At 39.8% G+C, this 69,288-nt stretch overlaps 7 protein-coding genes across 9 annotated transcripts in view; 3 read left to right on the top strand and 4 right to left on the bottom strand.

Moving 5' to 3' along the window:
* Nucleotides 1-7,364: 7,364 nt before the first annotated feature.
* LOC147168855 (uncharacterized) lies at nt 7,365-22,514 on the bottom strand. The gene is made up of 8 exons (XM_086085341.1): nt 22,249-22,514; nt 21,961-22,118; nt 20,290-20,492; nt 19,585-19,672; nt 18,372-18,484; nt 17,380-17,520; nt 16,822-16,888; nt 7,365-7,644 (listed from the first exon to the last, which is right to left on the bottom strand). Exons 1-8 carry the CDS (start codon nt 22,337-22,339, stop codon nt 7,606-7,608), a joined length of 900 nt encoding a protein of 299 aa, XP_085941467.1. The 5' UTR covers nt 22,340-22,514; the 3' UTR covers nt 7,365-7,605.
* A 1,576-nt stretch (nt 22,515-24,090) lies between these two features.
* LOC147168856 (leptin receptor overlapping transcript-like 1) lies at nt 24,091-27,411 on the bottom strand. The gene is made up of 4 exons (XM_086084681.1): nt 27,254-27,411; nt 26,256-26,331; nt 25,787-25,973; nt 24,091-25,708 (listed from the first exon to the last, which is right to left on the bottom strand). The coding sequence occupies exons 1-4, from the start codon at nt 27,267-27,269 to the stop codon at nt 25,592-25,594; spliced, it is 396 nt and encodes a 131-aa protein (XP_085940807.1). The 5' UTR covers nt 27,270-27,411; the 3' UTR covers nt 24,091-25,591.
* Nucleotides 27,292-34,482, top strand: srp72 (signal recognition particle 72). The gene is made up of 20 exons (XM_086084680.1): nt 27,292-27,447; nt 27,977-28,093; nt 28,533-28,653; nt 28,836-28,956; nt 29,182-29,325; nt 29,422-29,533; nt 29,899-29,930; nt 30,228-30,352; nt 30,439-30,496; nt 30,661-30,792; nt 31,074-31,202; nt 31,289-31,361; nt 31,441-31,505; nt 31,615-31,710; nt 31,816-31,919; nt 32,434-32,511; nt 32,616-32,753; nt 33,398-33,435; nt 33,527-33,686; nt 34,032-34,482. The coding sequence occupies exons 2-20, from the start codon at nt 27,994-27,996 to the stop codon at nt 34,201-34,203; spliced, it is 1,998 nt and encodes a 665-aa protein (XP_085940806.1). The 5' UTR covers nt 27,292-27,447; nt 27,977-27,993; the 3' UTR covers nt 34,204-34,482.
* A 591-nt stretch (nt 34,483-35,073) lies between these two features.
* Nucleotides 35,074-36,748, top strand: LOC147168858 (snRNA-activating protein complex subunit 1-like). The gene is made up of 2 exons (XM_086085299.1): nt 35,074-35,748; nt 36,130-36,748. The coding sequence occupies exons 1-2, from the start codon at nt 35,134-35,136 to the stop codon at nt 36,586-36,588; spliced, it is 1,074 nt and encodes a 357-aa protein (XP_085941425.1). The 5' UTR covers nt 35,074-35,133; the 3' UTR covers nt 36,589-36,748.
* Nucleotides 36,749-37,050: 302 nt separating this feature from the next.
* On the top strand, nt 37,051-41,768 carry arl9 (ADP-ribosylation factor-like 9). 2 transcript variants are annotated; one of them, XM_086084062.1, is made up of 4 exons: nt 37,051-37,459; nt 37,887-38,064; nt 38,211-38,386; nt 39,980-41,768. In XM_086084062.1, the coding sequence occupies exons 1-4, from the start codon at nt 37,184-37,186 to the stop codon at nt 40,151-40,153; spliced, it is 804 nt and encodes a 267-aa protein (XP_085940188.1). In that variant the 5' UTR covers nt 37,051-37,183; the 3' UTR covers nt 40,154-41,768. The 2 variants fall into 2 exon arrangements, with proteins under 2 accessions (XP_085940188.1, XP_085940187.1); XM_086084061.1 differs by having other exon boundaries at nt 37,054-37,459; nt 37,884-38,064.
* Nucleotides 41,769-45,230: 3,462 nt separating this feature from the next.
* Nucleotides 45,231-50,039, bottom strand: hopx (HOP homeobox). The gene is made up of 2 exons (XM_086085193.1): nt 49,685-50,039; nt 45,231-45,542 (listed from the first exon to the last, which is right to left on the bottom strand). Exons 1-2 carry the CDS (start codon nt 49,814-49,816, stop codon nt 45,465-45,467), a joined length of 210 nt encoding a protein of 69 aa, XP_085941319.1. The 5' UTR covers nt 49,817-50,039; the 3' UTR covers nt 45,231-45,464.
* A 9,125-nt stretch (nt 50,040-59,164) lies between these two features.
* The window catches only part of sec24b (SEC24 homolog B, COPII coat complex component), a 16,897-nt gene continuing 6,773 nt past the window's right edge, over nt 59,165-69,288 (bottom strand). The window contains exons 9-24 of one of the 2 annotated variants that reach the window (XM_086085381.1): nt 67,795-67,921; nt 67,609-67,718; nt 66,738-66,850; nt 66,535-66,653; nt 65,784-65,839; nt 65,471-65,677; nt 65,251-65,374; nt 64,671-64,829; nt 64,425-64,598; nt 63,373-63,483; nt 63,104-63,279; nt 62,873-63,010; nt 62,698-62,802; nt 61,942-62,034; nt 61,369-61,472; nt 59,165-60,251 (exon numbers count right to left, since the gene is read on the bottom strand). In XM_086085381.1, coding sequence (XP_085941507.1) covers nt 60,140-60,251; nt 61,369-61,472; nt 61,942-62,034; nt 62,698-62,802; nt 62,873-63,010; nt 63,104-63,279; nt 63,373-63,483; nt 64,425-64,598; nt 64,671-64,829; nt 65,251-65,374; nt 65,471-65,677; nt 65,784-65,839; nt 66,535-66,653; nt 66,738-66,850; nt 67,609-67,718; nt 67,795-67,921 — 2,028 coding nt within the window. In that variant the 3' untranslated portion in view covers nt 59,165-60,139. Of the gene's footprint in view, nt 60,252-61,368; nt 61,473-61,941; nt 62,035-62,697; nt 62,803-62,872; nt 63,011-63,103; nt 63,280-63,372; nt 63,484-64,424; nt 64,599-64,670; nt 64,830-65,250; nt 65,375-65,470; nt 65,678-65,783; nt 65,840-66,534; nt 66,654-66,737; nt 66,851-67,608; nt 67,719-67,794; nt 67,922-69,288 lie in introns of those variants that run through there. The other variant, XR_015096000.1, reaches the window with a different exon arrangement.

The following is a 69,288-nucleotide window of genomic DNA, read 5'->3' on the forward strand; positions in this document are numbered from 1 at the left end:
CTTTATTAACTTCCCCTCTTTGTTTCAAATCTGATTATATGCTTGATGTTCAGTATTGTTTGAATGTTTATTCCCATGTTAGCTTCATCAGGGGACAATAATCAGAAATTTAATAAATAGGTCAACAAGTTTGAAAGGTGGCAATCTTTTTTCTTTTTCTTTTTTAAATACATAGGTAAGTAATAATTTGAAGTATTTTTGTTGTAATTGTTTTCTTCACTTTTACTTTATTTATTTAAAATTTACTCTAAAAAAGGGCTACATTAAGAATGAAGTAAAACAATGGAGCCATCACTTTTACTATTCAATGTTTTCATCTACATGCCATCAATGGATGGAAATGAAGCCCTTGAAGGACGCCTCAATGGATAAAGAGGAAGGTTTCTACTGTTTTGAAACCACAAAAGACCACTCAGGGCCCCTTACAACATGTCTTCGGCTGTTTTTTTTAAGGTGCCAAAGTATGACCGTGTGCGGGGAAAAAAGATATCCAAAGAAAAGAGAAGGGGGGTTTGGAGGCGGAAACAGTCGTGCCCTGGCACCCGGCAGCCATTTCAGGTCTGACAGAAAATAGATTGCAGATGTTTACACACACACACACACATGCGGAGTAAATGTTTACAACCTGGTGCACCTTGTATTTGAATACACATGAAATGAATTGACAAGTTCTTCAAGGGAGATGTGAATCATTAAAGCTTGCGGGACTGACCCAGTTTCTCTGTTCCTCATTGAAAAGCATCAGAAAAAATGTCCTAACTGTACTGGAAATGCTTGATCATCAGGTGTGCCGCAGAAAGTTATCCAATTTCACTTAATTGTCCCAAAATTATTTATTTACTACAATGAATGTATCTTTGTTTATCTATCTATGCTAGAGATGTATATTGTCAGGCAGAACAATTAACTGCTCTACCACGAGATGGAAAAAAAGGTACAATTAACCTGTGTATACCTCTGTTGCCATTTATACAACAGAATAATGGCGTAATGTTCAACGACACAGGCCCACATTTCACAACGAGCGAGTAAATTATGAGTAAATTGCGATGACATCATCATTACTTATAAGTATTTAAACTTTGCGTGGCGTTTTTGTTTGGTGGTGTGCCGTGAGATTTTTCTAATGTAAGATATGTGCCTTGGCTCTAAAAAGGTCGTGAAACACTGCTTTTGTACGATTTTTAACTGTCATTTGTGTTTAAAATGAAGCTAGCCAGTGTTATAAGTGAATGCAAAAACAAAGAATTGCATCTTAACAACGGGGTACATTACACACACGCACGCACACAACTCAATTGTTAGCAGTTCGTTAGCATTGATGTTAGCACTTTTTTTGTGTTTGTTTGTGTGTATTAGTATTATTGTTTGTGTTAGCCGCTATTAGCCATTGTTAGCTGTGTTAGCATTTTGAGCAGAGTGAGCCCTGCCGCAAATAATGAAAAACACTAGCAATTGACGCCCCTCTAAAAATTGTGAAAATTGCCTCTATGAATAGTATATAAATTAAATATGCCCCAAACTATGATACTAATTTGTCTTGGAACATTACTTGTAAAAATAAATTGCTGACAGATGAATTGAGCTTATAGCAGAAGTGGCAAATCCAGGTCCAGGAAATAAAAAGCTAGCTCCCTAGCAGGTAAATGAGCACCCGGAGAGCTAGCTAGGGAGCTCGCTAGCTAGCAGCTGGGGCTAAACCCAAACTGTGGCAGGTTTTTACTTTCTGGACTTGGATTTGCCACCTCTGGCTTATAGCATTGACGCTAAAAATAAATATTTGATTAGAAAGAGATTTGATTAGCAAAAAATATGATCCAGAACTTCTACTAATTACCCAAGCTATACAAACATCTTAGAACAGTTGAGACACATTCCTCAAAATACTTCCTTTACACCAATTAACTCGTAAACTAGTTACCCAGTGCTTTGGAGCCATCTTGTGGCATTACAGATTGAGGCCAAAAATGGCCAGAGATAATTGCTTAAAAAAAAAAAAAAAAAAAAGCAAATTCATGAATAGTGACCTGCAAATAGGTTCACAAAAACAATGAATTAGCATTGACAGCCTATAACATTCTTGATTATTTACCTAGCGAGAATACTCATCATACTTTCAGTGGAATAGAGCAATGCGGCCGTCGCGAGCGGCCAGTGTAAACAGTCCATAGACGGGAACGCTCCACGTGGAGCACATCTGTCCCGCAGGCCGGCGGCTGACGTTGGCCTCGGTACGACAACAACAGACTTTTCTAGCTTAAAAACTGGAACGACCTCCGCGCCGCGCATCACCTGCTCACTCGACGGTCATGTCTGGGGAGGGGGGGCGTCGTCACCCTTGGGTTGAGCCAGTTAAGGTTCACGCACATCCATGTACACTGCATTGTGCTATGACAGATGGCAAGGTCCTTATAAGCCTTATTGAGTGCATTCGGCTAGGAGGGCGACTTGACTTGGATTTGCAAATATTTGGACTTGGGCTCAACTTGACTGAACAAGTCTTGCCTGTTTCCTCCCACATCTAAAGCACGATGGCACGATCACTTGCAAAATAGGTCGATCCTCAAATGCGACGCTAAGTCAATGGAGCTCGACCGCTGAATCCATATTAGCTTGGCACCAAGTAGCCACAAGTAGTGGTGTGCGATACTGCAAATTTTGCTATCGGTCCGATACTTTTCAAAAATGATGGTACATAATCAAGGACAAAATTAGGACAAAGTTTATTGACATATAGAAAATACTTTATCAATGTTTTTTCCCCTCAGAAACATTACAACCATAACATTTTTTTTACTTTCAACAAAGTGCATAAAGTGATCATAGTAAAATAAATTTACACAAATATTTTATGATACACGGTTCAGAAACTACAAATACAAAAAATAACTAAAAATTCTGCTTTCATCACTTCTTAAACAAGATGTTAAAGATGATCATCTAACAAATAAAACACCATACCAATAAAACATAATTGCATAAGAGCCAAACCGGAGCTAAACTACTAGATCGATATTATAGTGCCAGTATCGATACTATCGATATTTGGATCGATCCACCCACCACTAGCCATACCAAAGTAGCCAGAACAACGTTTTGAGATGAGACGTAGCCTGAGCACAAAAAAAAAGTGAAGAATATCATCTCAAATACTATCAATTACTTCCGCCGTTATTGATTCTTCAATTACTATTACCAAAAATTCAGAAGCGACAATCAATACTTGATTTTTTGCCACATTCTAGTGGTGGGCGAATCGATCCAAATATCGATATTATCGATACCAAGTCAGTATGGATACTGGCACTATAATATTTCAGTTTGGCTCTTTTTGTTGTTGCATGATATTCTTTAACATCTTGTTTATTTAGGTTAAAAAAAAATAAGTGATGAAGGCAGAATTTTAAGTTTTTTATTTGTAGTTTCTGAACAAGTATATGATAAAGTATTTGTTTAAATTTCTTTTCCTGTGATCACTTTGTGCACTTTGTTTAAGAAAGTAAAAAAAAAATTCTTATGGTTGTAATGTTTCTGAGGGAAAAATATTGACTGGTATTTTTGATTTATCATTAACTTTGTCCTACTTTTGTTCTTTGTTTAAAAGGAAACAACACAAAAACACTTAAAGGTTGGAAATTGTTTGCGAATAAGCAATTTGATGAGGCAGCTACCTTCTTTTAAAAACAAATTATTCTATACCATAATTTTCAAAACGTATCAATATCTGTATCGTCGATACTGGCCCTGTATTTCCTTGATATCGGATTGATACCAACATTTGCAGTATTACCGCATTCGATTGAAAGGAAAAGTCCTCTATTTAAGTGCCTTAGGAGCCACTAAACAGGTCTCAAGATTTTTGTTTTCCTCATTATGGTGAACTAAAACATCCATAAACACCTTTTAATGACACTATTTCCAAATTTGTAATCCACAAATGTCCCAGTTGACACATTTGAACGACTCCGCACACACAAGGTCAGCTGTTTTCCATTAGAAGTCTCCTTATACCCTGGCATTAAATCTCTATGATGTGTTTTGTCTGGCTGCGTATAAACACTACGCTATTGTTCTTGCGCCTTTAACGCTGCTATTCATAACACCTCCAATGTCACAGTCTCGTCACACGTGTATTTATTGTGTGCAAACGCTGCTCGTTTCCAGTTGCCACACGTAAATGTGTTGTGCCGTGGTAGTCATTGCCGCCATTAAAAGGCGTCTCCCAATGTCTATTGCGACTCAAAAACTTATATCTGACATATACGGAAGCGCATTGCATTCACTTGAAAAAAAAAAAAAACACTCCTGTTTTTCTGACTATTTTTTTTAGGGAGCTTTGGTTTTTTGGAGTATTTTATTTGAATTTTCTGTTTTTCTGAATATTATTTTCTTTTTTACTGAATATTTTTTTGACAGAAAAAAATATTCAGAAAAACAGGCTGAAAGAAAGTTTTCAAAATAAGAGGAAAAAAATATTCAAAAAAACAATTTTTCAAAATAACAGAACACCCCCCCCCCCCCCCCCCACGAAAAACAGACTGAAAACAATTATTTAAAAAAAACAGGAAAAAAAGTATTTAAAAAATAAGAGCTATTTATTTTTTTTACCTCTGAACTCCAAGTGACTTGATGCAGATTCACTAATAGCGGAAACTGACACTTTCCCGCATACCTCCATATGCAATAAGATGGTCATGTTTACTGGCTCTCAATAAAGGAATTAATGTGTATACTGTATTGTGGTTTATTCTCTAATCTCTGAGGGAATTTTTTTTTTTAAACAGAAAAAAAAACAGTAAAAAAATATTCAATAAAACAGAAAAAAATACTCAAAAAAACAAAGCTACCCCAAAAAAATTGTCAGAAAAACAGGACTTTTTTTTTCTTTAAGTGAATGCAATAATACACTTCCGTAGACATATAAGTGAAAAAGTTAAACAGCTTTATTTGTGGTTCACAAATCTCGTAACCAAGAGGTGACATTGCTAACCACTAGCTCATTGTGCTAGCGCATATGGTTCCATTTGTATTATTGACATCAAGAACAGGTGCTACATATTTTGTTTGCCACGTATGTTTACTTGGCCACAATGTAAAATAAAGAACTATGACATTTTAAAAAGAGCATTGAGACATGCAGGAAGCTAAAGTAGTAAAGTATACTTTTTTTCTATGACTTGATTTTTTCCTGACCCGTCACAGAGGTATCCAGGCTATGATGGAATTTACATCCATTAAAAAAAAAAAAAAACTAAGCTGTTCTACCTCTGGACGTGCTCATCCCAAGTGTACCATTGTGACATGGAAGTTGTTTTTAGAGCCAAAATATTTGCATCACCTGCGAGTTGTTTTTGGCTCGTTGTTCACCGCGTGTTCATCCGTCCGTCCATCCATCTGTCTGTCATCTGGATCGCACATGACCAACACGGACTGACTGCTGCCATCTGGACAACATGTTTGGTTTGGAGGAAGCGGCGGTGGCGAGAGACCCGCACATGCTTTGGAATAACATGGATGATGCTTTAAAGTTGATTTACAAATGCACATGCAAATGAGTCAAGTTGATTTGTACTTACTTGGAGGGCAGAAAACGGGGGCATATCCAGACATATCATTGATTGCTAGGTAGCTGGTTGACTTGTTGGTTGAGAGTTAGGTAGGTCGCTCGACAGGCATGCAGGTGCGGCATGGAGATTGCTAGCTTGATAGGTATGTCGTTCGTTTGGAAGTTAAATAGGTAGGTAGGTAGCTTGCTAGTTCAATGGGTAGGCAAAAAGCCATATGGTACATCACTAGCTAGATATGTAGGTTGATAGCTAAAAAGGCTAAGTATGTATGTATGTAGCTATTTTAATAGGTAGGTAGGAAACTAATATACAGTAGATAAGCAGGTTGGCATCTTGATGAGTAGTTAGGTAGCCTTGATGGGTAAGTAGGTAGCTAGCTAGCTAGCAACAAACCCAGCTTGCTACCTAGCTAGAGAGGTGGAAAGCAATAACGTAGATCGGTAAATAGGTAGGTAGGGATATCACTAACTATATCTATTTAGCTAGGTTGCTGGTTTGATAGATAGCTAAGGAGGTAGAAAGGAAGCTAGCTAGATGGTAGGTATACTGTACTGTGTCTCGATGGGAAGAAATGCACCTGTGGTGAGCTTCTTAGGTAGGAAGGTAAATAAGAAGGAAGATAGGTAGCCAGATAGGTAACAAATTAGGAAAGTAGGTAGTTAGCTAGATGGGCAAGTACTGGAGATAAGTGCATTATTGGATAAGCATGCAAAGGGTGGGATGAAAATTTCCTGTCATACCACCAAACAAAAAAAATGATATTCTTGTCCCAATTTACTTACAAAGTGACTTGCTCAGTGTGAAATCTGGGCATGATTAAATGTACACAAAGCTGAGATGCTTATCTTATGTTGTATGAGTAGCAACAGGTGGATACAAGTTTGTTGTAGTCTGTCTCCTGGTGTAAATCACTACTGGCACATATATTGAAGATAAACGAAGATATTTGTTCAGTGTTAGTTTCCTAACAAACTAAGCTCACATTTCCTGCGACTGTTTGGAATCACTGCTTTATGGCACACATTTGTGCATTGGGATAGAAACACTTTCAATGTCAAGCCAAGATGGCAGAACATCTTAAAAGTCAACGTCGAAGCAATAATTCAACCGATGGCATCATCAGTTTAAGTTGTAACAGATTCTCAGCAGGGGGGGGGGGGGGGGGGGGGGTCATTAGAGGCTCTTTTAAAGGATCGCAACCATTTGTTTATTTCCTCTTCTGTCCACCAGCTGCTGCTACCCGGCATGGATTTACTGACTCAACAACATTCTCAGGTGCCTTCCTGCTCTTGTCAGGGGAGATGATTACAAGGTTGGAAGAGTGGAAGATTACAGGAACGTGACCCATGTGAAGAAACTTGGGACACATGTGATGGGCATGTGTGAGCTTCATACATTTGTGTTATTTGTTCATTAAGAAAAACAGGAATACAGTCTGTAGTTAAACAGGTTGTAGCTGTGAAATATAATAATAGGAGGTGGCAAATCCAGGTCCAGAAAGTGAAAACCCTGCCCCAGTTTGGTTTTAGCCATTGATGCTTGCTAGCTAGCTAGCTAGCTCCCTAGCAGGCTAACGAGCACCATGCTAGCCAGCTAGCACCTGGGGCTAAAGTCAAACTATGGCAGGGTTTTTACTTTCAAAACCTGGATTTGCCACCTCTGTGACTATTCCAGAAACTTATGAAATCAAATTATTCTTGGCAAAGAAAGACCCCCCCCCCATTAAAACTTTATGGTTGTACCCTTGTAGAAAGAAGTTAACCACTAGATTTTAAAAATAAAATCAAGCACAACTACTGTGTTCAGACACTTTATTGTGTCAGTCGGTTTCATTTTTGGTTCTATTTGGCTGAAGAAAAAAACTAAGCAAAACACACTTGTTGCTGATTTGATGATGATATAATATGACAGTTTTGAGGCTACTTTTATCGCAAAATTGTGGTTGAGCTCCAAATTGCAGCACTTGTGCTTGCCTCCGCCATAATCCACGCTGTGGTTTGCAAAAGAAGAAGCGTCCCGGCTGCAGACTTTTTAATCTTCAAGGAGGTTTTTGGTATCTGTTGATAGGACTTCCCGCCTGAGGGAAAAATAATAAACTGTGAGTGAGGATGATCAAAAACAATAAACAGAAAATATGCGCGTGACGGGAACTCGGAATAAGAAACATGCGTGTGTCAGATATGTGCCAATAGGCGCTGAGAAGACGTGCCGACGCGGCCTCTGCTCGCAGATTTACGTTCTCATAAAAGCAAACAGCTTCCTCATTTAGGATTCCAGCAAAACATATTTTGCTTCACGTGCAACATTTCGATAAATAACCGACGTGAGGCAGACGAAGAAAGTCCGGTGTGTGACCCGGTTAGGAAAATAGTGCATTTTACAATCTTGACTCACTGTTCGATGCATGTTTCCAAAAGGCTTAGATGAATTTTATAGCAGGAAAAGTTCTGGTTTGTAACAACTTCTCCACTTTCCAGTAACTAAAGTCAGTTTAAAAACCACAACAGAAAGCTCCTACTATTTGCGATTATATTTGTAATGTGGCTTTTTCGTTTCCGTTTGGGTTTTATGTATACTAATTCCTATACAGAGCAGCCTTTCAAATTAAAAGCATGGATTTCAAAACAAGATATAATTAAACATCACACACTAAACAGCTTGAGGAATTTTTACCATAGTAGATATTACTGCATTACTTGAAGCCCTATTGTACTGAATTGAATTCTTTGCACTTCACTGTATTCTTTAAAAAGAAGTTGTACAACCACATATTTTGATTGGGAATTTTTTTTCTGGCCACTGGATTGTTTGTTTCATCTTATTTATGTATTTTTTGACATTCATTTAGTTGTGTGCTCTATGCAAAATGACTTTTATGGGCAAACAAAAAAATGTATAGTTGCCATTAATTAAATTTAATTTTAAGGAAATTAGCTATAGTTGTCATATATATATTATGTCTTTTTTATTATTATTATGTTATCGTTTTTTGTGTGGAAATGTTATGTATCAACTACTAATGGTATCTGCACTTGGTATCGGTATCGGTGAGTGCTGAAGATTTGAGTATCGTCCTTAAAAAAAAAGTGGTATCGAACATCCCTACTTACAAGTGACCCAACTAACAAGTTTTTCAAAACAAGAGGCCTGTATTGTCATTCCCCGTTGACAATTAATGTAAAACTACCGTATTTTCACAACCATAAGGCGCACCGCACTATTGAGCGCACGCACGGTTAAACATACTCTAGCTCAAAACATATGGTAGCATGCTATTATGCTAAAACATATGCTAGTGCTAGCGCGTGTTTTTAAAAAGGCGGACGGAACGGAACAAAAATTAGTTTGGTTGAAGTAACAATGTAAACAGTGAGTTCAGTTGTACTTAATATATAACAATGTACTCACGTTGCTTTTGATAAATTCTAATCCACAAATCAGTCATAGCTTGTAGCTTGTGTCCAAATTCACAAGGCTGGATCCTCCGAAGGTCGAATTTATCCGCTGCATGACGTCACTCATGGCGTGACGCACGACTTGAATATGAATGGATTGTCATTACTGCTTGTCGGTAACTCATTGACCGACAATCCATTCATTTGTAAATCAGTCATACATCCGTGCGTGCTGTGGAGTCGCGCTGGGAGTGACGTCATGCAGCCAACAAATTCGGCCTTTGCCGCACTTTATTTTTCACAGCAGCAGAGAGATGTGCGCATTTGAGTCACGGAGATCAGGAAGGAAAGGTGATGCGTGGGGAAAAAACAATATGGTGTCTTGAGTATGTGGTGTCGACTTCCACTACTTCAAAGTGACTTTTGCGATTTATGTTGCTGTAAGTGCACGTTGTTCAATAAAGCATTTAAAAAAAGAAAGGAAAAAATGGAAACAAATACACTACTGTGTGTAGTAGTTTAGCCTGGACACCCCTTTGCATTTGGTATTGTCCATCTCCCTCACTCAGACCGCTCTGTTTTGGAGTGTGCTGTCAATCAAACAATTAACTTGTAAGTGTCTCGTTAAGCTAAAACAAGTAAAAAAATAAAAAGAGGACACATGCTCACTGAACATGCATGCTTTAGCGACATGGCATAAGTTTGAACACAACAAATCACGATTGGCAGAGCGAACACGTGGGGTGGTGGGGCAGGGGAGAGGAGGGGCTGGAGCACACGCCACCAACAAGCTGACTCTTCCGGGCTCCGGGTGGCGGAGTGGTACCGTCCCTTGCCCACGATGCAAATTGGCGCGGGTTCGCTTCCCCGCCTGGGAAGTGACTCTTCATTCTAAGGTAGGCTTAAGGTAAGGTTTCTTGTATATAAGCAATGTGTGCGGGAAGTCCTCTCTGTCGGTCACACTTTGGTCCTTGGTTTACACACAAAACAAAACGGTGAATACAACTGCAAACCAAATAAAAAGCACAAAAACTCAAATGAAACACAACAACAACAAAAACAAATACAAAAAAATAAACTAAAAAAAAGCACAAACCTAATAAAAAGCACAAAAACACAAATGAAAAAGCACAAATCAAAAACAAATACAAAAGCATGAAAAACAGCGAATAAAAAGCAAAACAAATACAAACAACATACTAAAAAAAAACACAAATGACAAACAAAAAATAAACTTAAAAAAAGCAAAAAAACAACAAATACAAACAAAAAAAATCACAAAGCAAAAAAACACAAATGAAGCACTACAGCAAATAAAAAAATAAAATAAAAAAAGTTTAAACAAAAAAAAATCACAAATATGCAAACCAAATAAAAAGCACAAAAACACAAATGAAACACAACAGCCAATACAAAACCAAAACAGAATGAAAAAAATTACAAATCAACAAACAAAAAATAAATACATCACACAAACAAAAACAATACAAAATCACACAAAAAAAAAAAAATTTTTTTTGCAAAACCACAAACACAAAAAGGTGGAAGCACGGAAGTTCAGTGTAGTGGTAAGGCATACGGCACTTCGATCAATGTACATTTTGCGGAGAGTGGGTTCGAGCCTCGTTTTGGGCAAAATCCTTTCTGGCACTTAATATGATTTATTTTATTTTAATAATAATACAAATTATTTGTGAAACTAAGAGTTGTTTTAAAATTTGCAGGCAAGGTAAATAAAAAGAGAACATTTTGTTGCCAAAAGCAAGGCTCGAACCCACTCGCAAAATGAACGGTTTACTACTACACTGTCCAGCCACCCTATAAAAGCTTTACCATCTTATGATTTCTAATAAATCTGCCATGTTCATTTTCTCTCTAACTATCTCACAAAATTAAACGGCTAACGCTACTATAAAACTGTAATATCTATTATTTCTAAATATTTTAAGCACATGTAAACTGTGCTTAGCTGTGCTGTTAGTAGGCGGTACTTTCGTCCAATCACATTCCTTGGATCCCCCACGTAAGCACCACTTCCAAAATGTTGTTGTGTTTCATCATTTGTTAACGTGTTTCGGGGTTTTGTGTTTGCGATTACTTTTGTTTTTTGTTTCATATTTTGTGTTGGTGTTTTTTGATTTGTTTGCGATTATGTTTTGTTGATTTGTTTTGTATTTTGTGTTTGTGTTTTTGTTTTGTTTTTGTGTTTGCGATTCCATTTTTGTGTTTGCGATTACTTTTGTTTTTGTGATTTTTTTTTAAATTGCTGTTTTTTGTTTTTTATTTAGTTTGTGTTTTTTGGTTTGCAGTCGTGTTCACTTTTTTTGTTTTTGCGTTTTGCACTTCAGGGCCACCGTACGCCTCACTATTAGGCGCACCGTCGATTTTTGAGAAAATTTAAGTGCGCCTTATAGTCGTGAAAATACGGTAACTCAATCCGCCCGCTCAGCCCTTGTCAGCCTCACATGTGTAGCAGCATCAAGCTTCTGGAAAATCGAAGAGACAGTCTTATCAAGCAAAAATTTCCACCCTGTCAGACAAACATAAAACCAAAGAAACCAATAAAACACCAAGAAAACGAATCCCCAACCCAGAGGTAATTACTTACACACTCCGTTCAGTAATCATCTCTGAGATTTACGAATGTCAGCAGGGATGTCAGCGACGACTTTAAAGTGGTGAAAACTTCATAAAGTCCAAATGATGGAGCGAGCGTAAATCGCGCTCACGAGTTCACAATCGGGTCGAGGTTGAGCGCAAAAAGCGGGGCTACAACTGTTTGGCTTGTAAGCACCTGTATGCGAGACAGTATTTGTGTCAAAGTCAATTTCCCCGTTTCTGCGCTCGAAGCTGCGGACAGACGCTGGAAGGCGTGTAAGTTGTGGGGGGGAAACATGAGCATGAACGTCCCCTACAGTCATCAATATGTCACAGGCGGGGGGCTCGGTGGGGCTATTATCATGCTGCCTCGCGATGACTATTAGAAATATGAGCTCGATGTTGGTTTGAAATTGCGCTAGTATCGAAAAGCTCTCAACACATTTACCTTAAACAATCCTCTAAGCCGTGCATGTCAAACTCATTTGAATTCAGGGGCCACTTTCACTTTCACTTTCAATTTCAGAATGTCATTTAACTAATTCACTCCCAGCCATTTTCACTAAAGCAACCCCCTTCGCTCCCAGCTGTTTTACTGGATTTTGACTTATTTTGCAAGGCCCACAGAATATTGTGTTCTATTGCTATAAAAACATGGAACCTACCAAAAGAAAGATTAGAGTCTCTTCTTTCATCAGGAAAAAATAAGAAGTATATTTGTATCTGTTTTGCAACAAATAGCATTAGAATATAGCTAAGTTTCATCATTATTCACAAACCTGTTTAAAACTCTGGGAAAAAGCGCCTGTTTGCAACATGGCCCTGACTGATCTCTTATACTCTGCTCCCACCTGCTGGCCGCTTTTTGTAATAACTGACATTGCTTTAAGCGACCTCTTCAGGTCAGAAGCTTCATCAAAACCTGTTTGCTCTAGCATAAAAAAAAAACATTTAAAAAACGTTTTTGGGGAGTGCAGGACAAAGTATTTAAAAAAACGTATTTATATGTTTTTGTGTTTGGTGTGGAGGCCATTTGGGGGCCAGAGTGCACCCCTTGTCGGCCCCTAAGTCATTGATTGATTTCCAATTAGAGATCAAAAATCCTTCTAGAGCAGATTGTGTTGCTCTTCCGACGAGCTTCTCTTAATGGTCTCGGAATCATGTCTGCAAGAAGCTGGAATTTTCTTACATGCTAACGTTTTCCCTCCAGCGGTCCCCGTTCCTCCAGCAAGATTGCCTTTCTCTCTATCTGAAAAAAAAATATATCATCTGCACTCAATCTAAATAATTATCCTGAGCAAAAAGCACAGCAGAGCCAGCGTAAGAGGTGCGGGGGATTGGAGCGCGGAGGCTACTGGCAAATCAGCAGCCTGTGCTTGTTATTAGTCATCTCTGCTGCCTTGGAAAGATGGTTTGGGATTCGCGCCACGAGCTGATGTGGCTCCAGTGCCTGAAAATCAAAGCCTTACGACGAGCAGTCATCGGCGTTAGGGTGTCTATCAAACGTCTTCTTATTTAGACATTTCGACATTAGCTTAACAAAAACTGTCAAAAAAAGATGACAAACTCATTTTTTTCTGTTGCTGTCAGAGGGTGAGAATGCCTCCTCGGAGTTTTTGTGCTGCATTCAAGAGTTTCGGTCCAAAGTCGCCCCACACGCGGCGTAAACTAAAAAGACCCGATTGGACTCCAGGGCTCCGGCTGAACAACAAATCCGCAGGGGAACTGACAGCCGTCCTCAGATGAATATCTCCGTGTTTTCAATTTCAACTTCACCCCCGAGAATTGCGCGTCGTCGCGTTCCAGACGTCTCCGAAAAGCCCTTTTGTAGTTGAATGATGGTCCCGAAAAAAGAAAATAATCAAAAGTCCTCCTAGACTTCTCGTCTTTATTTACGTACCGACCTTTAAAGGAACGTGGTGTCGTAATGTGACCTTAAGATAACACTTTCAAAAATCATGTTGTCTTGGCTTGTAATAATAAGTCTGACACGACGGTGACCTCGGATCACCTGCTTTCGCAGTTCGTGTGTTAGCATTAGCGTCGGTGCTAATGTTCCAGTTCATAGTTGTGTGCTGTGTGTGTTCGCTACAACAATAAGAGAATGTTTATTTCCAGACACGATGATATAACACAGATGCGTTCTATTAGCGTTTGGCTCGGGCGTCTTTAGCTTCTGACTAACGTGTTTGTCGCTGATCAAATGCACATTTATCACTGCTGTCAATTTGTATTTACCACTAATGGAGGTATATTTCATCTCAACAGTGGAGGGGGGGGGGGGGGGGGGTCAGTATTGAGATGTAACCAAGTACAAATACTTTATTACTGTGCTAAAGTAGATTTTTCAGGTATCTGTACGTGAGTATGTTTTCTGGATGACTTTTCATCTTTACTCCCTACATTTGAAAACTACGACGGATTAGGGCCACGTATAAATATCTTTTTTAGAGGGTGGGGGCAATATTCCGAGAGAAAAAACGTACAAATTTGCCACTTTATAAAGTGGCAAATTTGCGACTTAATAGTGTGGCAGATTTGCGAGAAAAAAATCTTACGAGAAATACAAGCAGCGTAGCTATAGTCCAATGTGACGATTCGTTGGTGGTTAATGGGACACTGTTTATAAAATGAAAAGGAAGGATTATTCTTTATTTTGCCCCCGCCCTCTAAAAATATATATTTATATGTGGCCCTAATACGCCATCGTAGAAAACAGATAAGCACTTCGTACAATTTTTTTCAACGATATAAAAAAAATTCAAGTCACTATAAATGTCCTCTTTTCTATTTCAGTGTCGGGCTGCTTTTATCACCCGTGATGTAAAAACCGAACTCCTAGAGAAGGCGGTTGAGCAACGCCAGAGAAAGTCTACCTGGGGAGCTGTAGAAGTTCCCGTCTGGAACTACATTCACCGGCTGCTTCGGAGAGAGTTTAAGTACTTTTGCCAACCTCCCTGTAATGCTGAAAACAATTTTACAGTATCGGAGGTCCTCGGTTCATGCCAGAGGTTACTTCCCAACACTGGCATTACAATGAAATCATCAAATAGCGCCTGTTTGCGTCATATGGGCGTCTCCTCAATGCTGAAGACAGTCTGGACTTCAGACAGTTTGGACTTCAGACAGTTTGGACTTCAGACAGTTGTTTCTTGATGAATATACGCAGCCGTCAGACAAAATAGAAACACGTCTGAGTTGTCTGGCAGTGCCGGCAGTTTTCAATGGAGCAACGGATGGACTCGTTCCCCCCATATTGTCAACCTGCTGGACCTCGAAAAACCGCAATGATGATGTTCAACAGTACACGAGGCCATAGATAAGCAGGGGGGGGGGGGGGGGTGTTTAGTAAACCGCTCCCTCTTTGACTTTAGTTTTGAAAGATTTACGGTACAAATCGACGCCGGCTGCCAAAAGCGTTAGCCTCACAAGACAGGACGGCCTCCAACCACCTGCATCGCTGTAGATGCCAACTGTACAAAACAGCACATCCTTTTCTTTTTTTTTACCCCCTTCAGACAGTACAGACTCTGAAATGTACATAACTCATTCACTCGCAGCCATTTTCACTGAAGCAACCCCCTTCGCTCCCGGCTGTTTTACTGGATTTTGACCGATTTTGCAAGGCCCACGGAATATTGTGTACTATTGCTATAAAAACAAAAGTATATTTGCATCTGTTTTCTTTTTTCAGCAATTAGCATCAGAATATAGCTACGTTTCGTCATTATTCACCAATCTGTTTAAAACAGTGGGGAAAATAATTCTTTGCAATATTGCCCTGGTTGATTTCGTATACTCTGCTGCCACCTGCGGGCTGTTTTTGTAATAACTACCATTGCTTCAAGCATTCTCTTCAGTTCTGAGGCTGCATCAAAGCCTTCTGTATGCTCTAGCATAAAAAAAAAAACATTAAAAAAACATATGAATACGTCATTGGGACCATGGATATCTGTTTTTAATTGAAGGGGGGAGTAAAAAGTTGTCCAAAAATTTAATTAAATACTCAAGTTAAATACAGTACTTTGTTACTCCCCCAGCCCACCACCGCTAGCCATATGCTAAACATTGATTAGCATAAAAGCTGTGAAGAGATTCCAGTGGCCGCAAAGTACACTTTTAGGTTAGGAAACACTCCGCCTCGGAATATTAGCGCTGTTTTTTTAAGTCTTCTATTTCATTCCCGCAACCAAAACCCAGACATTCTCCACCGGGCTGTTGTCTTTGAAGACTTATTCTTTTATATTCTGGAACATTTTTCTCTTTGGGTCTTCCACCATGTTTTTAAATGTTTTTTCCCCGTGTCTAAACGACAGGCGTGTTTGGATTTTCCAAGTAAAAGTCATTTTATGATCGCAAAAGTCTTCCAAGAGACAATTATCTTCCATTGGAGTAAATGCAGCTCAGTTTTGGGGTTTGTTTCTAGTTTTTAGTGTTAATTGTCCAAGAATAGACCGGCTAAATACTTCAAAAAAAAATTCCACCATGTTTTTATATGCTTTTTGGAAAAAAGAAAGTAAAAATCTAAAAGACAGGCTTGTTGGATTTTCCAAGTAAAAGTCATTTTATGATTGTTAAACATTTTCCAAAAGACAATCATCATTCATTCGGGTAAAAACAGCTCGGTTGTATTTTTTATTAATTTTTTTGCTACTGGTCTTCAATCTTACTTTTCAAAGAATAGAAAAACTACTATTAAGTCCAACATTTCTCTCTTTTGGTCTTCCATGCTTTTATACGCTTTGTTTAATCATGCGTTAACAACAGCCTTGGTTGATTTAGGAAGTAAAAGCCCTTTCATGATCATCAAAAGGCTTCTCAAAGACTTGAACCGAGCCTACTATCATTTGTGACACTGGTTGATGGTCATGTTTTTCTAATTTCAACATTTCCCTTTGTAAATAAATACATGTGATATGTATTCATGCGTTGCATGTTGTCATCATGAACTCCTTGAATGGCCTTCACTTTGGAAGCCTTTTTCCTGCTCTTATTATAAATCAAGTAATTAACGGCAGACTTGCTCAAAACTAACAAGAACAACCACAACAATTCATCGGTAGCCCCGGACTTCTCCTTAGCCAATCGCAGGGCACATAGACACCAAAAAATTATATATTCACACACAAATGCGATTTAGTCTTCAATGAACATGAGATGCGCGTTTGTATGCGGAAGCCGAAGTACTCATTGAAAACATTCAAGGTTCATCCGTTCTATTTTTGCATACAGTAACTGGTGGTCAAGAAAGCGGCAGGTACCTTCTCATGACACTCCTCATACGTTATCTTCGCCTCTTCATCAGTGTCCCATGAGGATGGACTGTTTCTGAGGACATAAGGAATTGTATTCAATTTCAGATATTATATTTGTACCACTTTAATAACTCAAGATGATGTGATGGTCTGCCGTCATGTTCGAATGATTACCATTAGTGTTCTTCCGATACTGTTTTTTTTTTTCCCCGATACACAATTTTGCAGTATCAGCTGATACCGTACCGATACCTAGTGTTTTTTTTTTCCAACATGAAAAAGCTGCCCTGCCATTGGTTCAGAGGATTCAAGGGCCAATAGGATATCTCGGCTCGGCATGCAATGAACACGTCACACATCAGTGAATATCGTGCACAAGCAAGATACAAGATGCTGCATCCAAAGTCCTATATTAGCGTCGGAAATGATGGTATCAGCATGTTAGTACTTGCCGATACGGCTGTTTTAATGCAGTATCGGGGCCTCTCCCAATACCAATATCGGAACAACACTAATTACAATTCAAATAGGGCAAGTAAGAGTGGATTGCACGTTCCTGCTCACCTGTTCCAGCAATCGTGGCCCTGTAGGGGGCAGTTTTGCATCTTTTGGAGCACATCACACGGATTCCGTTGTTTCACCTTTTCTAGTGTGTGGACTTGCTGACGTAGACCTTCTTTCTCCTCCAAAAAACTGTCTTTAAAGCTGAAAAAATAATAATGCATTCAGACAAATGTTAGTCGTCTGCATATTATTTATTGTTAACTAATTCACTGCCATTGACGGCTATAGACGTCAAAAATTCATTTGAACTATTTCTATTAGTTTTAAAAAAAATTCCCACTTTTGTTAACAAGAGTATGAAAACCTCGAAAAAAAATTATTGTACATTTAGAACAGATATAAAATTTGTGATTAATCAAAAGTTAACTAGTGAAGTCATGCGATTAATTATGAGTAAACAATGTAATCGCCTGATGGCCCTAATTTTTAATAATCTTTTTTTTTTTTTTTTTTTTAAGAAAACATTATTAAGAATTAGGCGCGTCATTTTTTTCGTAATTAATCGCATGATTTCACTAGTTAACTCACCATTAATCACACTATTTATATATCTGTTCTAAATATACAATAATTTTTTTCTAGGTTTTCATACTCTTGTTAACAAAAGTGGGAAAAAATGCTAAACTAATAGAAATAGTTCAAATGAATTTTTTTAACATCTATAGCTGTCAATGGCAGTGAATGAGTTAATATTATAGTTTCACCCATTCACTTAAAAAAAAACTAGCCTTTTTCTCCACCAAAACACTGAAAGTACTTACATTTGAGCAAGTCTGTTTTGTTAAAAAATGGGGCAATATTTGCTAATTCAAGCAAGATTATGCATTCATCTAAAAAGCTTCTGTCTAAATTTAACATCAAACCTATTTTCTGGTTGACTTGAATCCAAAATGACATTTGAACAATATTGTTCACCTCCCCCTTTCGCTTTCCACATGAAACGTGTCTAAACTGTGAACATTTGACCTCGGCGTGTTCAGGCAGCGTCCCACCTTTTGACGCGCGCCATCCAGTAGCGCTGTTGCTGACACAGCCACTCAAACTGCTCCAGCGTTTGCTGGAGCTTCCTTGCACGGCTGTCATTCTCCCATCGCAGAGCTCTCACCTCAGAAACAGCATCATTCATTATTATTAATAGCTGCACTAATAACCAGGAAGTAGTCAACAACAACTAAAGCAGCTCTTTAATACAGGTTCATGTTCTCATTGGGCTTTTTTTGTGTGTTATGTACGCCACTTGGCTTATGCGCAATGAAGGGTAATTGTGGATTTTGGACGGTTTGTGGTTTGATTGACTGGAGTTTGGAGTTGTCCAGGTCAAGTGTAAATAAAAAAAATAAAAAGAAAGAAGAAAATCTTGACAGGTAGGAATGTTTCATATGATTTTCCCCGATTGCTAATGTAGCGTTTTATCATTCCTGGATGAACTTGGCTTCACGCTTGACAAAGACAAATAAATAACACTTGCACTTTTTAAACTTCCATTGCAGGCTTGTACAAACCTGACACCTGCTGGACAATAGAGGCAATGCAGAGTATTGCATAGTATGTGAAGGTTACTTAAGGGAAGCTTGACTCATTGAGCCAATTTCAGCGGTAAAAAGTCAATCAATTTGGTAACTTCATGAATTTTCGTGTAGTTTTAATACCTTTAAAAATATATATTTTTTAAACTTGCTGTCGACGGAACATGACATCACCTGTGCTGAGGAGGTAGGTAACAACCAATCATGGCTCAGTTTGCTGACCAAAGCCAGAAAACAGGTGAGCCATGATTGGTCATTACCTACTTCCTCAGCACAGGTGATGTCATCATCAGTGGACAGCAAGTGGAAACTTTAGTTTTTAAAGGTATTAATGGCCTACAAAAAAATAATGTCGTTATCAAATCCATTCTGGTCAAAATACGAACTTTTTATTGCTGAAAACGCCTCAATGAATCAAGTATCCATTTACTTATATGTATTACGGTATTCCAATTTTTTTCTCATCCTATAGGATAAATGAATGTGCTGTATATAGTACATGACATGTTTTTTTGTTTGTTTATATAATGATAGTTTTATTTACATGATGGAAATAAATCGCCGAATCTTGCCTTCACAAAGAAAATAATGCACATTTTTAGGCCCATATATTATTGGTTAAAGAGAAAATTCTGATTTTTTCATTTATTATTACAGTATTGCAGTTATTATTCCTCACCTGTTCCTCATGTGTAAAACGTGAATCCATCAGCTCCGTTGCCAGCATCTTGTTGGCATCACGAAGCTGCTCCAACTCTGCCGTCTTACTGTTGGCCACAAGACATGAGGAACATATCAGTGCATATTCACATTATTTGATTTGATCTGTTACTAATATTAAGGTCACCACAATAGAGGCAAAATGTTGGAAACAGCAGTGCAGAAAACTACAACCACATTAACTCATTCACTGCCATTGACGGCTATAGACGTCAAAAATTCATTTGAACTATTTCTATTAGGGTTTTTTTCAACTTTTGTTAACAAGAGTAAGAAAACCTAGAACAAATGTTTTATTGTACATTTAGAACAGATATAAAATTTGTGATTAATCTTGAGTTAACTAGTTGTCATGTGATTAATTACAATTAAAAATGTTAATCGCCTGATGCCCCTAATTAAAAAAAAAAGAAAAGAATATTAAAAATTAGGGATGTCAGACAATTATTTTTTTAAATTGTAATTAATTGCATGACTTCAATAGTTAACTCACGATTAATCACAAATTTTACATCTGTTCTAAATGTACAATATTTTTATGTTTTATGTTTTCATACTCTTGTTAACAAAAGTGGAGAAAAAAATGTGAAACTAATAGAAATAGTTCAAATGAATTTTTGACGTCTATAGCCGTCAGTGGCAGGGAATGAGTTAATAATTTTACATTTGCAGCTCTGCTTGGAGGCCCTCATCCAGTGTGTCACTGCAGTTGGCCCCGGCGTGCAGCTCCTCCACCAGGCTCTGCAGCTGCAACTCGGAGTTCTGGAGGCACTGCAGCTCCGTGCACACTTGACGCAGCAGCTCGGCATCGCGATCGCTATCCCGCGCCAGGACCGTCACACGCTGCTGTAGCAATTCCACCAACTCCTACATACGTGACGAGAGGGAAATAGATGGGTGGATTGATCATAGATAATAAAATAGATAGAGGCGATAAAGTGGATACACGCGCTAGAGTCGAGATCCTGTACGTCAAAATGATTTTGTCAAGAAAACGCCTCAGGGTCAAGGAGTTCAAGGCATGCCTATACCTGATGCATTAGTCAGTCGGTTGTGCCAGCCCAAATTCCTGTCAAATTTAAATGTTTATAAGAACACCTGGTGGTTAAGGGCCAAGCTGGAAATGGGGTTTCACAAAACAGCTCGTTTCCAATACAGAATTATTATTTTTTTAAAGGCCTAAATACATAATGCACTAACTAAAATCGATTCATTTTCAATGTGTGTCAAAAGTATGCAAAAAAAAAAAAAAAGTTTACTGCCACACATCTGTATTTATTTACACACGGTTAATAATACTTCATGGCACAGTCAATCGAGTGAACTAATAGCAAGCTAAGGTGCTTTGTTACTGTTATTAGATTAGATCCCACAATGGGGAAATTTGAAACATATGGTCAATACAGGTAACAAAATATGAGTAGTGTGAAGAGAATTTCTCTCGGGTTCACTTTCTAACCCTCACCTTACTACAATGTGAGTCTTGTGAGAACTACGTTCTGTGCGCTACATACTTTGCTCGGTTGAAAACGTACTACAACACAACAATGAGTGAGGCACTGATGTCATATTTGATATACTATCTTACTGTAAATAGAATGATCAAAAATATCCAAAGGCTATTTCAAGTTAAAAACAAAACAAAAAACACACACACGAAGATGTTTTGCATGCCATTGTATTCGAGATTTTTTTAAATGGTAAATTAGTTTTCCTCCTATTTTATATTTGTTATGTACATTTCAACTGGAGTAACGAGATCTGCCCTAAGCAACCTATTTTGCATTGTACACATTCAAACTGCATTACCCCCCGACCAGTCCCAAGCCCAAGAAAAGACCTGAGAATCAGGAAGGGCATCCAGTGTATAAAATCTGTGCCAATAAATAAACAAATAAATAAATAAAACAAAATGAAAATATCATGACTCGCTGTGGTGACCCCTAATGTGACACGTTAGGAGCTGCAACAACTGCATATTTCATGTGGAGTACCACAAGGCTCTGTCCTGGGTCTCATATTAGTTTCATTGCATATATTTCCACTAAACAATTTTTTTTGTATTGGGAAAACAATAGTAACCCTGCGTTGTTTTTCTTTTTTTTCTGCCTGTGTTCAAAGCTAACCATATTGGCCAGCGTCCTACTAAAATTCTTAAAACTATCAGATGTTCTTTAGAATATTAACTACCAACAAAAGGTGCACCTTGGTCCAATTTTTCAGTGACAACACGTAAATCATGGTAAATTACAGTATCCCTACGCTAGGGGGTGGGTGGTATATAACTTTACAATGACACATTTAGCCTATTTCATTTTAATGAAGCGGTCTGCACCTGCTGCTGGTGGATGGTGCCGATAAGCTGGTCCTGTGTCCTCCTGAGCTCCACGTTGCTCTTCTCCAGCTGGAGAAGTTGAGCAGCCAGCGCTTGGAAGTCATTCTGTCGCTTCTTCTCCCTTTCCCTGGACAACAGGACTTCCCTGTCTGACACAGCTGCGACCACGCGAAGCCACGCTCAATCACTTTCACAGCATGAATGCATTATAAATCATGTTCTCATATTCACATGCAAACGACGGTCTACTTAAAACCTCATTTGAAGGCACATGAAGCGTCTGCTTACCTTTGTCTCGAGCCAAACGCGTGCACTTGGCTGTCAGATACTGGATCTGCCCATAGTCTTCATCCTTCTGTGCTCGGAAAAACCTCCTCATGACCCGTCTTCGGTTTAACTCTGTCGCCACCTTTGCATGATCCTCGATTGGAAGCGCCCTGTTGAAGTCAACACCTACCAGACCTCTCCTTTAGGGGTCTTAAAGGAGCACTGGAGGATATCGATTGAGGGCATCTGAGTGAGCTGTTGACTAAACAGAGGCGAGGCTGCTGGATGTGCTTAGGCCCACTATTTTTTTTTTCTTTTTATGCACTTACTTGAGAAGTGACTAATAACTAAGGTGTTCTGCAAATTAAAAAAAAAAAAAAAAAGTTGGGGCATGTCGTGTCGAGCATGCCGGGTTTATAGCAAGTCAAAACATTTCCATTTTAAAGGCATAACATTAAAGTCCACGCCTGAGGGAAATACAGCTGGCAAGTAATAACACATCTTGAGTCTGATGTTAATGAGACACAACACTTAAATAAGGAAACAATAGCTTATGCTTAACTTAGAGAGAAGTGGATTGTGCTTCCAATTGTGAAAAATGCTTCCTGTACTGTGGCTGTGTGAAGGCGTCAATGTCTCGCCAGCAGAGGGAGACAAAAGCCAGAATGAAAAAGTCATCCAGTACGGGGCAGATGCCACGGACTTTCGACTTCCACAAATCAGCGCCGTTTGCGCCCATTGCTGGCCGCGTTCCAACACTCGCACCCCCACCCCCGCACCTCCGAAACCGCCGGCGGGAGCGCGAAGGGCCTTCTCAGCTCTCTGAACTGCGTCGGGCAACTGAGACACACACTCTCGCACCCGTCGACGGGAACGCGCAACCGAGGGGCACAAGGGCGGAAGCGCACGCATTGGAACCCGGCCCACACGTTACAAACAGCGCTGATGTGTGAAATCCGGAAGTCCCGCCCCCTCCGTGGCATATAGCCCATTGTTCGCAAGTTTAATGTCATCATCTCACAAAAAAGAAAAAAAAGTTGATATATATATATGTCACACCTCAATCTACAATGCTGACATTGAAAATAATGGACTTGAACAATAATAATAATAATATTGTTATTCATTATTGAGCAAAAGTTGTTGACTTAAGAAAAACTCAGATTTCATGAGTGCAAAATTTTGTGAACCTCTCACTTAATCGGACATTGCACCTTCTTTTGCAATGAGAACTTCATCCAAACACTTTCTTTAGTAAATTTATCAGTCTTTCACATCTATTTTGGGAGATTTTTGCCACTTTTCCTTGCAAAATGCAGCCAATTGAGAGAGGTTGGATGGGCGTCTAGCATAAACGGCCCCGCCACAGTATTTTGAAAGAATTTAATTCAGAATTTTAAACTGGGCACATCCAGAAGATGAATCTTGTTGTTCTTCAGACATTCCTTGGTTGCATTGCTGGAATGCTTTAGACTAGTTCCATGTTGTATGATCCATCTTCTAGGCTTCAGGTTATGATCCAGGATTTCGCAATATTTCTCTGAATTCATGATTCCCTGGACTATGTGGAGTTGTCAGCCAGAATTTAACATTCTCACCACCCTGCTTCACTGTAGGAAGAAGGTTATTTTGCTGGTAGGCAGTGTTGACTTTTCCCCAAACATTACTGTTTTAATTGTGACTAAACAGTTCAATTTTGGACTCATCTGTCCACATAAGGGACTTCAGATTGAACAACAAAATCAGGTTGAAACAATTTCAAAATCTAAATTGCTCAAGAGGTTCACAAACTTTTGGGCAGCACTGTGTGCGCATATATATACGTTTTTTCTCACTCGACAACACTAAAACGGATCAGACAGATTGTCCCAAAATTGCATTTATTTAAAAAATAAAAACAAAAACTCGCCATGCTGACCACCACCATAGAAGAATAGCATCGAACATGAGCTGTTCTATTAAAGAAAACAAATGAATAATACATGACTGCCGGTGTGGAAGCAATCTGCTCGTAGCAGTAGCGGAGAGAAAGAGAGAAGCCCAAGCTACAGCTACGCAACAAACTCCGTCAGACCATGTCGGACAAATTTAACAGGAAAGTAGTCTTGGTGTTCTCTTTCACTCACTCAATTTTTAATTATTTTTTTTTACATAATCACCAGTGGGTTTGTCTCGTGTTCAGCACATTTGGACCAATTTTAAAGCATTAGTATTATGGAACAAAGCACGCAAATGATGTCAGTAGTTTGTCACGGAAGCTGCCTTCATTCCAGTGCTTCTCAGTACAATCAATGCCTTCAATGAAATGATGATGTCAGGATAACGTAAAAAAATGCAACATAGGATTAGATGGATGTCAAACGGATTATTGATAAATGTTCATCGTGTGCTTTCATTAGGAGCATGACGCAACAAGTAAAAAAAAAAAAAAAAAAAACTGTAGTGATATGGCACCACATTTTGGATTAAAAGCCTACAGAGCAGGAGTGGGACAAAATATCACTATCTTGATACTGTATATGGAATTTATTTTCTTTCTGAATCCGTGCAGTATTGAGTTTGACAACTCAAACTAGTGTGCCTGCCCACCCATCAACTGTGAAATGGTTAAACTATCATCATGTGATTGCTTTGCGTACGCGGCATTCATCTGCAGTCTGGACTGGATTGGTGAACATCTCCTTCTCTGCAGGCATTCTCACAGTCTCCACAAGGTTCCAATAACACCACACAAGTCAAAGGATTATGAGTTTAATGTTTTGAGCTAAAAGTTTATAAAAAAATCAATACTGTATAATGAGTATTGTATTTTTTTTTTAATGGCAAAATATTTCAATAATATCATTTTGCAAGATATTCTGTGATTCCCACCCCTGCTTATGTAGATTATTGAATGTGTGTTAGCAGTTGGCAAACCAGCAAAAAGGGACATTACTGTGTGCCACCTAGCGGACTGGAGTAAATGTATTCAAAATAACACAAAAATTAATTGACATTGTCATGGAGGTCTTCTGAGACGTTCAGGTAATGTCCTTTTCCTAGTTTTGACAGCATTACAAGTTGTTTTCGATGGCAGTTTGGCTCCAAACACTCAAATATCACAACAGAAGTCATGGAAGATATCTGAGAAACATTCCCAAAAATAAACGAAAAAATACACCAACCTTATGTCAGTTCAATGTGAAGCAGGCCGGTATAAAACAAAAGCTATTGCACGGCTTCAAAGTGACTACTATAAATAATAAGAACAAGGACCAAATAATAAGACCATCAATAATGATGCTAAGAATAATTATTACAATAATGATAATAATAATTATAATATGAATAATAAAAATGGTTCAGACCCCCTCGCTCTGCTGGTTTACCATTGCTGCCAGCTGAAATCATCATTTGATCCGAAGACGAGGAAGAAGCCCAGGATGGTTCCAAAGATGACGATATTGCCCGTCGAGACGAGCGCACACGCCCCCCAAGCAATCTGCAAACATCAGCAGCGATTGATTCCGCCTTAGCGCTAACCACCTCTTGAGATATTTGTGCAACTCAGGTGACTTACAATGTCAGCTCGTGCGAAGACAATGGGCAAGCCAAACGCTGAGATGACGATGCCCGTCGTGAGGAAGATAGCCAATTCTTTGCAGGCGTTGCTGGCTGAGTCGGTGTCGTCCACAACCCGCCGCGAGATGCAGTATGGGAGGGGCGAGAGGATGTAGAAGAAGAGGAGGAACAGCGGCCAGTATTTGCTGGGCACACATAGCGAGTTGAGAGGTGCATTTGCCCATTTGCAATAGCTGATGTGTTGTTAACCACGGAAATGACATATCAAGGAGGAATGGCACATATACGGCAAAAAGAAGTCAGTGTACAACTTGTCAAAAAGTGTGAATTTAATGTCCCATCAATGTTTTAGTAGATTTCATGGGCAGGTTATACAGAGAACAGCATAGATTAATTTAAGGTAATAATTAGACCTTAAAAGTTTCATTATTAACTTATGTAGTATAAAATACTAGCAGCTTCCTTACTCATAAACGGGGAGGGCACATCCCAGCATGAGGAACATGAGGCCAATGGCCCCTCCAAAGGACAGTGTGATGAGAGCTAGAATGTAGCAAGGGCAATTCATTAGGCAAACCTACAAGTAAGTACATTGTATTGAATTTTGCAGAGGACTCAAACTTCAACCCTACTTCACATAAAATCACAAATACTACAGTTAATACAAGAACACTTAATATAACCAATCAAGTCTTATGGGAATGTCTGCCTAAACAGATGTGTTTTTAAATGCTTTTAAAAAATGTCTACAGAAGTGGCAGCTCTTGTCCCCAACGGAAGTTGCATGCAAAAAAATATATATAAAAAAATGGGGGCACCAGACTGCAAGGCTCTTAAAATGTGTGCCTGATGGTGTCAACCAGAAACGACAGTTACGACATAGATAGGCAGGTCAGTGTACCGAATATTGCGTCCATTGAGTGGACATCTGAAATCAACGGATGACTTTTGGGACCCCCAACCCCCTCCTCAACAATAAGCTGAGCCCCAAGCTACATACCATGTGACACATCAGCTGATTTTACGTTTGACAATAAGACAGACAACGCTAGTAAGGCGTTTGAAACGTCTTTCTTTTTTTTTAAACACACATTGGCATGACCCAATTGGCACGTAATCGCCCAACTTACGCTTTAGTTAGCCTTAGCCTATTAGCGACTGTTACAACGTAATACTGGCAAGACAAAAACAAGCGACAACGTCACATTAGGTAATGCTTTTAAGCATTACAACACACACACCGATTCATTAAATGGAAAATGACTGACTTAACAAACACGGCGGTGTTATATTTTAAGCTAATGCTAATGACTATCGGCCTTGTGGCTATTCTTCCCATTAGCTAGCTAAAAATGCCAAACTCGTATGGCTTAAACGCATTGCGTCAAGCTAACATAGCGGATGCCATTAGTTTTTTATTTTTTATTTTTAGCTATGTCATGGATAAGAACGTCATATGCCGCACCTTTTATCCCTGCCATCTCGCCTGGACAAAGGATCGTCACAATACAGCCGGGCTAGATGACAACAGCTTCCCCTCGCATCCGCTGAGGACTGCGTCGGAACCTGGAACATTTCGCTTTCGGCCGAGATGCATTCAAAGACTAGCTCGAATGTCGGAATAATAAGAAATCCTTCGATGGCTGTAAAAATATCGTGGTAAGTTTTATTTTTGTTTAAATAGCATATCAGCCATACGATAACGGTCTTTGTCGAGGGATTTGAAAATGTGTTATGTGTTACTATTAACGTCGGCAACTGAACCGAGTAGGGACTTGTTGCTTTGATTGGAACTTTGTGAATCCCTTTGACATAGGTACGTGAACAACGTTGTCATTTCATATAATAACAAACCCACACTGCGAAGTACAACAGTACTAATTATTAAAACATTGACAAAATCCCGAAACATCCGTACTAATGATTAAAATACTAACACAATCCCGAAATTTAGGATTTACGTACATATTTATGTTACGTCGACACCGTATGGCTGTAGCTCCGTCGTAAAGCGAGGACCCCGAGTATTTCCATCATAAAAACACTGCAGCAACGCGTTGGAGGATATAAAAATAATTACAACAATTATAATATAATTATATATTAAAGCCGATCGTGTTTGACGTGAAGTTCCAACTTTTTTTTTTATGTTAATCCGGATGTACACATTTCTACTTCCGACATGCAGTAGTCCACTCATCAAAGATGGCGAGCGGTGGGCTGTCCACGGCGTCGCTGTGGACCGAAGTGAACCGCTGCGGACAGAACGGAGACTACACGAGAGCCTTGAAAGCTCTTACAAAAAGTAGGTGTCCTTTCTGCGAGCGAAGCCTGACATGTTGTCGAATTGTAGGTTGAGCTTGGGCTAACTTGTGGCTCCTGTCAGTGGTGCTCCGTGGCTAAGCTACGGTTAAACTCCCCGTGCAGCTGTTAGCATGTGGCTAGGATACGGGCCCTAAATCAGCCTAATGTCACTTTTTGCTCGTTTTTGCTTTTTTGTGCCTTTTATAAATTCAATAATGTAGCGGTGTAAGTATAATTTAAGTTGTATATGTGTTATGCGACGCTGTAGTGTTATGTTGCATCGCCTTCTTGTGGTTAGTGAGTGACGTGTCTGTGAGCTCATCTTACAGTTTTATCTTTTGACATATTATAATGCAATCCCACTCTAGAAAAAAAATGAGTACGTGCTTTGCTTTATGAAGTTGTAACGTTTGTACTGCTTTTTCCAACTTTTGTCTCAGTTTTGCAAGTAAATAGGGAAGATGTGACGGCCCTTCACTGTAAAATAGTGTGCCTTATCCAGACTGGCACCTTTAAGGAGGCTTTAAATGTCATGAACACGCACAACAAAGTTATCGGCAGGTAAATCATGATCACCTGACTATCACATATGTGTTTACGTTGCATTCTCATTGGCAGATATCCAGAACCTATCAAATGTTTATCACATTTTTATAAGAGGCCTGATTGGGTCACTTGTACCCTGCAGCATTAGTCCCATTTTGGTTTGAAACATTACTTTTGTGCTTCACTTCCTCCTCTAGCGAGCTTGTTTTTGAGAAAGCGTATTGCGAGTACCGTTTGAACAGAGTTGAAAGCTCTCTGAAGATCATCGAAAGTGCTCCCGAGCAGACTGACAAGCTGAAGGAGCTCTACGGTCAAGTGGTGAGACTTGTTGATTCATTCTTAGACCATACAAATAAAAAAATCCACCTGGTTGGTAAATGTATGCATGGACAATTCTTTCAATTACATCTTGTTTGATGTGAAGCTGATAAAGCATGTTTTTAGGCTGCCAAACATTCTGTATGTTAATGTCTAGTGTATGTGTGTATTTATTTAAGTGTCAAGGAAACTTAACGTTTTATTTTCACCTTTGTCTTTGTGCAGTTGTACAGACTGGAGCGCTATGACGAGTGCAAGTCCGTCTACAAGGATCTGATCAGGAACTCCCAGGACGAGTATGAAGAAGAGCGCAAGACCAACCTCGCGGCTGTCATGGCCGCTGTAAGCCAGTGGGAGAAGGCACCGTTGGTAAGCGTCGTTTCAATGAACAAAGACGCTCGTTATGGTTCTACTGGGAATATTGGTAAATCAGATTCTTTGTGTATTATTTCATCCATTTCGCAGGAAGATTTAGGCCTCCCCGAGACGACGTACGAGCTTTGCTACAATGCCTCCTGCGTGCTGATTGGCCAGGGTCAGCTGACTGCAGCATACAATAAGCTTCAACAAGCTGAAGGTCAGGCCTTGTCCTTTTCACAGTCCAACTTTTTGATTGTAAAAACTTTTTTTTTTTCTCCAACCATTTATCAGCCTAGCATATATTTTATATCAGAGATAATTAGCCCCCAAAAATCTTACCAATACTCAAATGTCATACTCATCTATTTACTTTCTCATTGTGAAATATGTGTCTGTCCTGTTGGCATGCATATTTCAACAAAGTAGAGACATTATTTGTTGTAAGTATATGAGTTTACGGGCGAATTAAACAAAGTTGATTAATTTCACACGGCACGCCGTCTTATATTTCATGGAACACGAATGTGATGGTCGTTGGCAATCACTGTTGTAAACATCATGTTTAATTTTCTTGTATTTCAGAGCTTTGCCGGCAGTCATTGGCTGACGATTCGGTAAGTTTGTACATCTTATATATAATATGTATACCGGTACATATATTGCCCGCATGACTTGTAGTGGTGCACAAATCCATAGTTTCAAGGCAGAAGGATGCAAACAGCAACATGATCATCTAATCTAATAATAATCTGTCTGTCTTGGAACTATAGTTGTCTAATTCATGATAATTTATTCGCGTTAAGGGTTTATTTATTAAGCTTTATTCGTTAACATTTGCCACATCCACATTGTTGGTGTGCTTCATCTGTGCTTTTTTTCCCCCTTCGTCATAATGGTGTCATCTCCTGCAGGATATAACCGAGGAGGACGTCGAGTCAGAGCTGGCCGTCATTCATTCTCAGATGGCGTACGTGATACAGTTGCAAGGTCGCACGGACGAGGCGCTGCAGCTGTACAATCAAGTCATCAAGCTCAAGTAAGATGAATGTCCTTTCGTTTACAGGCAGACGTGGGAAGCTTGTGTTGGATTCATAAAACACAGTTTGTATTTGCTTGTTTTAGGCCTTCAGATGTGGGTCTGCTGGCCGTGACTGCCAATAACATCATTACAATAAACAAGGTGGGCCTATGGCAAGCATTTGTGAAGGTCACAGAAAGGCAAACACATTTAAAGCTGCAGGCAGCGATGGCTTGCAAATGTTTCTTATTCTTCATTCATTGGAATACTAACAAAGGCAATGCTTCCAATCGGGCCGTCTCACTCATGGAAGTGTTCTTCCACAGGACCAAAATGTGTTTGATTCTAAGAAGAAGGTGAAGCTGACAAGTGCAGAGGGGGTCGAATACAAGTTGGCCAAAATGCAGCTACAGGCCATCGAATTCAACAAAGCCCTGCTGGCCATGTACACGAACCAGGTGAGTTTGGAGCAACCGTTACAGCTCTTTACAACATGGCCCTGGTTGATCTCTTATACTCTGCTGCCACCTGCTGGCTGTTACCATTGCGTCAAGCATTCTCTTCAGTTCTGAGGCTACCTCAAAGCCTTCTGTATGCTCTAGCATTAAAAACAAACCCATCAAAAACATATAAATACGTCTTTGAGACCATGGTAATATTTAATAGAATCTTTTTATACGTTTTGGGGGAGCAAATGAGTTAAGCAATCATTATTTGGTATGTTTTTGCCATCCAACAGGCCGAGCAGTGCCGAAAGCTGTCCTCCAGTCTTCAGTCTCAGAACCCGGGTCACCCGCGACCCGTCCTGATCCAGGTGGCTCAACTGTGCAGGGAGAAGCAGCACAGCAAAGCGGTCGAGTTGCTCCAGGTAGGACGGCTCTCGAGTCACGAACTGGCACATATGACACCCGTGGAGCTCATGTGTGGGTTTTTTTTCTTCCCCTCCATCTTCAGCAATTCTCAGATCAGCATCCAGAGAGCGCGTCGGGCATCAAGCTGACAATGGCACAGCTGTATTTAGTTCAAGGTATAAGTATTGATTTTTTTTTTTTCTTTGTCAGTTTGTCATATGTTTATAACATCACTTTCCCCCCCTCCCCCCTCAGGTCTCGTTACAAAAGCCTGCGATGTCCTGAGGTCCATTGAAGAGTTCAAGCACAAAACGGGCATGGTAATTATGCATCGATGTACAGCATTGCCACTTCTGCTTTCTACCATTAAAAGGCTTGAAATGCTCAAATTGTTGACAAAATGTTCATCTAAACTAAAACGTCGCTCAGGTTTCGGCTCTGGTGTCCATGTACTCTCACGAAGAAGACATTGACGGCGCTATCGACGTTTTTAGACAAGCTATTCAGCACTACCAGTCCAAACAGGTTTGTGTCTTGTCGTTTGTTTTTAGTTCCCCAACTGCAGAAAAGCAGCATAATTTGATTAGCATATTTCATGTTTACCCGAGTTCTCCTATTTTTCCTCCTCAGTCGGGATCCACAACCCACTTGGCTCTGGTGCGAGAAGCTGCCAATTTCAAACTGAAGTACGGCCGAAAAAAGGAAGCCATTAGTGATCTGGAGCAACTGTGGAAGTGAGTTCACGCGGGGAGGAAAAAAAAACTTTTGTTTGGCTATCATGTATTTTACTAATAAGATCAAAATCTATATTTCATAAAGACTCCCAAGTTTCACTGGAAAGGTTTTAGGCAGGACAAACGAGATATGCTTGGACTTTAATTCCTATACAGCAGCTATTCCAATTATTTTGTGGCACTTGGTGTGCTGTTGTGTTCTACTACAACTGGGAAATAATTAGAATCTACATTATAATTATAACTTGTAGTCTTGGCACTGATTTTTATGTCTGTGGAATATAAAAGAAGCTTACTCATTTTTATTCTCAAAGCATTATGTGTAAAATGACCACTTTGACTTTAACATATTAGATTCATAATTTAGATTAACTGATAATACTATAAAAAAAATATTTTACCTGGAACCTTAAATCAAAAAAATAAATACATATTTTTTACTGTATGTACAAAAATGGAGACTTGACACTTTTGACATTTGTCCTCTTGAACTGAATGTTATTTCATCTAATAGGCAAAACCCGAAGGACATTCACACGCTGGCGCAACTCATCTCTGCCTACTCTCTGGTGGACACGGACAAAGCCAAATCGTATCCTTGAAACGAAACTCAACATCTTCTCTTTCAGTTTGGCGAGCATCTTTTATAAGTCAGAGTTTGAAAGATGTTGCATTTTCTTTAGCGTTCCGCTCCAGCCTGAGCAAGCACCTCCCTTCGGCAGACACCATGTCCTTTAAGGTGGACGTGGACGAGCTGGAGAACTCGCACGGAGCCACGTACGTGAGGAAAAAGGCAGCCAAAGTCGCGGGAGAAAATCTTCCCAAAGAAGAAGGGTAACAATTTGTTTTTATTGCTTGACTTTTTTTTTCTGGTTTGTTAGTTACTCCCAAGTGCCTTGCAATTTCATATTATAAGATACTGGAACAAGTTGAGTATGACCATCACTGATTAAATATCGGACATGTTTTTTTTTTTTTAATCACACACACATTACATGAATGAGTCAATTGAAATTTACTGCAAAAAAGTTAAATAAATGTTTACAAAACATACAATTCTTAAAGATTATTACATATTAATACAACTGAATTGTACTGTAACATTATTATTGCTAATACAAGTACAGTACACCGCACTATTATGTTAGCAATAAAAAAGGTAAGTAATTGCCTATATTGGTAGTTTGAACCGTAATCAAACTATAATCCCAAAACACGTGATCATTTCAAATTCATCTTGCTTTACCCCTAAAAATGATTGGTTTACAGATTATTTGATTTAGAAGAGAATTATACACGTGCTACTTAGACTCTTTATTTAAAAAAAAAAAAAAACAGGCCAAGCAATCAGGATATATCGCCTAAAATACTTTCTTTACACCGATTGCGCCATCTTGTGGAACGTAGGGTGTTTCAAAAAGATAGTTTATTGTGTATAATTGAAATAATAACTTTTCAATATTTATTTTTATTTTCAGACAAGGGGATATAAAAAAGAAGAGGAAGAAAAAGAAGGGTAGGTTTTGCTTACCAATTATTCAACCATTTTGGCCTGGCTGGAGGTCTTACAAGTACCCGCCGCCTCCTCTTCCGCTTCCTCCCTCCAGGTAAACTACCGAAGAACTGCGACCCCAAAGCCACCCCTGACCCAGAGAGGTGGCTGCCCATGAGGGAACGCTCCTACTACCGAGGGAAGAAGAAGGGCAAGAAGAAGGAGCAGATCGGGAAAGGCACACAAGGGGCCACGACGGGAGCCTCGTCAGAGCTGTAAGTAATTAAATTGAAATATTAATCCAAACGGCCTAAGCAAAATTTCTGCCCCTATCTATGTTGAAATAAATTGCCACTATGGCCACCCATTACTTTTGGACCTTAAAAAGTGGGAGGCATTTATGCAAACTGTTATAAATCCTACAATCTATTTTTTGGATGTGAATACCCTCAAATTAAAGCTGTAGGTCTGCAGTTAAGTCACAGATTGTTCATTTTTTTTCCAAATGTATGTTTATTTGTGTTCAGAGCCAAAAAGTTGAGTTGTGTCCTCGTCCCAATATTTATGGAACTAGTGACGAGCATAACGAGCAAATTTTGTTTGTCTTCCTCCACTTCCAGGGATGCGAGCAAAACCGCCAGCAGCCCTCCAACATCCCCTCGACCGGGTTCCGCGTCCAGCTCAGCCCCCAGCAATGTGGTCCCTCCGCGCCAGCAGAAACCCGCATCGTCTGGGGCCACGCGCAAGAAGGCACCACAGAAGAAGAAAAAGGGCGGCAAAGGAGGCTGGTAGCCTCGGAAGAAAGGACCATTCAAGTCCAATAATTTGTTTCTTCCCCATTCTTGGGTCATAATTTTTCCTTTTGATTTACAGACAAAACCTCCAACTTCCCTCCACTTTTTGTCTTATTTTTACCGTACAGGAAACGGCACAAAATGGACTCTCAAAGGCGGTTCAGATTAAATGAAAGTATACGTCTCAACGAGTGTTCCTTTTGTTTTTGTCGAAAGACAAATTATATTAAGTGTTCAAAAAAATGAAACTCATTTGAATTAAAAAGTAGAAAATTAACAGCACTGGGCTCATGTTTGTGTTGATAATCATGTTTTGAAACCATGTGACTTCAAGTACCTCAAAGTGTCATAATACCGACTGATAATTTATTGGGAAAATAAGTACTTTGTGAACGACACTTAGCTTATATTTTATTTATGTTTTGGGGAAAACAATTGTAGGAATAAACTTAGCATAGAACTACAACTAATATATATGTTTTTATTGGCGAAACTGACTTAATGAAAATAATTGCAACTTTTTTTTCTAAGATTTTATTTTCGTAACACTGGAATCTCAAGACAATTGTTAGTATAGCTTTATTCCTGTGATGACTTTATTCTTAAAATTATGTAACCTTTTCTTTTGGAAATACTATATTTACTTTAATCTTGAAACAAAATCTAAAAATAGACAACTATTGTAATATTGCTAGTCATGGAAATATACTTATTATTTGCTCATCTCTTGAACAATACTTTTTTCACAATAATATGCAACTTTAGTGCATTTTATTTTCCCTGTACCCAACAATGTCTTTATACACATACAGTATACACAAATCGGTTGAATTTGTCGTAATTGGGCCACGCCCATCCCCGGAAACTGCTTAAAGGTCATGATAACGCTTTGCTTGGACGCACCCAGCTGCACACAATTTGGTCCAGGATGCCTCGCATGCCTCCCAAGTACCCCGACACCTTCTACGATCCTCTCACCGAGGACGTGGAAGACCTCCTCAGCCGCTTTCAGCTCAACGACTCGGTCCGCCTGGAGCGCTTCACGGCCCTTTGGCGAGACGCCCGCTTCTCGGACGTCTTTCTGGGCATCCCCAGCATGAGCGAGATGAGGCGCTTCTGTCGGGTGGCCATGACCACGGCCGTCAAGTACTTCCTGCCACCTTACTGCTACCAGGTGCGGGTCGGCGGCCTGTACTTGATGCACGCCGTTTACCACACTCAGCTCGCCTCTCCGCCAGTGCGGATCCGCCTGGCTCTCCGAGACTGGGACGACGTACAGAATTTCTTGCGGGACTCCATCTCTTCCGGACACCTGGACGTGGTTTACGTCTACCGGAAGCTGGTCTCCGCTAAGGTGGTGGACTACACCGCCATGCCGCATTTGCTCGTCTTCCAGCGGCCCAAAAAGGCCAAAGGTCAAGACGTGTGCACAAGGATGCTGGCCAAGGCCACCGCGGTGCCGGAGCTGCTCACCGAGGACTACCTGGAGGAGATCGCCAACGTCCAGAACCACTACCACAAGATCAAGAACGAGCTAGTGAAGGTCCGTACAGCTGTTACTACTACGGTGGCCGAGAAGTACTGTTTAAAATGGGGGTGGGATAACGTTTGTGCTAATGAGTTTATTTTTAGTGTGCTTGGTTTATCTGAATGTAAACACAGGGGAAAAAAGAAAAGAAAAATAAATAAACTAGATGAAGAAAATAGTGGCAATAAAATGATTCATTTGACATATTGGACACTTCTTGACATGGCCCTAATAATAATAATAATAATAATAATAATAATAAAGTGTCAAAGGGAAGCTATTAAAAGTGTAAATTTTTACAGAGACAATTAACATTTACTATTCACAGGAAATATAATCAACCAATGACCTTAAATGGTAAAATGTTTTAATTGTGTTGCCTCTTGGCTGTTGTAGGTCCACCCCCAGGCCACCATGATCCATGCAGATTTTACCTCTCGCCTGAAAGACACTTTGAACGAGTTCCTCGCATGGCAGCAGAAGACTTTGAACCAAACAAAAGATGCTCGCGAGGATGAGGATGAGCCCACTGAGCAGGAGGCCTGCCGCAGCCGAGCCGCCCTGCTGGCCTCCATCAAGAAGAAGAGCTACGGGCAAAGCCAGGGGAGCTCCAAGTCCAGGAGGCCCCGCCAGGTGGTGGTGGCGGCGGCGGCGGCAGAGGATTCGGCCAACTCGGCAACCAAGCGGCAGGGTCCCAATAAGCCGGACAGGCCCCTGTCGCTGAGGGCCCGCACATGGAAGACTCTTGGGAAAAATACGGAGAAGTCAGAGTTGAAGACGTGGCTCCTGAGCGCCCCGGACGAGGAAAGGATGCCAACAAGACGGAAGAACCAGCAGGGACGCTGCAAGCAGTAGGAAAGGGTCATGTGCGCTTATGGGCTCACTTATTTGTTGTATTTGTTTTGGTAAGAAATAAAATAAAATTTTATATAGAGCGTTCTATATTTACCCACCTTTGAAAACTTACATTATGGCATTCATGTTGTAAAAACTGTCGCTATACAAAAATGCAATATTACAGCGAGGCGAATTTAAAATGTGACGAGTTTTAAAAAAACAAAACAAAAAAAACAGTCCCATTTCTGATTGATTGGACAAAAAACAACATCTAAACACGTTTCATGGAAGCAGAAACACGACAAAATGAAAAGACTGGATTGTTCAGAATAAATCAAACTTTAATTTCCATTCAGAAAATTCTATAAATCTTAGAATTTAAACATTAAGAAATTAGGCAGTTTTTTTTAATTCTCTCTGTCGGCCGAACCGAGTAACTACATCAACAACAACAAAAAGACTCGAAACCGGAAAGAAGGTGAAGAAGTTCCGCCCCGCTTCCGGTTTAGTAATCCACTTGTTGATGAAAGAGAAGCGAGACTCGAAGGTTCAATTCAACTGAAACGGACATGTTTATTTAAACAATTCACCCTGTTTAGTTTGAGTGAGCGCCATGTTAGGCTTGAGGGAAGCCGGCGTCCTCGGTGTCTCCGTGGCTTTGGCGGGAGGACTGGCCTATGTTGTCTGGAACTACGCTTTCTTCTCCCGAGAGTCCGGTGGAAGTCGCCCGGGGGACGAGAGTGACAGCGGCCGGGGGAGGCGAAGGCCCGCCGGGGAAAAGAAGAAGAAAGAGGAGGTGGAGGAGAGTGGGAAAGACACCGAGGAAACTGTCGTTGAAGCCCGCGTTGAGACTGTTTGCTCCGCCGAGAGAGAGCAGAAAGCATCCGAGGTAGGCGTCACAACGGGCGGGCAAGCTTTCATGCACACCTCGGTGATGTTTCAAACGTCCGGAGAGTCACACAACTTTATCATGATGTAGTTATGCACTCCCAGCTTTGTGTAAAAGTAAAACCAGCATCAAAGTTTCTTATGACACTTTACTCTTGAAAAGTAAAAACTCTTGAAGTGGCCATTTGCCTCAATCGTTCGATTGGGGTACATAGAAGCTTTTAATTTAATAACATTTAACTTGAGGCACTGCCTAATGGTAAGAAGGGAATGCAATTTATTTAAAAAGAATGAAACATTTTCATGTAAACACTTTGAATCTGGAAAAAAAAAATCGACACCATAACCTCCATCAATTAGTCTGAGTCTTTCGTCACCCAGAAAATAGTCTGTATCTCATTCTCAACCTTCACTTATTTGTGCAGCAGTCGACGTCGGTGAAGCCAGAAGGGACCCAGGTGCTGGTTCTGGGTCTGGATGGAGCCGGTAAGTCCAGTCTGCTGTACTGTTTGGCCATCGGCAGCCTGGACGTGGACATTGAGCCGACGCAGGGCTTCAACGCCGTCTCCATTAACAGAGAAGACCTGCACATTGAATTCCTCGAGAGTAAGAAGCAGCCTTGCATCTGATTTGCTTGTTGAATAGTTCTCACATTTTTAAACCCGGTTAGAGAACAGCCAGAACATGTGACCTGCTGTAAACCCAGTAAACTATTTTGTCTCTTAACTGTCTTGTCTTGCGTTTGTCATCAGTTGGCGGTAAAGCGGAGCTGAGGCCTTACTGGCCAAAGTACATGTCCAAGGCGCTGCTGCTGGTGTTCGTGGTAGACTCGTCAGCGCCGCAGCTGTTCGACATCGCCAAGGCGCAGCTGCACAAGCTGCTCAATGCCGACCCCTGCCTGCCTCTAATGGTGCTGGCCAACAAGCAGGTGAGGATTACAGAACTCTCAAAAGCTACAAAAGGCTTTTTGCGTCCTTCAGCCCAGATCACACCATAGCAACAGGTGCCTTGTCTAAGTCTATTCAAAATGGAACTTGATTCATGTAATAGACTCTGCAGAATGGATACATTTTTGATTGTTCTTGTTGTGTAGTCATAAATACAGTTGTACCTTGACATACGAGTACACCAATTGACAAATTTGTCCAAAGCTGTCACTTGGACGATTTGTTATTTTCTTTGTATTGCAAGCTAAAATCTGCGTTATGAGCGAGCATTAGATATGTTGCCGTGTTTCCCACAGATTTGAAATGTATTTGGGTGGGTGTACTCCGGCGGTGGGGATGGGAGGCGGGGTTGGACGGGAGTTGGGTCTCAGTCCTGTTACTATGTCTCCTCTAGCCTCATGATCCACAAGTGAGTGGCGGCGAACTAACGTTACATGCGGTATATCCTGTCGCAACACCCCCCCCCCCCCTTTTTAAATATATTTTAAATACATTTTCTTGAAAACGTCATGGGTGGTGGCCAATTTACTTGGGTGGGAAACACTGTTTTGCGCAATTAAGATACCGTAATACAGTTGCCTATTTACTTTTATCGGATTTTTGAATAGTACAGTCAACCCCACAAATTTGATCACACTGAAATTAGAAATATTTTGAGTGTAATTCGATTGAAAACAGGAAGTATTTCAAGATCAGCTGAGTTTTTGCTAAAAAATTATTCATCATGAGATCCTATTTCATAATACTGCTTTTTATATCTACAGAAAGTGGCGGCTGTAGATTTTATAAATGTACACCATAGGGCATAGTTATTGATAGGGCCTGGCCCATTTAATAGGCCAAAAGCAATTTAAAATTGGCAAAAATTGGGTAATTTTCATTCATTTTTACAGATTTAAAAAAAATAATAATTAAAACATAAGACAAAAGTAATGACCCACCCCAAAGAAAATCGACAAAAAATGGCAGATTTTCTTTCTCTTTGTTGTGAAGTTTAACAATTATAACAGAAAAAAGTATTGTCAAACAGTGAAATGTTCCGTCTGTAGTTCACATTTTTATTGTTGTACGCATAAAAGGAACAAAACAGGTTATATAATATTTTTATATTAATCGGCCAATTATTCAGGTGTCAGAATTTTATTTTTGCCAAATATCTGATTCTGCCTAAAAAAGATAGATGATAAGTTTGTTTCTGAGGAAAAAATGGTATTTGTTTACTGTCAAGGCATAGAGACATCTGTACACTGTAACACCGTTTGTACTATATTTTTTTATCCTATCTATTGCTCTTGCGCTCTCTCAATATATTAAATGTTATTGTATATGTTTGAAGACCTTGAAAAAAAAGTTATGTTATAAAAATATGCCTCGGGAGTATTTAGGGGGTCTTGATTTGACCTCCTTCATAAATTCCTATTTAGACAGACCTTTTTGGCTTCATCTTTGTTGTGGATGAGCACAAAACTAGTCAATAGGAATTTTTTTCAGAAAATTATGGCGAATTATATGAAGTAGTAATAAGCAATGACATAGTTCTCGTAAAAGGCACACCAACAAATGTTGTCTTGCAGGACCTCCCAGGCGCCTGCAGCATCACTGAACTTCACGACGCTCTGGAGCTTTCCGGGGTGGGAGAGCGCAAGATGTTCCTCATCGGCACCTGCGTCAAGAAGGGCAAAGCAGAAGTCGGCACGGGCGTGCGGGACGCTCGAGAGCTCATCATCCAAATGGCCGGCGGCAAGTAAACGTCGGCAACTCCCGATTTGATATTTTGGCGCCTTCATGTCCACTGGCGATTGTTATTGTTTTGTTCTCGTTGCACCTTGTTCACTTTGGTCCGCTAAACCAGCACCACTGAAAGAAAGTTGGAACTTAACCAAAGACGTTTTCAATGTTTTTGTAGTAATTAGACCACTTAAGTGAAATTTGATTTTCAACAGTGGTTGGGAATCACTTGAATAGACGAGGAGTTCATGTCTGTATTGTTAAAGGAATCCAAAAACACCAGGACAATAGATTGTAAAAATACTTTATTTTTTTAAGGACAAAGTTTCAGCTTTGTAATATTGTGACTTTCCTAATAATTTTACAGGTAATGTTATGAATACATAGCAATAGTAAAATAATGTTAGAACAATTTTAACATTTCAGCAGAATAAACTTGTAATATCACAAGTGATTTTTTTTTTCAAGAAAAAAAGTTGTGTACATGTTACAAGAATAAAGTCATAATATTACACAGAAAAGAATTGAAGTCAAATGTCCTAATCTTGTATTTTGAGAACCCTCAAAAATAATAGTTCAACAACATCACTATGGAACGAAATTATTTTATGTATTATTATTATTATTATTATTATCAATATTATTATTATATCTAATAGTACTTACTGTATTCCTTCATGTACCCTCTCAACTCAGCCAATGACACCTTTTAACCACTAGACGTCGCTAAAGTTCAATGAAAGATTTACCATTTATTCATCATTTATTGACATTACGTTACTATAATAAACGCCAATTGTGTTTACTTCAAATAAGGTCAAGGTAGCTGTCGTATATATAAATATATACACTGTCCTCTATAATTATTGGGGCCTCTGGTTGGAATTATAAACAATAAAGTTGTCCATATTGTAGTTTAAAGTTATTGATTTACAAGATAAACAAATCTGGGCTTTTCAAGGTAAGTCTTGTATTCAATAATAGTCATCTGTGAGAAAAGTGTTTATTTTTTAGATAATATGACTTCATAAAATTATTTTTTTCGTTACAGTACAGATTATTTTTCTTTTTTTGTATGGCTTTAATAGTCCTTTGTAGTACAAACAAACATAAGTCAGTCAAACAATGTTTTTTTTTTTTTAACCACATACAATTAAAGTGTTGTGTAATGAATTTGATGGTTTTGATTTTATGTTATTATTGTTTTCCTTCTGTACAAGTCAGGTGATGCATGAAGCGTGTGACTCGGGTTACCCGTGTGTGGTTGCTAGGGACTCGCGTCTCCACGGCAACAAAGGCAGATAAGTGCGACGCCTTCCCGACTTTCTTCCAGTTGCGTTTGTGTTTGGAAAAACGAGTTTAAGTGAGGGCTTGAATGCGTCACGGGTTTATCTTTAAATATTTGTTTGGCGATATTTGTCTTGTCTTAGGATTTATTGCAAGAGTTAAACAAGTTCAGTATATTCTTACTCAGCAACCAACCTCCGCCCCAATTAACCGCAAGGTGTGTCATCTACCTTTTTAAATAAATCCTAAATTTCATATAATTAGTTTGGTGTTTCCTCTAAATGGACTCCTGGTCCTCTCTCAGTTGACAATATGTACTTCATAACAATAAATGACATGTTCAGCGCTTTTGGCGTTTGCGTCTATTAGCGTCCTTCTCAGCTGGATCAATAACTCGTGAAGAGACACGAAGGGGAGAGGCTAAATTTGTCCATACAGTGCACAGACAAAACTTTCAACGTGCCAAATTGACATTATAGTGAAGGTTAGTAAGTGCAGCGGGATGATGGTGGAGGAGTGCCAGGGGCCCAATTAGACAAGCAGAAGAAGACCTAAAAAAAAGCAGATGACATTCAGCATGTAACCAAAATAAGAAACATTGTTAACCCTGCTCCGCTTTATTTATTTAAGTACAGCACTTTGTTTTTGCTGCAATTGTTTTTTTTAAGTGATCAGTAATGTTTTTTTAAGTGAGCAATAAAAAAAGTTCAGTAATATAAAACAAAACTGTCACTTAGCATTAGACTTAGCATTAAAAGACAGTTGGTGAATACATTTAGAATGCCAGTAATACTTTTTAAACTCAACCAAAATCATCATTAAAAATAATTAATTTAAAAAACATTTTGTTTTTTAATAAAATATTACATTATCTTTTTGTAATGTATATTTTCAAACATGACCAAAATAATCAAATATTACATTTAATAATAATTTTGCATATTTTCTACAAAAAAAATCTAAACTTCAAAGCAATCATTTTGAAACGTGGCATAACAGGAGAATTAATAAATACATTATATATATTTAAAAAAACAAATACTAACTTAGTGTAATCATGTAATATTTTTTATAAAAAAAAAAAAAGAAGTTTCTCAAATTTTTAAACAATCATTTTAATTAAATGAATAGGATTGTGCATAAAAAAAACATGTGTCTCACCTGCACAAGTAAACATATTCCTATTATTATTTAACTGTTACACAAACAGGGCACGGGCTTTTATTTTGTACGTTACTTATCTCTTCCCACCCACCCTATCAGGCTGTCACATTAAAAGCACATCAATGTGCCGCTGTAATCGGATCAAGAGCCCACACAGGAAGCGCAGCTCCCGGGACCGATCCTGCCTCACTGTTATTAAAAACGACGTAATGTCATTTATTAGCATGATAGCTGCCGGCTACGCTACGTTAAGACATTGAGGCTTTAAATCACGCACTGAAATAATCCAATCACTGTGGACCCCAGCTATTCGTCGACGAACTGGCGGTTGTAGATGGTTAGCGATGTTCCCCTGAGCCGTTGGATTCCAACAGTTTTGATGTTGTGTTTAGTCCGACTTCGGTGAAATTTTGAGCCAAAGCACCTGCAACTGACACTGTTGAAGATTCTTCGTAACGTCTACTTACTACCTGGGCTCAATTTTGAGATTTATCACTTCATCATACTTCTTTGACCCCGATGTACTACTTTCCTATGTGATTAGGCCTTGGCAAATATGGGAGACGGCTGTAATCAAATTAGATCACATTGACTTTTGTCTGTGTAAACAAGCAAATACATCCTCTTAAAAGACACGATAGAAAAGAATGAGTAGGAGAAGTCAAGGATAAAAAAAAACAAAAAACGAGCAGCTTCCAAGTGACAAATTCCTCACAGCTCTGCTCGCTCCTCTTAGCAACAAACAAAAACAAGGCGACATTTGCATTCCGTTTGCATTTTGTGCTCCTAAACATCACAACATGATCATGCTCTGGACATTTTGGGACAAGTCATGCTTGGCCTTGAAAGACATTGTACGCTATAATATACAATAAAAGTGCTAAACAAAACTGTTTGTTTGTAGCTTTTTACATTCTTAAATAATCAGCAGTAGTTTCGGAGCAAACCAGCTTTTTGTGCAAAGAAACATGTCAAGCAGAACAGTGACTTTGACATTAATAGTTTGGTAGTAGCGATTCATAAAATAAAAATTTGTTAGAATAAAGCATTCCACATGCATTCAAATGTTAGCGTTCAGCTTTATCACACTTGATTACGCAATACAATTTTGTACAATGTCACAGACACTTGAATATCCACAATAGTGCATTCGTTAAAGCAAATGACTGGTATGTGGAAGGTCAGGGTTCAATTCCCACTTGGGCCACATTTTAGCACAACTTCAATTTCACATAATAATCATTGTCCAATTATTTAAAGCTGCTCTATGTAACATTTCCCCCCCCCCAAATATCTTTGTAATATACTTTGTATTTGTGGCTCAATGGGTTGGCTACTACAGCGGATCATTGACCAGTAAACTGGAGGTGAGGGTTCGAACCCCACCTTCAATTGATTGCGGTTCAAATTTTCTCTTTATTAAATTTATCATTCAACTACAAGTAATACTTTGTGATTTAGCTTCCAGCATTCCCACACAATTTCTGCAGAAATTGCACTTAGTCTAGTTTTATTTTACTAACAATTGTATCCTGTTTAATAGTTATTTCAATTTAAACATGTAATACACAAAGTTAGGAGTCTGTATTTGTACACAATGAATGGCAAAATGGGTCCATTTTAAATTTGGCTTTGATCTTGTTTTTGGAGGGAAACAAAGTTGAGGATGTGACACCTGTGTACAGTACTATCTGTGGATAGAATCTATATTTCATACAAAATCATCTACCAAGTGGTATATTTTTTGTTCATTTTCAAATGAACTGGCATTAACACAATACTGCAATATAACACACACTTGATGAGCAGCATACCAGAAGTACCTGCTGGGTGGTTTCAGTCAAGCAGGTTGTGCAGGCACTTTCTCACAGGAAAACCTCAACCTCCATCGGACCCTCGCCCTCCTACCTTTACACTCACTTCAGAAACTCTTACCATATTTGGCAACATTAAGGACACATTTTTTCACTATTTCAAACAGTTCCCAGGTGTCTCTCAAAGTTGTAACATTCCATCTGAAATTGCTGTTTTAAGGGGGCGGTTCTCTCTCATGCAAATGCGTCCAATAAGTAATACGAACCCTTTAGGCATTTTTAATAACATTCTGTGTAACAGGGCTTACTTCCTCATTGTTTCTTATTTGCCTTTCCTTCCACCGTGTCTCATTTATGGCTGATTTATCGTTTGAAAACCCCCACCAATGGCACGAGAACAGCCAAGCAGCTGCCAAAGACGCTCAAGAGCGCCCATTGTTGTACATTTTGTTTATCAACAGTACGCTGAGAGCGAGGGCCAAAGCTAGCGCACGACTATGAGCTCACATCCTTTTTACGGACAGGCGGACAATGGAATGACATCACCTGTCGCTTGTTTGTCCCGTGATGCAGAGCGCCGCGTCCGGCTCGTGTTTCTGTCCGTCCCGTGGGTCGGGGACTTTTGAGTCGGGCCCGCCAGGCCGCAAATAATACGTCAGGCGAACTGTTAAAAAGACAGCGTTGGAAAAAGAGAGATTCTGGTAGAATGTAGTCAGAAAAATAAATAGACATTAAAAACATTATTTTGTTGCACCTCTATAAAAAAAATGAGAAGAATGAGCCTATAAGGTTCAGATACCTGAAAAGCAAAGTCACACAAAGACCAGACAAGCCATTTTAACGCTTAATTTATTCACAATAATCTGTCATTTCATGTAAACACGTCAGTATAGTCAACAGCACTCAAGCACCTTCACATTCCCAAATTTCAAACAGCTTCATATATAAAATAAAAAGAGTCAGGAGGCAGGAAGAAGAGGAAGTTCCAGGTGAAAGGTCCACAAAGGAGTTGGGGGGGGGGGGGGGGGGGGGGGCTGGAATGATGGGATGGGCGATGGGGTGGGTCTCAATCCAACACAGAGCCCAGTTCAGCTGGAAGACCCTCAGCCTGGCGCCACTGAGACGTGCGTAGCTTGAACCATTTCTGGAGGGAACACAGGCGGAGGGAGGTGTTAAAACATTTTTTTTTTCTTTTCGTCCACAAAACCCTTGGCAGAACCTGAAAGACGAGAAGTGATTATGTAACAGACCCGGCATGAATAGTCCTGAGAACAGGTGCACTTGTGATTCCCTCAAAAAGGTTTTCAAACAAAACGGCGGCTTCTGTAAACACGCACCAGGTACTCCATATAATAAGAACTGAATCTGTAGGCCCAAATTCCTTTTTGTTAACTGAACTTGATGGCCTATATAAGAACAGAGTTCCAAGTCAGTTGGTCTCAGTCTTAGTAGGTGGTTGGTTGATAGCTAAATGGGTTCTGACTGAGTCATTTGTTCCAAGACTAAAGTAGGATCTAAGTCTGTCTAAGTGTAAAGGAGGTTCTAAGTACAATCCAAGTCTGTTGGTCAAAAGTAGCCTCTAAGTCTGTTGGTCCAAGTCTTAAGTTGATTCACGTCTTCAATAGCTTCTAAGTGATTTCCTCCAGGAGTCTGTTGGTTGAAGTCTAAAGTAGGCTTTAAGAATCAAGAGGCATTTGAAAGTCTAAATTAGGATCCAAGTCAGTTGGTCTAAAGAAGCTTTTAAGTCTGCTGGTCCAAGTCTAAAGTAGGTTGACGTTGAGAGTACTTTCTAAGTAAAATAAAAGGTTCTGAATCTGCCGAAACAAGTTTTAAGTGGATTTTAAGTCGGTTGTTCCAAGTCTTAAGTAGATTATGTGTCTGTTAGTCCAAGTCGTAAGTACCTTCCAAATGATTTGTTCCAGAACTGAAGTAGGATCTAAGTCTGTTGGTCCAAGTCTAAACTAAGTAAACAAAATTTAAGTAGATCCAAGTCGGTCAAAAGTAGCTTTGAAGTATGTTGGTGTAATTTGAAGTTGATTCTAAATCACTTGGTCTAAGTCTGAAGAAGGTTCTGAGTCAGTTGGTCCAAATTTGAAGTATGTTCTAAGACTGGTTTAAAGTAAGATATACAGGTATTTCTATTATTCCAAATTTTAAGTAAGTTTGTTTCCTTCAAAAGTCTGAAGTCTGTTACGAGTCATTTTGTTCAAGTCTCAAGTAGTTTGCAAGAGCTATGATCTAAGTATCACATAGGTCTGAGTCAGTTGTTGCAAATAAATAAAATAGGATCTAAGTCTGTCCAAATCTTGAAGTTGGTTAAAAAATAATTTTGGATTCTAAAGTAGATTTCTTGTTCAGCGAATCGTAGGTCGTAGGTCAATTGGTCCAATTTTAAAGTATGATTTAAGTTTGTTGTTCCAAGAACCAGATCAGATCAAGTCACATCAACAATTCATTTAAATACTTGTATGACGCTCTGAAATTGACACACACGCATTGTGTGAAAAGTAGATTATTATTTTTTTTCAGTGCGTAGGTTTTCTCATAAAGGCACAGAGAAAAGCCGTTTTGGCCTAAGGCTATTTTGGGACACGACTCTATACGTACGTATAAAAATACCATGAGTGGGAAATAAATCTCTGGGCACTAATTCAACAACAGTTTACTCAGTGTATATTTTTCTCGGTAGTCGTTTGGATTGGCCACTCGCATGTCGTGCTATATGTTCCTGGGCCTCTCGTCGCCGCATAACCGAGACAGTCGACTGCTTTTCACCCCAAACAAACAAGGGACTCACACACGCGGCGTGCAGAGGCTGCGGCACATTGTAAACGCTGTTTATGTGAAACGGGGAGTGGCCCCAAGCCTTGTGTGTTACTGTGTATATGTTAGCCTTGTGTGTTGCTGTGTATATGTTAGCCTTGTGTGTTACTGTGTATATGTTACTGTATGTGTGTGAGTGTTTGTGGAGCTGAACCTTTTCCCAAATGAGGGCTTTGTTAACAGTCCAAGAACACTTGAGAGGAAATGAAGTCAAGTCTTTTGATCAGGCGCCACATGTGAACCTTGCACCCCGCCCAGACTGCAACCGAGCCCTCTCGCACACAATAAACAGAAGCACTTGAAACACCTGATGTGTACGCCATGTGCGCCTTCATACAATAGCAGCACAGCAACACACAAAACGGATATTTAGCGAGCGAGACATCACTGAGTTGTGTGCGGAAATAATGTCATTTCCGTTTGTGAAAACAAAAACATGGCACACTTTTTAGTTTTTATTTATTAATTTTTTATAACCTTTGATGTCCTTTAATTGGATTTGCAAGATAGTTTTGATTTGGAAAGCCATCCAGTCAAAACACCTTAAAGATGGGGCGACCGGATTTCTCGTTTATATTTGATGTGTAAATACGCTTTGTTCTGATTGGTAATATACGTTGGCGTCATGTGGCAGCCAAGAGTTTATAACGATGTCATGTTTTGATCTTTCGATGTCGGCTTTTACTATCGTTGTGATGCGGAAGTCACCAAGCGTTGGATTTTTGGCCCACGATTAGGAAACGTGAGCTGGCAAATCCAGGTCCAGAAAGTAAAAACCCTGCCACAGTTTGGCTTTGGCTTCTAATGCTAGCTATCGAGCTACTAGCAGTAGCTAGCTAGCACCTGGGGCTTAAAGCCACTAGGGAGCTAACAAGGGACGGCTACTGCTAGGAAGCTAGCTAGCTAGCATCAGGGGCTAAAGCCAAACTGTGGCAGGGTTTTTACTTTCATGGAAGCCGTCGAGATATACCCGAAATTTGTTTAGCTACTTCTAGCTTCAGTTGCTTCATTGACTGATGCAAAGTTTTAGCTTTGCACAATATTTTGGTCTTTTTTTTTTTTCCCCCAGAGTAATTGAATGTCCGATATGGAAGTGAGAGCACCATTATTGTCATCGGTTTCAATCAGGGGGCAACAACTGTGCCGCAGGTGAATCTTTCTTGGATGATACTCATTTTACGCCGACAGCTTCTGATAGTGTGACGTGTCTATTTGATCAGGGTTGTTTACGCTGCAGATTCATGCTGGTGCTATGTTGTCAAACCCGCCGGACTTACTGGTTTGTTGGCTTAATGTAGGGGGAAAAAAAAGAAAGATGTACCATTTGCGATTGGATGAAAGTGTTTTAAAAACATGACATGAAAGCGAAAGAGCAGCTGTTTTCCATTCAGCACAATTTTGCTTATATGTAAACTTAATTATTTACATGGGTGGAAGATGACGGCGAGTGATACTGGACATGCCTGCATCACTTTTTCTTTTTTCTTTTTTTTTACAGGGAGGGTTTACACATTCTCAGACTTTCTTACTAAACACTTTTTTTTTTTTAATCAGTAGCCCTGTTTTGTTTCAGATTTGCTGTCTGACTAGAATAATGTCATTACAATGCAATTTTTGAACAAAAACATGGACCAAGCTCTGACTCAATTCTAAAACTGACCACAAGAGAGCTTACAGCGGCCAAATGGTTGCAAAATATGGCCTGATACTGCACAATTTTACAGTAGCTACTGTGTCTGTCTCGTATATTGTATAGTCGTGTGTGGGTTTGTTGTGCCACACTGCAACTCAAAATATGTCAAAGTGTACTTTCATACATGGCAGGTGGGGGGCGGGGGCATTTTCTATTTGGATTTCTGAAACATGAATACTGCAGGATGCAAAATGGAATAGATGTTAATATGTTTTATTTATTTAGAGTGTAAAATACAAAGATAAATGTAAAAATAATCTAAAATAATGAACAAATTTGATTAAATTCATGTGTTAATTATATATAATAATATCTGGGATAATCTTAGTTTATGCTGAAATAAAACATATTCATATAAAACTATAAATTTATTAATACCATGTATATTTTAATATACAATAAATTGTAACATTTATACACATTTTTATATAATAAAATCAAATGTGTAAAATATAGTAAAATTACACTAATCTAAAACTAAAGTAAATAAAATAACTCATTTTAATAACTTCAATTCAAGCCTTATGATTAAACAGGGATGGATAATTGACACATATGCTTAAATAACTGATGGACAATGTGATTATATTATTTCATTAAATTTGTGTATGTTTCTTTAGCGTATGAATACTAAAACGTATATTTTTATTATAATGAGTCAAATTCATTAAAAAGACAAAAAAAGATTTCCATACTCAAATTGTAATGTGCGCACGCACTTGCAACCCGAACCCGAACCCGCATGATTTTGAGTTTGTGTGAGGACTCACCCGCGTCTCCTGTTCAGAAAGTCCGCACTCGGCGGCAACCAGCATGAGCGTCGTGTCGTCGGGATTCTTGCTGGCTTTAAAATTCTCCTCCAAAACTTTGGCCTGGTAGTCGGACAGCTTCATGCACTCCATGTCGGCTGCTCCGGAGTTGGCGAAGGAGGAGAGCAGGGGGGCACCGCTGCCGCCGGGGTGGGAGTCGAGGGAAAGCTGCGGGCTGTCAGGAGCGCGGGTTCGGCTGCGTGTTTTCGGACTACTTGCCGCCGGCGTGTGACTGCTCCCCGGCCGGAGTCCCGGAGGTCGGAGCGCTCCTCCGGTGGAGGCGGAGCTCTGACGTCACAAACTACGTGACGCCCCGGGCGAGTGACGGCTCATTTCTGTGACAGCTTGTAGTGGTCGCAATGCAGTGACGTCACAAGTGAAGTCATTTAACGGGAAATGAATAACTTTGCAATGATGCCTAGTTTTATTTTTAAATTGGCTGCAACTATGGTGGAACAACACTGCTACATGAAAATTAAACTAAAAGAGGACATCTGGTCACGAGGATTTGACTATAAAACTAAACAAAAACATAAAAAACAAAAAAGTATATGCATATAAATTTACATTTATGGAGCCAAGTTACCATGATGATTATTCCCTGTTTATTGACATAACGAGTGAAAGCGTCAACTTCCTGATTTCACTCGAAGTAAAATGATATTTTATTGTGGGGCTAGTCAAACATAAATATACTGGTGACCGTGGAGACGCAGGATATACGCGCTGATAAGGTTTCAATTTATGACAAACGTTCTACAATTCCGAGGAAAACGGTTGGGAAGCGTTATTGAGGTTTTGAGTGGAAAGGTTATCTGTTGTTATGCTTTTAGCAACGATGAAGCACTTTAGTGCAACAGCAAATGTACACTAGATAACATTTGCAATGGGAAATTGTCATAAAATGACTAATGTGCACGGTCGTTGTCCATTAGCCACCAGCTAACACGCTAAATATTGAAGTGAGACAGTATTAAAGAATCGATTACATTTAACAAGTGAATGCAAGCAATTAAAATTATTTAAAACTATCAAATGATGAAAAGTGCAAACTAACTTTTTATTCCTCCATTTGTGTCAGTGTTCTAATGGAAATCCGAAAATAAAAAATAAATCTGGGAAAAAAAATAAAATTAAGAATACTGTAAAGTTATAAACGTGAATAAATGAATAAAACAAACATGAAATCGATAAATGTAAAAATAATTAAAATAAGTTAAAAATACAGAAAAAAATACTTAAGGGAGAAGAATGACAGAAAAAATATTAAATACATAAAATAAAAATTGAAAAATACAATTAAAATAGCATGCATTGATGGAAAATAGGACCTAAAAATAGTGCAAAATGTAAATAATAAAAGTACACATCAAAAGTGATTTAACATGATATAGTATTCAGTACTTTCCAGTTACGGTTCAGAAAAATTCATTCATGTATCAATTTAGACTAATCTTAAAAGTCAATTAAAGCAATTATGTTGAGTCTTGAGTATACACACATGGGAGAGACTGATGGCGACCAGTCGGTGTTGTTAATGAAGCCAAAAGTGGAAATCGCTGAACGTGATGATAAGAACAAGAGTGTGAGAGTCCGCGATCTGCCCATGACGGGCCTGCCCGAGTAAAAATAACGCCGGTCGTGACCCTTCACTTCCTCACTTCATTGGGGAACAACAAAACACCCCAGGAGATTTTTGGGGGGAAGTTTGGAAAATTCCCTCCAGGAATGTGGGAAAAGTAACATCCGTCATGAGCATTTCATAAACATTTTCATGTAAAATGAAAAAACAGCAACTTTTTCCACAATTTGCTGTCTTTCAATGTTTCCAACTCGACTTGTTTTGTTGTCCTTTTCGACACGCTGTTAAGATAAGATGTGTGTATTTACAGCTGCGGCATGCTCGCTCATTAGCGCGATAACAGATAAGAAACATTGCGTGTATTGAACCCACTGTGTTCCTCTTATCTGCTGTGATTCAATCACACATTTTTGGGGCTTTTGATGTGTCGCACTTGTTGCTTTAAAATCAGGTTGGATCACGTGGCACGCGGACTTTCATTGTGCGAAAGCTGAAAAAATTGATTGTTTTCATTATTATTATTATTACACCGTTTGTAGACATGCTGATCATCAAGTTCTCTACCACGGCGTAGTCGCAAATTTTGGAGGTTTTTCTCGTAATATTGCCCCCACCCTCCTCCAAAAATATATATTTATAAGTGGCCCTAATACACCGTCGTAAGTTCTCACTTTGATTCCACACAAAAAAACAAAAAACATGCTGTGTATTTCTCGTAAGTTTTTTTCTCTCGCAAATCTGCCTCTTTATAAAGTCGCACATTTACCACTTTATAAACTCGCAAATTTGCCACTTTATAAAGAGAGTTTTTTCTCGGAATATTGTCCCCACCCTCTAAAAAAATACAATAATTAAGTGGCCTTAATACGCTGTTGTAAGTTCTCATTTTATGGATTCCACACACACACACACAAAACACACTAGTTGTATTTATCATAAGTTTCAGTTTGCAAATTTACGAGTTTTTTTCTCACAAATTTGCCAAAACTTTATAAAGTGCCAAATTCACGAGTTTTTTTCTCGAAAATTTGCCACAACTTTATAAAGTGGCAGATTTGCAAGTTTTTTCTCGTAATATTGCCCCCACCCTCTAAAATAAATAAATATATATATATATATTTACAAGTGGCCCGAATACGCCGTTGTAAGTTCTCACTTAGATTCCACACAAAAAAACATGCTATGTAAATTTCTCGTAAGTTTCTGGGGGGGTTTTGCAAAATTTAGGCTTTATAAAGTCGCAAATTTACGAATTTTATAAAGTGGCAAATTCATGATTTTTTTCCCCACAAAATGTGCCACAACTTTATAAAGTGGCAAATTTGCTCGTTTTTTCTCGTAATATTGCCCCCACCCTCTAAAATATATATATTTATAAGTGGCCCTAATACGCCGTCGTAAGTTCTCACTATCAATTCCACACACAAAAAACAAAAAAACACACTAGGTGTATTTCTTTGTAAGTTTCTGTGTTTTTTTCTCTCTCGCAAATCTGTCACTTTAGTCGCAAATTTACGACTTTTATAAAGTGGCAGATTTGTGAGTTTTTCTCTCATAATATTGCCCCCACCCTCTAAAAAATATATCAATAAGTGGCTCTAATACGCCGTCTTAAGTTCTCACTTTATCGATTCCACAAAATCAGGAGAATGAGACATTGAATAATAAATTAAGTTACTTTTCACATTGCAAAAAATCCCAAAACATTTTACATATGGAAATCCTCCTTCCATATTTCTCAAACTATTCCAACTTCAACTGTCACATTCTAAATGTCAACAGTTCAAAGAACTCTGTAGCATTTCAGCTTTGTGTCAACGCAACAACATTCACATGCAATTTCCCGAAAAATCACCTTGTCCTGTTGTGTTTGTTTCCCCATAAGAAAATAAAGCAACCCCTGAGGTGGTTGTCGTGGCGACTGTTGAGTCACATTGCTCCCGTCGCGCATCACTGTAGCAAGACATCATCATGTTTTCACACGTAATTACAGGCGGGACAAGTGTCAGCTGCCTCACGCCGATTGCATGCAACGTGATGGGAGCGGATTATTATGCTCATGCAAAATGGTGTTTATATATTTAAAAAAAAATAGTGTAAATAATAACTGAAATACTAGTTAAGTTACTTTTCTTATTAAATGTCATTGTTCAACAGTGGCCCTATTATTATTTTTCCACTGCTCTTTTTTTTTTTTTATCATGCTTGAGAACACGCAAAATCGACATCTAATTTGCATACAAGAGGACCTGGCCAACAGAAGCTCGTAGAACAAGGAAGGCTATTGCAATAAATTTGTCACGCTAGCGTACAGCAGAAGGAAACGGCTACTAAATCAAACAAACACTGGATGTGCTCATTGAAGAAGATTTACTCTCATAAAGAATCCGATACGAGCGCGCGACTGTTTGTGGTCGCTGGGGGAAATGGGGGGGGGGGGGGGGGGAAGCTGCCCCCCTCCCGTTCCCGTTTGGTCCTCACCCCGGTGACTCATTATGTTCCATGGACATTACATAAGGCCCAAATCCTGGTCCTCCCTTGTGTCCGTTCTAGGTCGCCCACCCTCCCACTCGCTCAAGCAAAATCATCAGCCAGTAAAAAGGCAGATTCCGCATTTCTATCAGCAAATCTAATTTAATACAGTTTTTAATGCAATTTAAAACTTTAATCGCATGATTTCCATTGTTAACATGTGATTGATTGCAAATTAATCATGTTATCTGTTCTAAATGTACAATAGTATATTTTTCAACTTTTTCATTCTGTTAACTCATTCACTCGAAGCCATTTTCACTGAAGCAACCCCCTTCGCTCCCGGCTGTTTTAATGTATTTTGACTGATTTTGCAAGGCCCACACCATATTGTGTTCTATTGCTATCAAAACACGGAACCTACCAAAAGACAGATTAGAGTCTCTTCTTTCATCAGGGAAAAAAGTATATTTCTATCTGTTTAAGTTTTGCAGCAATTAGCATTAGAATATAGCTAAGTTTTGTCGATATTCACAAATCTGTTTAAAACTGTGGGGAAAACATCTTTTTTGCAGAGCTTTTTGCAACATGGCCCTGATTGATCTCTTATACTCTGCTTCCACCTGCTGGCCGTTTTTGTAATAACTACCATTGCTTCAAGCATTCTCTTCAGTACAGAGGCTGCATCAAAGCCTTCAGTGTGCTCTAGCATGAAAAAACAACAACAAAAAAGTGTAAATTAGTCTTGGGAGCATGGTAATATTTAAAATAGAACGTATTTATACGTTTTTGGGAGCAAATTGATTATCATAAAATATGTTTCCAAACACAAATTTGTTTGTATGTTTTAGTTCATTGCAATACAGATTTTTTTTTTTTTTTTTACAAGTAATTCATAAAGTTATGTAAAGTTTGAAAATATATACTAAACAGTTAAAGAAGTGTGAATAATTGAATCATAGTTTTGTGTTGAGGTAATTTTATGCCATTAGTTGGCATTAGTGTTTCATGTTAGATGTTGGTGGCATTTTCCTTTTCACATTCAGGGCAACCCGGTATTTAGAACATGAAACAACTGGTGGCCATTTTGTTCATCGTAAATTACGACTAATCACCAGTTTCCCACAAACGCGTTTTTATAATCACATATATTATTGCTAAATCGTGTTCGAGACTTCTTTGCACAACGATCATAAACGTTATAACATCAATTGTATTGGAATTTTCAACGCCCCTGGGCATCGCATGCGTCATTTAAGGCCTTAATTGACGACAATCCTTTTAATGACTTGTAATACTTTTTAATGACCTGCGCAAATCCTGAGATTGCAGAGGCGCTAACTTTCCTGTGCTCAGGATTAGCAACACCTTGCATTGGTTTGGATATTCGGTACAGTGGCACGTTGACTTTCCAGATCTTAAATGATAATTTCCTGATTAAACTGACCAAGACTCGTGTAAAAGAGATTTATTTAGCGTGCATAACACATGCAGTATCTTATTTCGGCGAGTTGCCGGAGCAAAAGATTTTGGACTTCCTGTTTGCTAATTTTTCAGAGCACTTTCCTTGTGAGGAAGCTCGAAAGATGGATGGAGCCTGTGAAGGAAGCGAAGACTTCCTGAGTCCACATTCCAAAACAAAACAGAGGGAGCCTTCACGAAGTCTCTGTACAAAGAGCAGAACCTCCGAAACTTGGCCAGTTTAAAAATGTTCCACATCCAAAAAATTAAATCAGGTTAGGTCACTCCTTCGCTAGGTAGCTTGTGCAAGCCAAGTTGCATTACATGTTTTGAGTGGCTGGAAATCATGTGACCACATTGTCTCGGTGGACTTCCAGTGGAGCTCATTCTGTATTTTTTCAATCCGGTCTTTTTCAGCTGCAATCGGGCCCAATTTCCAACCACATCAGGACAAGTTTTTTTTTTTTTTTTTTTAAAGTTCATTTACAGGGTGTGCCACTCTTACCAGGCCCCTTAAAGGAACATGCATGTACAGAGGCTATATTATATTTTGGACTGCATTTTTTACTCGTATTACGCTTTCACTTGGGCTCTTATGTTGAAGTACATTCACTAGGGGTGTGCCCAAAAAAAATCGATTCTGATAAGAATCGCGATTCTCATTTAGTACGATTCAGAATCAAATTTTAAATGTCCCAAAATTGATTTTATTTAAATTATTTTTTACTGTCTTGCCCCTTGTTTGTTTGTGTGTGCCTTTATTGGGAGCGCTGTTCATGTTGTACACGATTTGGCCACTTAGGGGCAGTGTGGATCCACGCGTTCTGATACACTGTTGAGTAGTAGCCACGTTAGAGAGTAGAAGGAAAAAGTCACGATCAAGCTATGCCAATAAAAGTTTTTAGTTTTTTTTGCAGCGTAGGAAGAGCATATGCCGGTGAGTAATGTTAAGATGCTTCTCTGTCGACATTCTTGAAGCGCTTTGTATGAACAGCCGTTCTTTTGAGTGATAAAAGTGCCGCGAGTAGCGCGCTAATTAGCATTAGCGAGTCAGACTGCAGCAGATGATGACTATTCTTTGCACATCTATAAATTCAAGCAGAAATCAGTCAATCAAAAATGGTTCTGAATCGAATTGTGACCGTCAAATATTCCCACCCTTAACATTTACAGCGTTTAAAGCAGATGAATTGATTTATTTGTCCCATAGGCAGTAACGTTATCTTAAAATAAGAACAACTTGAACAGCAGCCTGTTTTTAGTTTGACGCGCTTTTTGAGTTGAGGACACGACTGCTGGTGATTTAGTCGGCGTGAACGTTCTGTGGCGGCAGATGAGAGGAGAAAAGCGGCAAGGAAAACCTCCGCTGGGGGTTCTGAGGTCTCCACCAGCGGCGCCACACTCGCATTCGCTCCCTGTGAAGTGGTTCCCGCGTGCGGTCGCTTATGGGAGGCAGGCTCGAGCAAACCAACCCCAGCAGAGGTTCCTCCTGACAAGTCGGGAGGCGGGGCGGGGTCGCTGTCAGGCCGCAGGGAAGCTGAACAAACAGCGGCGATAAGTAAGGAGTGACGAAAAACACGGGCGTAATTATGAAACCGGGATGGGAGACAATGCTGTTGTGGTGAAATTGTAAGACAAAACACTGTGGCGCATTTAGAAAAGCCAAACGGTGGTCCTCAGGGATAAAAACAAGGCCCACAGTGCTTATCTTGACTTCAAAAACAATGTTTGTTCTCTATTTAGAGAACTGCTTGCTTGCATTGAAGACAAAAAAAATGCTTTTGAAACTCCCTAACAGACAGATGGAAAAATAATTTGCATTTAAGTAGAAATATAGATACTGCCCAGATTCCTAATAAAAAGGGTAGCCGGTATCTTGGAATGCAACTTTTATCCAAGTCTCTGATGAAAACAGCCCCCGCCCCCCGACAGATTTTCAACACAAACGTCTTCTACTTTCTTGTGAATTTCACATGAAAACAACCATGACGGACTCTCTTGAGCGTAAACCCGATGAACAATACGCAGGATTAGCACATCAGTTCCTGCTGTTCCCGATTTAGAATTTGTAGAAGCAACATGCGCTGTTACGCAAGCTAAATCTTAAAGAAACAACTGCCGAGCGGCAAACTTAACACCGTAGTGCTTCAAACACATGTGTCCATTTGTTTTTCGACGCCGTTTGCCACAAATAACTGTGGCAAAGCTCTATGAGGAGGATTAGACATAGTTAAATAACTAAACTACAATTTTGACAAAAGTGGACGTTTCAATTGGCATAATATCGTATGAGCCTGGACACCTTTTGTGTTAGCATCAGTGTTAGCATGAGTGCTAGCGTTGCCATTTTGACTTTGCCAATACAGTACACCTAATACAAAGGTGCTTATGTTATGAGAGCACTAGCGTCAATGCTAACATTTTTTTGTTTGGATTTGCAAGGTGTGGTGTTAAATGGTCTTCAATTATTTTGGTCTTTAGTAAAAGACAACACTGTCATATTATTGATAACTCGTAATGTTAGCATCAGTGTACTCGGTTTATGTTGACTTAGACACAAACAATTAAAATGTTAAGAGTTCAAATAACTAAGCAAGGCTCAAACAGTCTTCATTTATGTTGGATACATCTTTAGTAAAATATATCAAATCACTATAGCTAATATTATTGTGCCAACCTGGACACTTCTTGTGTTAGCATCAATGCTAGCTTTACTATTTAGAAATGAGTACACATGAATTAGCTTCACCCAAACCCATACTCCCAAATAGTTAGCACTAAGGTCAATGCTAACAGTAGTTTTAGGTTAACTTTAGCGTAGTGGTCTTAAATGATTTTGACAACGTCTAAAGTACCACAGTAGTATAGTTGGACCAGCAACTTTCTATTTCCCACATGAATAGAATTCAAAACTCAAGTCAGTTCCCATTACTTTCAAAGGAAGTAAAAAAAATCAATAAAATGGTACCATGTTTGAAGACTGTAATTTCCTCAAACACGTCAAAGAGGGTTTTGTAGGAATGAGACGACGGGGCAGCAGAGGGGTTTTGGGGTGTGTATGATGATTTGGGGCATGTGGAGGGTTGGACCAGTTAGCGCTGATGTTAAATATAGCTGACAGCACAGAAGGCTGGAAACAATGAGACCAACTGAGAGAACCTGAACAAATCACATTTTGGGGTAAAAAGCATGCAAAGTAGAGGCCAGGTTGGAGATTTACACACATTTTCAGACGCGTTCCCACATGGATTTGCACATCTTCTCCCACTAATTCATCATTTTTTACTGTTTGGAAGCTGCACGGAGAATGAGATGATATATATTTGAAGCCAAAACTACATTTTTTTCCCCCCTTGAGAACAGCAGCAGTTGGAGACGCACTTGTTAGCAAAGGGTGCGTCACGCTATTAGCATCATAACATTCCACCATGACACCTTTTTGTTTTTATTCTACTGGAGAGAAATCCAAGTTGTTTTGATTTCGGAATTAAGAACACACAAAAAAGACATTAAAAGTAAAATAAGTCGCACTTTGAAGACATGGTAAATGATCAAAATGCGCTTTCCTGATCATTGTTATGCTAGCAGTTAGCCATCATGCTAACATGGTGTTAATTTATCTAGCACCTGCAAGGTAAACATATTTTATGTGTTTTTGACATGTTATGAATTAATAGTATTTCTCGTGTAGTATAGTATAGTATATAATGGCCACACCCTATTTTTATTTCCTGTTTTATTTTTCGCCAGTACCCTTCGACATTTTGCCGGAATTTGAAACGTATTTTAATGGTGCAAAATTTTATTTAAAATATTAAACATTTCAAAAATATGTAAGTTCCCATTTCATCGAGGACAGTCATTTTAATTCAATATTTTTATCTCAATTCAATATAAAAAAAACATATCTAACAAAATATACTTGGTATAATCAAAATTCATATTTTTTATTTAATTAAATGAATACAAATAATTTCCACTCAAGTCATTACCAAAGTATAGTGAAAATATTTAAAAAACATTATATATATGGTCCAATTTCCCCTTGAACATAGTCTTTTTATTTTTATTATTATTAGCGTATATTGGCTAATATGAGTACATTTACAACACACGTCAGCTTACCCTGTTGCAGTGTGATTTGCAAGAGCCTCGCTCTCCTCTGTTGTTTGTTTACATCTGGATTCTGTTTACCTGTCTAATTTGAGAATTGAAAAACTAAAACTAAAACTAAAAAATACTTGTCAGCGGAGTCCATTAACAAGAAAGAGCTGTTTGTCATGAAGTCAACCATTGTATTAAAATGGCTGCCGAAGTGATGAGGTACTGGCTGGCGTGGCAGATGACGCGAGCGGCGACGGTCCATGATGTAATGGCGAGCTTTTCGTCGACGAAAATGACCGTGTTTAAAAGTCTGTCAGCGTTGGGTTTGTCATTTTTATTGAATAAGCTGTTTCATAAATTATCGCCCGTAAAAGATTCTTCTCAGTAGTTACAAAGAGGAAAGTACACTTAGCGCCGGGATTGGGGAGAAAAAAAAAAGTTTGTTGACAAAAGGTTTTTCCCTCCATGATTGGTCAAGTGAGGAGTATCCAACATCCCAACGCTATCAGTTCTTCCCGACAGGAAAATAATCTTCTAGAGTGCAAGCCAGTGAAATGCTTCCCGTCTTCAGTTGCGTAAAGAGTCACAGTCAAATCTTCTAAAATGAAAAAAAAAAAAGGGAAGGACAGCACTACAGCGCTACGACAAAAGTGGCATCTTCTTGCCTCCATTTCTACTCGTGCCCTTTTTCCGGGAGAAGCTACGAGGCCGGGGGAGAGGTCTCTTCGTGCTTTTGCTGTCTTGTTCCACCCTCGGCCAATCACAATCGTGTTCCTGCTACGATCCTCTTCCTGCGACTAGGATACCTGCTGCTGGAGGTGCTGCAGGTACTCGCAGTAAGAGGACGCTGACTCGGAGCGATCTTCCACGAGGTGCTGGAAGAAAGTCGCTTTCGCCGAGGCGTCGTCCCTAAACAAAGAGAAACAAAGTCACACGTTTCAATGACGGGGCAGAATAGAACTGCATGTGGAAAATTTGGTTCATGGAGGAGGTTAATGTTTTCATTTAGACTTTTTTTTTTTTCCCTCGAGGTGCTTTCCAAGCAATTAATAATTTTGATAAGATTCCGTGAAATGTGCTTTTGTCACCCTCTTAAAATAATTGCCCAAGTCATTTTTTGGGCAAAAATATGTTTTGCTTAAATCATCTCATGATGCAAAATGGTTCAATTGTTTCCTGACAAATCTGAAAAAATGACGTGGGTGATTATTTTAGGGTGGCGTCAAATTGCTGAAAACAGACAAAATATTTTAACCATTTATATATGTTTTTAATTAATACAGAAAATGTGCATATAAAATAAGACTGTTTTGACTACTATTTAACCAAAGAGGCTAAAGTCAACATGTGTACTGTAAATCTTCATGGCGTTTGTTTATCAGTCCAAGTGTTGGACGACAAGACAGCTGAGCAAGACAACAATGGTGCTCAGGAAGGAGAAGGAGGCGGCCCAAACAATAGACTCCCTGAGGAAGCAGACGCCTCCGTCATAGAGAAGAACTTCCTCTCAAGGGATCACTGACATTTTGACAAAAAGATATCGACAGCACGTGTGGTGGGTTTCATTATTTTTTTTCACCTTTCAGCATTTTCTGTCGCCCGTACCCAGAAATGGCAATTTCAAGTCCAGAAATTAAAAACCCTGCCACACTTTGGCTTTAGCCCCAGGTGCTAGCTAGCTACCCACCCATAGTGCTCGTTAACATGCTAGGGAGCTAGCTAGCTAGCACCTGGGGCTAAAGCCAAACCACGGCAGGGTTTTTACTTTCAGCTGCTATGGCTAGCTCCCTAGCTAGCTAGCCAAACCGTGGCAGGGTTTTTAGTTTCAGGTGTTAGCTAGCTCCCTTGCTAGCTCCCATGGTGCTTGTTTACCTGCTAGGGAGCTAGCTAGCTAGCTAGAATCAGGAGCTAAAGCCAAACGGTGGCAGGGTGTTTTACTTTCTGGACCTGGATTTGCCACCTCGTGTTTATGGCGAACACCTGCTTCACCAGGCAGCGTTAAAGGGGTTACCGTGACAGCGCTTACTTGATGACGTGCAGGATGGAGCTGAAGGCTCTGTTGTCCTGCAGCCAGTCGAGGAACGCTCGCACCCTCTCCGACAGCAGCGTCTGCAGCTCAGGAATGCAAGTCTGCCAGAAACAGCATCACCGCAAACAGCCATAAAAATCAACAACAACAAAAAGACGCTTTTACCAGCCGCAAAAGCGAGTCAGCCGCACAATGTGGCGCAGGGCGGAGGGGGGGTGCGTTTGGAATGTTTGGTATGTAGGTGGTTCTGGGAGGCATCAACCCGCCTTGTGAAAAAGGGAGATAAACACGCTGACGGATGATGTCCGCCCAGTCGGCCGGAATATTCGAGGGGTGAAAAAGCAGCAACAGCAGGTTTGATTTGCTGCACTTGCTTTTTTTTTTGGGGGGGGGGGGGGGGGGGGGTCACACAAATAGAGCACCTTCCAGTGGAACCCGTGTACACGGAATCCCCAGCTATTCACTATTCATCGTTTTTTGCTATTGTTGTTTAGCACCACTCATGCATGAAGGGCTCATTTCCTGACACCAATTTAACAAGCCTCCATTTTAATGTCGTGCATTACTGACCATATTGGGTGGGATTGAAGCGTAGTTGGGGTAGTCCAGAACGTCTCGGATGAAAATGTCGTTGCAGCATTTGCCGACCCAAAGGTAAAACACCTGCACAGGTGTGAGAGAAAACAAACAAACAGTCACTATAGACTATATATAAGACATTTTGAATTGATACATTTTTGGGGGGAGGGGGGGGGGACTATATTACTAAATAAATGAAAACGCTAAATCCTAAATTAGACATTTTTTAATTGATTTTTTTTAATTTAATGGAAAAATCGCTTTACAAAATAAATGAAGACAAAGTAAAAAAAATTATTATTATTTTTTTTTGGCTTATCATATTTTTTATGATCCGATCTGTGATCCAATCCGAACCGTGACTTTTGTGATCCGTTGCACCACTACTACATAAGTGGCACGTCATTGGCCCAAATAGAAATCAATCATTATAGGAGCACGACTGAATATTCAGTGCGCTTCATGGAAACAAATGTCATACATAGTTTTGTTTTCGATGTCACCAAAATAACATACTAAAATAAAATGTGTTGATGTCTGAGTCAATAACAAAGTACAATAGTTCAACGGAAATCATGTCTCATTAAAGGCCATCATACATTTTGATGATTAAGTTGTTCTGATGAAAGTAATTACAAAACAAAATCAGGTCCACGAGTCATGCAAGTTAAAACAAGAGCTGAAATGAACAACGACAACAGAAGTCCTTGAAGGCGTCACAGTAAGAGGACAGAGATGAATACGTACGCTGCCGCAGTCCATGAGGAAGGCGCCATCTCGGCTCAGCCTCTCGGCTGACAGGTGGAGGAGAGGAGGCTGCGGGACCAGCGTGTCGTTGAGGTGGAGCGCCCCCTGCAGGTACAACACAGCAATTGCAATCGCCTTCGTGAAGGATCATTTCATTTCCTCTCCTCTTCCTCACCTGATCAGACATGTTATCCAGGCGGTACAGGTCGGGGTGAACCATCCGCATCAGCTGCTGCAGCGGCTGCGTCTTGAACTCGCACATGGCGAAGACGCGCTCGTCCAGGCGTGTGCTCGTTCCCGTGCGAAATGCTGTCTGAGAAGCAAAACGCACATCGGCCGGTGGTGATTCAAAGCGGGACCGTGGCAGGTGCACTGTAATGACGTTTGCGCAAAAAAGCAGCCGCACCTGTTTGAGCAGAGAAAGGGTGTAAAGCGGGAAAAGGCGCAGGGCGGCAGGCACCACCAGGCCAGACTGCTGCAGGTTGGACACGTTGTTCTTGTAGGCGCTCACAAAGTCCACCGCCGCGTTCGTCAGAGCCTCCCGAGCATCCAACAGGCTCGACGATACGGAGCGGTCGATGGCTTTAAAAAAAAACGCAAATTAAAACTTAACACCAAACATTTAGCCCGCAAAAAGGTTCGCGGGAAGTCCAAAGGCAGGTATCGGTGACCCACCCATGTTTGCCAGCAGGCAAGTAATGGCCTGGACGTCGGCGCCGGCGTACACGTCGCTCAGCTGATTGACCACAGGCAGACAAAGAGTGTGGACCCGGATACGCCTCTTCCCTGGAATAATACACGGATCCACGCTTAGAGGCTAAAATGCAGCCTTTTCATAGCCATCCATTTGAATAATAATAATAATAATAATAATTAGTGGTGCAACGGATCACAAAAGTCACGGTTCGGGTCGAATCACTGATTTGAGTCACGGATCGGATCGTTTTTCGGATAAAAAAAAAGAAAATGTCTTATATAGCCATGTAGGATTTATGTCTTCATTTATTTTGTAAAACATTTTCCCATTAAATAAAAAATCAATTAAATATTTCTAATATAGCCGTTTAGGAACAACTTTTAAGTGCAATATGAGGCAGAAACATTCTTATTTTTACATAGTTCAGGTGTAAAATAAGGTATTAATGGCTGTGAAAGTTGCGTTCCTATAATCTAAACAGCTAAGTGACATTTTGAGTTGAATGTTATTGTTTTTTTATGGGCAAAAGTCTTTAAAAAATAAATGAAGACAAAGTTCTATTTATCTTTTCTTTTTCTTTTTTTTTTTTAAATAATGAAAAGACCTCAACGTGCAATTTAAGGCACATTCCCTTCCTTTAAACATGGAGAGTGAATTACAAAGTAGCCTTGGTCCACAAGCTAGCCGCTAGCCACTTACGTGGGAGACTTCTGCCGTATCATACAATGACGGCGTAATTAGCGGTTTCTTAGCGGTTTCTTAGCGTCCTCAATTAGCGATTGAACGTGAGTTCGGGATAGCGTTGTCTTGATGTTGGTCGCAACTACAATGTCAATCAACTACGATGAAGAAATGTCTAAAGGGAAGTCAAGCTAGCCATCACGCCACGACGTGGGTGAATTTCAAAGTAAAAGTGTACTAAGACTATTTGCTTCACTGTCAATTTATTTTGAAGTTAGGCTTACGTTGAGTATGTTTCAGCTTCCTTGACATGTCAGAACGCTACCGACTGCGATAAAGACTCCTTCACCTTTACTGGAGGTGTAGAGCAGAGCGGCCTGGAAACACGCCAGAGAAGAGTCGACCAGCGAGTCGTCGATGGACATCTGGACGGCGAAGGCCGAGTCCGGGTTGACGTTGGCGAGGGACAGCAGGTCGGTGGAGCGTACAAAGAAGTTGCCGTGGAACGTGTGGATGGATAAACCTTTGTGGGGGAAATTGATCGTCAGCTATTTCAAGCGGCGCAGCGGGCAATATACGTTTCGGCCAGGGCAACCTTTAGTGCATCGTATTCTCATGACGGCCTCGAAGCCCAACTTCCTGCTGAGGTAGCGCGCAAGATCCTTCTGGAACTTTTCCAACTGGGCTGCGTTGTGGATGTGATGAAAGGCGGGGTAGTAGAAGATGCTGCCGGCAGAGTACTTGGAAATACACGCTGGGAAACAAAATGGTAGGATTAATGTACATGCATTTAACGCCATATTTTCTCTTTTAAGTTTTGCGAAGCATTTATAGGAAGGAATATTTTGCGATTGAACTTTTGAAGCTTTGACTTTGAAACTTTCAGTGCTGAAGAAAAACACGTCTACATTATTATCTGCACGATGATTTGTATCCGTGACTGCTTTAAGGTTGCTGTTGTGTGCACCCCTCCCCTTTAGAACAGCAACAGCAAAGGGAACGGCGAAGTGTGTCCAGAGCGCGATTAGAGACTGTAACTGGGCACAATTTAACCCGCTTGTCCTCCTTTCTGATTTGTTGTTTATTAAATGTTCTAGCTTGCCTGAACCTGACAGGAAGGAAAAACAACAACTCTTTTCATGCTGGAAGCCATGTTGGAAAGCTGAGCCACTTACCCAGCGAGGCGAGGTCAGCGTACTGGGAGCTGAGAAGAAAAAGATCAACACCGATCTGTTGTCCCGAGCAATCCAGTGCAAACTTTTTGTAGAAGTCTGTGGCGGGGCCAAGATGCTGCACTCCCTGCGAATATGTCACAGGAGCAAGCAAAATCAAGAATAATAACAAGTTTCATGGCTGGTCCCCTGGAAGTGTCGTCCTCGTGCTTCCTTGCTCTACCTTGGCACTGGAGCGCTGGCTGGGGTCCTCCCTGGACTGCAGCGAGCCGGCGCCGAGCGTGGGCAGCTGCGTCTGGAAGACGCCGACGCGTCCGCCGGTGGGCGACATGAGCTTGTAGGCGGCTTGCAGGGCGGGGCCTAGCGCGCTGTGCGTCTCCCTGCTTTGGCTGAACATGGCGGGGAGCGAGGTCAACAGGTCCTTGATCAACTGCGCCGAGGAAAGGAAAAGACGGAAGAATAGAATTCATCCACGCTCAAAAACAAAAACGCGTTTCGATGAATGTTCTGGAAGGTTTGAGTAAGTGACAATCTACCTCTATACTCTCCTTCAAATTCACCATTAGACTGTCATGGGATGGGATGAATACATCTGCGGGAAAAAATAAGTTTAAATGCAATACTACTTTGGGGGGACATGCAGTTAGAAAATTTGCCATAAGAACATCATTGTCATGTCACGATATTAACTCATTTGCTCCCAAAAGCGTTTTGTGTGCCTTGCAAAACCAGTCAGAATCCAGGAAAACAGCCAGGAGCGAAAGGGGTTGCTTCAGTGAAAATGGCTGCGAGTGAATGAGTTAAAAGCAGCACATAAATCAATAGGTGAGGTTGTATTTTTTTTGTACTGTTCTTGCACCACCTAGTGGCTAATTTATTAGAGCAGCTTAATTTTAGTTAGGTATGTTTTGGCCACTGCGGCGCTTATCTCTTGCATAAATCAGTCATACATGCTAATATTTTTCAACATCTCTGTCAAAAAATATTATTTTTTGCCCATTTCAGGCGAATACAGCATTGGAAGCTAACATGGGCAGACATCCGGCTATCGTAACCCATGTTTGGAATACACCGTGTCCAAATCAAACAGTAAGCAGAGCTGCAATGATATTTCCTGGACACGCTGATTAGCATTGGCTAATTAGGGATGTGTGTATAAAAATATATCACAAATATGTCCTTAAAACGCCTTTGAACGGTTTTAAATTGTGAAAAAAAAAACGTCTCTTTACAACACAGCTCTAATGTCACAAAGCGAAAGAAATGCTGATTATGAGAAGTCAATACCGTCAATATCAGTCACCACCAGCATCTGTGGCTGAGACAGTCCCTCCTGGAGGTTGTAGAAGTGGACGCTGCAGTCAAATGTGAGGAATCCCACCTTGGTACGCGAGTCACCAGGCAACCTAAACAACAGTTTTTTTTGTTTAGTTTTTTTAAATCCTACCATCTGTTTCTAGGCACAGTTTCTTGACGATCCCGACACTCACTTTTCCAGGTTCTCCAGGAGCGACTCGCAGAAATATTTCAGGTACCCGCTTTCCACGGCATTGTGTGAGACGTCGAGCACGAACAGGTAGACTGATGGCTGAGGGGGTCGCAGCTATCGACACAAGTTTAGTTGAGAATTTGAATTGTGGCGAAGTCAGCATAGAAAATACAATCAGCGGCCACAAAATTAGGTACACCTGCATACAATCAAAAACAAATCATTTGCTCCCAAAAACTTAGAAATATGTTCTAGTTTAAGTGTCCCAAAGACTGATTTATACGGTTTTTTTTTGTTTTTTTTTTAATGCTAGAGCATACAGAAGAATTTGATGCAAACTCTCAATTGCAGAGAATAGTTGAGGGAATTGTAGTTATCACAAACACGGCCAGCAGAGCAAAAGAGATCAACCAGGGCCATGTCGAAAAAAGCTCATTTACCCACAGTTATATACAGTTTTGTGAATAATGATGAAATTTAGCTATATTCTGCAAAACGGCAACAGATAGAAATATACTTTTTTTTTTATTTATAGACTCTAATCTTTCTTTTGGTAGGTTCCACATTTTTATAGCAATAGAACACAGTATTCTGTGGGCCTTGCAAAATCAGTCAAAATCCAGTAAAACAGCCGGGAGTGAAGGGGATTGCTTCAGTGAAAATTGCCGGGAGTGAATGAGTTAAAATATTACAACTTAATCATTGCTCGGGGAACCACATGTTTGGCAGACATAATTTGTTGTTGCTGACAGTGCATCAAAACTGAGCATCAGGTTTTGCACTTCATGCAAGTCAAACAAGACAGCCATCTAGTGGACTGTTGCACTCAAAACAAGTCAGAAGTAAAAAATAAAATAAATAAAAATTCTCACCATGTAGTCTGAGGAGGCGATGAATTCTACGGTAGCGTTTTGGACTTCCGGTCTCTTGTGGGGTTCGCCGTATGACCTCGTCACCGGGTTGTACATGAACTCATCTGGTACTGGAAACAAAATTAAGTTGAACATTAATTAATGCGTGGCTAAAAGTAGCAAACGCTCCATGAAACGTTTCCGTACCATCGTTGACCCGATAGCAGAGGTTACACTTCCACCGGCGCTGGTCCAGGAAGGTAACAAAAGGGTTGATGTAGGTGCGGCAGTTGCGACAGCGGACGATGGTGTTGGACGTGATGACTGGCAATTGCTGCACACACACATTTATTAAAAATGCAAACTGATGTGACCCAATTCTCTAATCACACCTCAAACATGAACTTATGTTTAAAATGGAAGTCAACTTAAACATTTCTTGACAATAATACTTTTACATGTGACCTCACTAGTCTCAAGGGATACTTGACTTCAGCAGTAAAAAGTGAATATTTTGGCTATATTTAATGTGGTAACTTGTAGAATTAATACCTTTTAAAAGCGGATTTTCTACTTGCTGTCAACTGAAGATGACATCATCTGTGCTGAGGAAGTAGGTAACGACCAATCATGGCTCACCTGTTTTCTGGATTTGGTCAGTAAATTGAGCCATGATTGGTCGTTACCTACTTCCTCAGCACAGGTGATGTCATCATCAGTCTACAGGAAGTGGAAAAATATAGTTTTTAAATGTATTAATTCTACATAAAAAATAATGGCGTTATCAAATTAATTAACTTCACTGCTGAAAATGGCTCAATGAGTCAAGTATCCCTTTAATATCGCATTTGTGGAATATGAGTTATGAAGCAAAATCCAACCGTTTTTATCCATCTCAAGGGGCGGCCATTTTGACACTTGCTGTCGACTGAAGATGACATCACAGTTGCTCAGGTGACAACCAATCACAGCTCAGCTTCAGAAAATAGGTGAACTGTGATTGGTCGTTGCCTGAGCAATTGTGATGTCATCTTCAGTCGACAGCAAGTGGCAAAATGGCCGTCTTCTGATATTGATCAAAACTGCTGGATTTTGCTGCTTAACTCATATTCCACTAATGCAATGTTAACCAAAATACCATATTTAGACTAGTGGGGCTGCATAGAACATATTACTGTCAATATATTTGTGGGGCTGGGGAAAAAAAGTCGACCACTAAAATTGGTCGGCACAAAAATGCATGCGCCAAAGTTATTTTCATAATTCAAAAATAAATAAAAAATTGCATTCACCACTACTAACTAAGATGCTTCTTAGGGTTTGTTTGTGGTCTTTTAAGGGAGAAAATTTGCATCGCTACATGTCTTGTTTGTAACAAAACAATCCGCATTAAAAAAAAAAAATCGCTAAATAAATAAAAGAGCTCTAATGAATTTATTGGAGCCAAACACACGTAAGATGGTGGCCCTACTACGCGTGTCAGCAAAAGGAAGGCAATATCTACTATAGCATAGAGCAAGACTCACTCCTCCCGATACGGCGACTCCTTACGTGTTTTTTTTTTTTCACTGCTCCAACTAGCGTGCAGGCTAACTTTGCTTCGTAACGATATGGCTAATTTGCATAAAAAACCACTCCCCACGTAGTTCTCTGGTCTTTCTGGGAGCCCAATAGTTTTCTTAATTCTCCATTGGACTCCAG

The sequence above is a fragment of the Leptonotus elevatus genome, chromosome 9, assembly GCF_054856555.1.
Source record: "Leptonotus elevatus isolate MCC_2025b chromosome 9, RoL_Lele_1.0, whole genome shotgun sequence".
Taxonomy (NCBI): domain Eukaryota; kingdom Metazoa; phylum Chordata; class Actinopteri; order Syngnathiformes; family Syngnathidae; genus Leptonotus; species Leptonotus elevatus.

Bases quoted from the DNA above. Each gene is read 5' to 3' on its own strand.
- LOC147168855 (XM_086085341.1), bottom strand. From the start codon at position 22,339: ATGAGGAGGTTTTTCCGAGCACAGAAGGATGAAGACTATGGGCAGATC. The intron at 22,119-22,248 runs GTAAGCAGACGC...GCGTGGTCGCAG, and splicing joins GCGTTTGGCTCGAGACAAAG to CTGTGTCAGACAGGGAAGTC. The intron at 17,521-18,371 runs GTGGGACGCTGC...TTATTTTTTCAG, and splicing joins TGGATGGCGCGCGTCAAAAG to CTTTAAAGACAGTTTTTTGG.
- LOC147168856 (XM_086084681.1), bottom strand. The intron at 25,974-26,255 runs GTAAGGAAGCTG...ATGTGTGCCCAG, and splicing joins TGTGCCCTCCCCGTTTATGA to CAAATACTGGCCGCTGTTCC. The intron at 25,709-25,786 runs GTAAGTCACCTG...TGATGTTTGCAG, and splicing joins TCTTCGCACGAGCTGACATT to ATTGCTTGGGGGGCGTGTGC.
- srp72 (XM_086084680.1), top strand. From the start codon at position 27,994: ATGGCGAGCGGTGGGCTGTCCACGGCGTCGCTGTGGACCGAAGTGAAC. The intron at 30,353-30,438 runs GTAAGATGAATG...TGCTTGTTTTAG, and splicing joins AATCAAGTCATCAAGCTCAA to GCCTTCAGATGTGGGTCTGC. The intron at 32,512-32,615 runs GTATCCTTGAAA...GTTCCGCTCCAG, and splicing joins GACACGGACAAAGCCAAATC to CCTGAGCAAGCACCTCCCTT.
- LOC147168858 (XM_086085299.1), top strand. From the start codon at position 35,134: ATGCCTCGCATGCCTCCCAAGTACCCCGACACCTTCTACGATCCTCTC. The intron at 35,749-36,129 runs GTCCGTACAGCT...TGGCTGTTGTAG, and splicing joins TCAAGAACGAGCTAGTGAAG to GTCCACCCCCAGGCCACCAT.
- arl9 (XM_086084061.1), top strand. From the start codon at position 37,184: ATGTTAGGCTTGAGGGAAGCCGGCGTCCTCGGTGTCTCCGTGGCTTTG. The intron at 37,460-37,883 runs GTAGGCGTCACA...TTATTTGTGCAG, and splicing joins GAGAGCAGAAAGCATCCGAG to CAGTCGACGTCGGTGAAGCC. The intron at 38,065-38,210 runs GTAAGAAGCAGC...GTTTGTCATCAG, and splicing joins GCACATTGAATTCCTCGAGA to TTGGCGGTAAAGCGGAGCTG.
- hopx (XM_086085193.1), bottom strand. From the start codon at position 49,816: ATGGAGTGCATGAAGCTGTCCGACTACCAGGCCAAAGTTTTGGAGGAG. The intron at 45,543-49,684 runs GTGAGTCCTCAC...TGTTCCCTCCAG, and splicing joins TTTCTGAACAGGAGACGCGG to AAATGGTTCAAGCTACGCAC.